Raw genomic sequence first — 72,089 nt, forward strand, 5'->3', positions numbered from 1 at the left:
TTTACATAACATTTGATGGATCCGGCGCTCCGGCGCGACGCTGGATCGCGCCTGACGGCGAGAAACTGATGTGTGAAAGTAGCCTTACATATAAAGTTTAAAGCAACAAGATTGCGATTCTCTTTAACTCTGTGAAAAAGGATAAACTATGTGACATAGCAAAAAGGAAGAAATTAATCAGAAGCTCCATTACTTACAAATGCCAGGACTTTGAATTTCTTTTCAGATCTCATATATGGAGAAGAAAGTGTTTGTGATATAAAATGCCCTTGGATCTGAGTGTCAGAAGCAGAAAGTCAATACGATGTGAGCCTTGCCGCATCTTCTAAGGATTTTCACAACTCTGGGATTAAGGTAATTATTTTCTGTTTAACTATGTCCTGACCGGGGAGCAGCTGATAAATACCCTATACGCTAGACAGGTGCATCCCAACCAGTGGCGGAGGATCCACATGTGCCTCTCGGCTCCCGGTGAATGTGGTTTCTCAACTGTGAACACTGTTGGTATCAGAGATGTCATAACATTACTAGATGTTGGTGGTACCCAAAAATTTAACTTGGGCAAAGGGATTCAGGCAGGTCATCGAGAGCGATACAAGTGATGTGTGCAAAGTAACATATGATGATGGTTGTATGTGCATCCAAAAGCCATGAAAGCAATGTAATTATTACTCTGTGATTCCATAACTTTAATTTCTACACTAAACCACCATGTAAGATATGAAACCAGGCATTTATGGTACGTTGGCATATAAAAAAGCTTTGAAGGGGAGCTCTGGGAGATTCTGTAGCATCATGTTAACAGTTTTTTAAATTGCAATATGTAATAAGGGAGGACACTATGTAATAAGGCAGGGGTGCCCAACCTGTAGCTCGAGAGCCACATGTGACTCGCGGGCCCATGATGTGTGGCTCGCGACTGTCTGGCAGCTTGATTGATTTATCACCAGGTGTAGCAAACAGCTATTAAGCCTAGATCTCTAGATAGTGACTTTTGTGTGTAGCCCCTCTCCCCCTGCACAGAAGAGTGGATCTGAATGTGGAAAGATAGGAAACCCTGTAGCTTGGCATACTTCCCTGGTGTGATTTCAGTGGAAAAGCTTTGGCTGTCATTATACTGGTAATAGGAGGCTCTGGTGTCATTACTGTGAGTGGGGCAGGAGCTGGATGTGGCTCGCGACACTCTCTGAGTTGAATATGGCTCTCAAAGTCAGAAAGGTTGGGGACCTATTAAATAAGTGATGGCACTAAACATAATAAGGGGAGACACTGTATAGAATAAGGTACAACTGCATAAAAAATTAAGGGATGACACTCTATGCAGTTTTAGAGTAGGATGTTGTATGTAATAAGGAGCAATACTATATAAACTATGAGAGGAAACAGCTTGCTTACAGATTATACCTAATCAGGTTTCATTCTCTTTTATTTTATTCTCTACCTGTTCCAGGCATTCATAATGACTTCTCCTTGCCACATATACTCTCTACAGAGTTCATAGCTCAGATAACTTTGGCTCTTTCCTTTTATAACAGATTCACACATTGTGCCCTTGAACATAACAGCGCCACATATACTATATATGTCCCCAAAATTAAAAATGCTTCATTTATTACCTCTAAATATAAATATACCCCACACTGTGCACCCGAATAATCAAATGTTCCTCACTAAGAATAACAAACCTGCCCCATAATGTGCCACTTAATAGAAATTTTGCCACATTCTTCCCCATAATAAATTAATCATTATGACCACTAAAATGTATGCTTAAAAGTGTTATCCGGGCAAAATAAAACATTTCCTGGTGACTTGGTATGTTAAAAATAACAAACTAAGTGATACTCATATTCCAGCACTTACCCCGATACAGTGCAGGCCGCTCCTTGGTCAGTGTTTACAACAGCAGGAAGTCATCAGAGTTCAAAGAACGGTGGCTCAGTGGTTAGCACTGTTGCTTTACAGCACTGGGGCCCTAGGTTCAAATCTCACCAACAATAATATGTGAAAGAAGTTTGTATGTTCTCCAGTGTTTGCTTGGGTTTCCTCTGGCTTCTTACCGCAATCCAATGGGGACAGTGATATTAAAGCACTGTTGAATTAATGGCGCTAAATAAGTAAATGATATAAATAAAAGCAGCTGGGACCTGTGATTGGCCATTTTGGTCAGGTGACTTCTGCAGTGCATTGACACTTATAGTAGTTTCCTGACCAATTGCAATTGTGGCCATGCTGTGGCTTGAGCAGTGAGATCTCCCTTCCAGCATGAACACAGACAGACCTCATTTTGACTGGACAACCCCTTTAATATATATATATATATATATATATATACACATATTGGATATCAAAACTCTACACACCCCTGGTAAAGTGCCATTTTTTTGTCATGTAAAAAAAAAATCATACCAACAAGGATCATTTCAGTGCTTTTTCTACCTGTAATATCACCTGTAATCTGCACAATTAATTTTCTCTTTATCTTTTATCATAGGCTTAAGGGTTTTGTTACAAAATTGACTGATATTTGGAATTGTTCATCAGTTCCTCCAGTCTGAATAAAGCCGAAGTTCTAGCTGCCAAAAAAAACAGCCCAAAGCATAATTCTGCCTTCACCATACTTCACTGTGGGAATGGTGTTCTTTTGTTGATGTGCAGTGTTGGCTTTGTGCGAAACATACGTTTTGGAATTATGGACAAAAAGTTCAACTTTGTTCTCATCAGACCCTAACACTTTTTCGCACATGCTTTTGACAAGACTTGATGTAGGTTTTTTTCAAAACAAAACTAGACTTGAATGTTTTCATTTGTTAGAAAAGGCTTCCATCTTTGCAACCTATGCCACAGGTTGGACATATGAAGAATGTGGGAGATTGTTGTCACATTTAGTACACAACCAGTATTTGCCACAAATAGATGCAGCTACTTTAACATTACTGTAGGCTTCTTGGCAGCCTCTCGAACCAATTTTCTACTTGTCTTTTCATCATTTTTTGCGGGATGTCCATTTATAGGTAATGTCACTGTTGTATCAAAATGTAAACCACTCCTTGATGACGTCTTCACAGTATTTCAGGGTATATCTAATGCCTTGAAAACATGTTTTGTACCTTTTCTCCTGACTGATAACTTTCAACAATGAGATCCCTTTGCTGTGTTTTAAGCTGTTTATAGACCATGGCTTTTGCTTTAAAATGCCAGGAAGGAATTAACAATAAAATCCTACTCAAATAGGCAAACCTTCCTCACAGTGTTCCATCATTTATCCAATGCTTTGGAATTTTTTTTTAGAACCTTTGCCCTGACTGATACTCCCTGAATATAAAGTTCTGCCAATATGTCCAAAAACTAAAATTATCCATTGTGATCCTTAAATATCAAATTAGCCACTGTACTGCATCCAAATATATACCTAGCTACTATGCCCCACTGAATATATAACTAGCTAATGTGTCCCCTGAATATATTACTAGTTACTATAGTCTCCCCCTGAAGAAATACCTAGCTACTGTGATTCTCCTGAATATGTAACTAGCTACTGTACCCCCTGAAAATATAACTAGTTACTGTGCCCCTGAAAATATAACTAGCTACTGTGCCCCCCGAATATATAACTAGCTACTGTGCCCCATGAACATATAACTAGCTACTGTGCCCCCCGAATATATACAGTAACTAGCTACTGTGCCCCGAAAATATAACTAGCTACTGTGCCCCCTGAATATATAACTAGCTACTGTGCCCCCTGAACATATAACTAGCTACTGTGCCCCCCGAATATATAACTAGCTACTGTGCCCCGAAAATATAACTAGCTACTGTGCCCCTGAACATATAACTAGCTACTGTGCCCCCCGCATATATAACTAGCTACTGTGCCCCCCGCATATATAACTAGCTACTGTGCCCCCGAATATATAACTAGCTACTGTGCCCCCCGCATATATAACTAGCTACTGTGCCCCCCGCATATATAACTAGCTACTGTGCCCCCCGCATATATAACTAGCTACTGTGCCCCCCGCATATATAACTAGCTACTGTGCCCCCCGCATATATAACTAGCTACTGTGCCCCCTGAATATATAACTAGCTACTGTGCCCCCTGAACATATAACTAGCTACTGTGCCCCCCTGAATATATAACTAGCTACTGTGCCCCTGAATATATAACTAGCTACTGTGCCCCCCGAATATATAACTAGCTACTGTGCCCCTGAATATATAACTAGCTACTGTGCCCCCCGAATATATAACTAGCTACTGTGCCCCCCGAATATATAACTAGCTACTGTGCCCCCTGAATATATAACTAGCTAATGTGCCCCCTGAATATATAACTAGCTAATGTGTCCCCTGAATACATTACTAGTTACTATAGTCTCCCCCTGAAGAAATACCTAGCTACTGTGATTCTCCCGAATATGTAATTAGCTACTGTACCCTCTGAAAATATAACTAGCTACTGTGCCCCCCAAATATATAACTAGCTACTGTGCCCCTGAATATATAACTAGCTACTGTGCCCCTGAACATATAACTTGCTACTGTGCCCCCTGAACATATAACTAGCTACTGTGCCCCCGAATATATAACTATTGTGCCCCCTGAACATATAACTAGCTACTGTGCCAACCGAATATATAACTGGCTACTGTGCCCCCTGAACATATAACTAGCTACTGTAGCCCCCAAATATATAACTAGCTATTGTGCCCCCTGAACATATAGCTAGCTACTGTGCCCCCCGAATATATAACTAGCTACTGTGCCCCCCGAATATATAACTAGCTACTGTGCCCCCCTGAATATATAACTAGCTACTGTGCCCCCTGAACATATAACTAGCTACTGTGCCCCCTGAACATATAACTAGCTACTGTGCCCCTCTGAACATATAACTAGCTAGTGCCCCTGAATATACGAATATATAACTAGCTACTGTGCCCTGTGAATATATAACTAGCTACTGTGCCCCCTGAACATATAGCTAGCTACTGTGCCCCAAAATATATAACTAGCTACTGTTCCCCTCTCAATATATAACTAGCTACTGTTCCCCCCTGAATATATAACTAGCTACTGTTCCCCCCTGAATATATAACTAGCTACTGTGCCCCCTGAACATATAACTAGCTACTGTTCCCCCTGTATATATAATTAGCTACTGTGCCCCCTTGAATATATAACTAGCTACTGTGCCCCCCGAATATATAACTAGCCACTGTGCCCCCCTGAATATATAACTAGCTACTGTGCCCCCTGAACATATAACTAGCTACTGTTCCCCCCTGAATATATAACTAGCTACTGTGCCCCCCGAATATATAACTAGCTACTGTGCCCCCTGAACATATAACTAGCTACTGTGCCCCCTGAACATATAACTAGCTACTGTGCCCCCCTGAACATATAACTAGCTACTGTGCCCATCGAATATATAACTAGCTACTGTGCCCCCTGAACATATAACTAGCTACTGTGCCCCCTGAACATATAACTAGCTACTGTGCCCCCTGAACATATAACTAGCTACTGTGCCCATCGAATATATAACTAGCTACTGTGCCCCCTGAACATATAACTAGCTACTGTGCCCCCCTGAATATATAACTGGCTACTGTGCCCCCCGAATATATAACTAGCTACTGTGCCCCCTGAACATATAACTAGCTACTGTGCCCCCGAATATATAACTAGCTACTGTGCCCCCTGAACATAACTAGCTACTGTGCCCCTCTGAATATATAACTAGCTACTGTGCCCCCGAATATATAACTAGCTACTGTGCCCCCGAATATATAACTAGCTACTGTGCCCCCTGAACATAACTAGCTACTGTGCCCCTCTGAATATATAACTAGCTACTGTGCCCCCGAATATATAACTAGCTACTGTGCCCCCGAATATATAACTAGCTACTGTGCCCCCTGAACATAACTAGCTACTGTGCCCCTCTGAATATATAACTAGCTACTGTGCCCCCGAATATATAACTAGCTACTGTGCCCCTCTGAATATATAACTAGCTACTGTTCCCCCCCTGAATATATAACTAGCTACTGTGCCCCCTGAACATATAACTAGCTACTGTTCCCCCCTGAATATATAACTAGCTACTGTGCCCCCTGAACATATAACTAGCTACTGTGCCCCCGAATATATAACTAGCTACTGTGCCCCCGAATATATAACTAGCTACTGTGCCCCCTGAACATAACTAGCTACTGTGCCCCTCTGAATATATAACTAGCTACTGTTCCCCCCCTGAACATATAACTAGCTACTGTGCCCCCTGAATATATAACTAGCTACTGTTCCCCCCTGAATATATAACTAGCTACTGTGCCCCCTGAATATATAACTAGCTACTGTGCCCCTCTGAATATATAACTAGCTACTGTGCCCCCTGAATATATAACTAGCTACTGTTCCCCCCTGAATATATAACTAGCTACTGTGCCCCCTGAATATATAACTAGCTACTGTGCCCCCTGAATATATAACTAGCTACTGTTCCCCCCTGAATATATAACTAGCTACTGTGCCCCCTGAATATATAACTAGCTACTGTTCCCCCCTGAATGTATAACTAGCTAATGTGTCCCCTGAATATATTATTAGATACTGTAGTCTCCCCCCTGAACATACACCTAACTACTGTGCCCCCCTGAATATGTAAATGTCTACTGTGTCCCCCGAATATATAACTAGCTACTGTGTCCCCCGAATATATAACTAGCTACTTTACCTCCCTGAATATATAACTATTGTGTCCCCTGAATATACTAGTGATTGTAGTCTCCCCCTGAATGTACACCTAGCTACTGTGCCTCTGAATATATAACTAACTACTATGCTCCCAAATGTATAACTAGCTACTATGCCCCCCCGAATATATAACTAGCTACTGTGCACCCTTGAATAGATTACTAGTTACTGTAGTCTCCCCACTCTTGCAAAAATATAACATTGCTGGCACCCTATGCCAGTTACTAATATTTGCTTAGTAGTGGATGATATTTTGCATCATTTACTTGGTGGCGGTGCTAATCTATTCTATTATTTCTAAACAGTTTTTCGGTGATTCCTTTGTATTTCCGTTCATATTGCACCCACACACACAAATGATACACCATTTGAAAGGTAAACTTGCCCCCTTCAGCAAGAAAATAGCCAAACAAACCACACATCCACGATTTGATCACAAAATACAGTTTAAACATTAATTTTCATAATCCTGCAGTAAGGAAAAATGACCTGCTGGTGGCACCACAGTACCCCAAAAAACATATTTTTAAATCCGTTTTTTCCTTGCTCAGCATGGTTTGGGAGACCCCACCCCTCTCCTGTGTGACATGCACATAAATGAGCTGTCTTACACCACAAGCCCATATACTGGGAAGCACCTGTCTGTATCCTGTTCATTTAGACACTGTTCACATGTTCAGGTTTTAAATACATTAGAAAGGGACTGCTTCGGGAAGGGTTACCGTGACGTGGTGAAACGGCTTGGTATACATTTTTTGCAAAAAACGTATCGACTAAATACCCTGTATTCGTTATACAGCACTTGCTGATTACTGTAATGTTTTTTACTGCAGAGTATTTTTGAAAATATGTCATTTTGTGTTTTCTTGTTGTTTTTCATATATAAACGCCTGTCTGTGTTCATCAGCTCATTTGACCAGCTTGCATTTTCTGAAATTGCCTGCGCCCCTGACGACCAATGTGCGAAAATTTCGCACGGGCCAAGCTAGTACTTGTATAATCCATTTTATCTAACGCCACTCCATTCAATCATTAGCTTACAATGACGTGCCGCTATTAGTTAAACCTACTTCCAGACGCAACTTCATTCTAAAGCCGATCTGCAGAACTTGGGGAAAATTGGACTAATTAAAATGAATGCACATTAGACAAATTGCTTAAAGACATATTAATTAAGACGATGTTTCACCATATTGAAGGTGCGTGGGAGAGCTCGGATTAAAAATATTGGCATGTGCACTCTGTCTCGTAAAAGGAGAAGGAGGAATAATAAACACATGGTGGCCGGCCTTAGGGGGTGCCGCCTGATAAATGAGGCACAACAGAAGACCTGGCATCGAATATTAATGGTCGCCGCTAATCTCAAAATTGTTTAGTGAGAAAAATAAATGAGATTGTACTGTTACTAGATTACTTTAATTTATGGAGGTATTATTTGGTTGCCAAGTGTTGGTTTTGCTTGAAGGTTTCTGATTATTGGGGGCTCCACTGCTGCGACCCCCATGATCACTAGAACAGACATAAATAATGCTTATATGACCCCTTTTTGGTTCACCTGCTCTCATTTGGTTAAAGAGGTCCTTTCAGCTAATTTTTTCAGAGGACACCGGATGTAGTAGTGACTGCAGAGCAGAATATAACTTTTTTTTAAATTATTATTTCATCTCTCTGTTGCAGAGATTTTAGCAATCTAAGGCTACTTTCACACTTGCGTTGCACAGACCTGCGTCGGACTGCACACGGCCGCCGCTAAGCTCCGCCCCCTGCCGTGCCTCCTCCTGTTAGCTCCGCCTATGGGCGCATGACGCTGCATGCGACCTGCGCACCCTATCTTTAGCATTGGGTACGCAGGCTGTGCGCAGGTATGTGTTTTCCGGTGCATGCGTCCTTTTGACGGTGCGCCGACTTGCACCAAATGCACCATGTTGCATTTTGGTGTGCTCTGCGCACCGTCAAAAGGATGCATGCACCAGAAAATGCATAAAGATGCATGCTAAAGATAGGGTGCGCACGTCGCATGCAGCGTCATGCGCCCATAGGCGGAACTAACAGGAGGAGGCGCATCAGGGGGTAGAGCTTAGCGGCGGCCGTGCGCAGACCGGCGCAGGTCTGTGCAACGCAATTGTGAAAGTAGCCTAAAGTATTTTTCACCTAATGAGTAAACTTTTGGTAAATCCAAGCAGTTGTTACCAAATAACAATTCTTACAGGGAGAAGTCCCTGATAACACCCACTTAGTCTTAACTCATTACGAGCCAATACCTTGATCGCTAATATCTCCGCAACGGAGAGGCGAAATAAAAAAAAAAGTTTTATTCCGCTCTGCAGCCGCCATTACATCGTGTGTCCAATTTAAAATGAAAAATTTGGTGAAAGGTCCTTTTTTAAAGCTGGCAAATCTACGTCTGACAGTACATTTGTAGAATTGGGTGTAAAAGAATTGTTTCAGATACTTGTTTTTCGAGGATAGAACATCTACTCATTACAGACTACGGGAGTGTTCGCGTGTCCATATCCAAAAAATTCCTAGGAAGCAGATCTAAAACACTGATGGAAATCGGTCTATCGTTTGCATTCTACAAAAGTCACTGATCAGGCTGTAGGGCCTTATCAACGACACTCGCATCTCCCACAGAGTCCATCACCCAGGATCCAGGACGTCTTTAGAGGGGGCTGCAAAGCCAAAACTAGTAAATAACTGAAACGCAGTCCCCTCTAGTGACGTAATGTTCCAGGAGGAGGCGATGGACGCTTTGGAGCGTAAGTGCAGCCCCAGCTTCCTGAGATGTCACGAACTCCAAAATTCTTGCATGATATTGGACTCAGAGATAACCCTATGTGCAATAGATGTAAGACTCAGTCTGCGGATCTTATTCATATGATGTGGTCTTGCTCCAAGTTGGATCATCTATGGGAAGAAGTAGTTGATATCATTAACAAAGTTTATTCGGGGGGGTTGGACTGCTCACCTATGGTTTGTGTATTGGGGTATGTTGAAGATCTAACGACAGATGAGTATGGCAAAATAGCGGTGGCTAGAATGCTATATATGTTTAGAAAGTTGATAGCACAGCACTGGTTGGATGATCAGACGCCCTCCATTCCGGAATATATTAGTAAGGTGAACTGGGTGATTAACATGGAAAAAGCAATTTACTTGAAGAGAGGCTGTATCGGAAAATTTGAAAAGATTTGGGCATCATGGATAGACAGCTCGGGCCTTGCATCCAGAGAGTTACAGAGATTCCGATTAGGTCTTACTTATTTGAGTGTACCTTTACTGAATTAAAGAGAAGTCTTGTCTATATGTAGCACATTTAGAGGCTCTCTTGTATTTCTAATTATTGTTATTCAAGGAGACGTGACATTGACGCTATATCATAATATGTTTATTTTTGTTAAGATGGGGGACGATTCAATTCAGGGGGGTGGGGTAAGGGGACTACGTTCCCCTGGGTTGTTATATCTGTTTTGTTGGAAAAAGTTCAAATAAAAAATATCGGATTTAAAAAAAAAAAAAAAAAAAAAAATGTTCCAGATTGATCAAACACCTTGATGAATTCCGCCATATATCTCTCCATGCTTCCTTGGGGGGGGGAAACCATAAATGGCATATAAACAGATTAGTCCTTCCTTATTCTCTCTTTTTAGGCACGTTCACACTTTCAGTATTTGGTCAGTATTTGACATCAGTATTTGTAAGCCAAAAGCAGGAGTGGGGGAAAACTACAGAAGTAGTTCCTTGCTTCTATTATACTTCTCCTCTGATTGTTGCTCTCCTGGCTTTGGCTTACAAATACTGATGTAAAATGCTGACCGAATACTGACCGTGTGAACGTGGCCTTCATTTGAGAGATCCCGAGGTGAATAGAAAGATGATCAGCTATGAAAAAAACTTGAGAGAGTAACACAAAAGGTTTTACTTTTTTTTCAGAGTTGGCCATCTGTCGCTAATCATCTTGTGACATCTCAAGCCAAAAGCAAAAAAATAAAGGACATATCTGAGCAGGCAGACTATGGGGTCCTCGTATGTTGACTTGCTATGGGACCCCTCTGCAGGTGACAGGACAAAATCTGGATGAAACCTCTTATTTTTAGCGATTTTGCTTTTCATAAGGGAATGCAGTTTCTATCTGAGCATCTAATACTTGACATTATTCTATATTTTAGCATTGAGTCGGGTTTTCTCAGTCCGATTCTCCAAACTCTCGCAGCGTGCCAGGGATCTGCCATCAATAGATTTGCTTAATCGCCTAGCAGGGATTATTTGGAGGATTATGTTGTTTATCTGGAATGAAAACAAAAAAAAATAGGAAAGTTTTATTCTGAGTTTAGTTTATTTGATTATCAAGTGGATGCAGATTATCGGATTATTAAGTCTCCCCCGGAAATCTAATGTTCTTTAACTCTAGTTTGCACTGTAGGTTTTTTTAAGGTTATTAGGTAGCCTCACTGGGTTAACTTTTATATTTTTTAGGTCAGACACTAATAACGTAGAAGTACATATGGGGCGAAATAATTTACTGCATAACCAAGAGTGATACATGGGGCACTGTGGTCATTGTGAAAACTCTCCTGCACTTGTGTGTTGTGCTTGTATTGCTCATGTTTATTGTACTTGTCTATGTCTGCCCCTTTTTCACATGTAAAGCGCCATGGAATAAATGGCGCTATAATAATGAATAATAATAATATAGTATCTGATTTGTGAATTATTAATTAAAATGAGGGGTCTTCCGTTTAGGATTCTCTATGCCAAAGTACAGAGTGGTTATGTAATGCAGATGTCTGGCTGCAACAAGCAGAGATCACGATGCGGAAACAGCCAGGGGTTGACATAATGCTGCTCATATACAACGGTAACTTTAAACAATTAGTGTTAGTAACGATGCAAATCAACAGTAGAATGAATAACAATAAGTTTAGAATAACCAAGAAAGTCTTTTCCTATATAACGTTAATGTCCTTTTCACAATGGTGGTGCGCCTAGTCATGGGAGTCACCACGTAAGTTCTCTTTTAAGCTCTGGCCCTAGAGGGGATCATTGGGTTTTACCGCTTCTCCAGCACATGGCGCAGATCCTGGCTCTGACCAGCGTATGCGGTACTTGGGGATATCTGGACCGGCACCTGGGAGGTGCAGACTTCCCGCTGAGGCCTGGCATGTTAGTCTCAGCGATGTCTCTGGAGCTCGTCTGCTCCGCTCTCTTCCTTGACGCCAAGTCTCCTCTTGGTTGGGAGCGCAGGGCTTTTAGATCAGGAAAGTCCTTCCTGTGGGTCACCTGATCCAGTCCAGCACTCGAGGTCGCTCCTCCTGAAAATCGTCCAGCACATTTTGGTTCCGATTGATTTCGGCTGGCCAGCAGATGGCAGTTTCTCCTCATTAATGGCACATGTTCTCCAGCGATGTCATGGCTTCTTGTTACAGTTAGACAGATGGTAAGAGTGTCTTGCTCTGGAGGTCATGTCCCGTTCTGCTTTGCACAGACATCCCACTGATTTGAATAGTTATGGTAAAATTCTTAATTTCACATGTAATGGTGCTATAGGGAAATTAAACACTTATTACCTGGTTTCTCCACAGTTGATCGTTGGCGGTCCTTTCAGGGAAACACTTTATGATCTGCTTATTGCCAATAGACCCTTCATGGCTAGTAAAAATCCTTAAATTGACTGTAAAATGTGTGACCTTTGGCCCTATCAGCCATCTTTCATTTTCCCTAGAGACATAATCTTCTCAAAAAAGCATGCATGATTACTTAAGTGGGGGAATGGATCACTTATAGTTTTGGGCAGCACGGTGGATCAGTGCTTAGTACTGTTGCTTTGTAGCACTGGGGTTCTGAGTAGTGATGAGTATACTCGTTGCTCGGGTTTTCCTGAGCATGCTCGGGTGTCCCGAGTATTTTGGCGTGCTCTGAGATTTAGTTTCTGTCGCTGCAGCTGCATGATTTGCGGCTACTTGACAGCCTGAATACATGTGGGAATTCCCCACAGGCAACCCCCACGTATTCAAGCTGTCAAGTTGCCGCAAATCATGCAGCTGTGGCGACAGAAACTAAATCTCAGAGCACACCAAAATACTCAGGACACCCGAGCATGCTCAAGAAAACCCGAGCAACGAGTATACTCGCTCATCACTAGTCCTGAGTTCAAATCCCACCAAGGACAACATCTGCAAGGAGTTTGTATGTTCTTCCCATGTTTAGTATGTGGCAGGAAACCAACACAAAGACATACTGATAGGGAATATAGATTGTGAGCCCTGATAGGGACAGTGATAATAATTAGTGATGGGCGAGTAGCATCGATGATCGGGTCTCCCCAAGCAATCTCAGGTGATCTACGGGTATTTTGGCGTGCTCGGAGATTTTGTTTTCCTCGTCTCAGCTGTATGATTTGCGACTTGCAGACAGCCTGAATACATGTGGAGATTCCCTAATAAACAGGCATTCCACACATGTATTCAGGCTGTCCAGCAGCCGCAAATCATGCAGCTAAGGTGACAAAAACTAAATCTTCGAGCACGCCAAAATACTCAGAGACCACCCGAGCATGCTCGGGGAGACCAGAGCAACAAGAATACTCGCTCATCACTAATAATAATGTCTGTAAAGCGCTGTGGAATATGATGACGCTATATAAGAAACACATGATAAATAATGATTTATCTTCCATAGAAAGAAAGTATTTGTTTTCCCTGACTTCTGTCATAGAGAACCCCTATACACGTTAGATGTTTGCATTTTTTCCAGTGTCACGAAGGGTTACTTGTGCCAAAGTTGCCCAATCTCAGCATGATAGTTCTGCAGTGTTGACATTGTCCGTGGACCTTCGTGATTCTTTCAACTCACCTCTTTGGCAGTTCTGAACACAGAGGAGGAAGTGTGGAATTCTTATAAAAGTGGCCTGTGCAGCCATCCGTCCGAGAGGAAAAATTGCAAAAATCTATGACTTGGAAAAAAAAAATTGAAAAATCTAACTATGTTTATAGTCTAAAGCCAGAAACAAGAGGTGTATTAATGCAGAAATGTCTTAATGGATATAGAATAAAGAAATATTTTTACATTTTATAAGTGGCTGTACCTGTTTTTTCCTACCCTTTTTTTCTCCGGCACCATGAACAGCTGATCGGATGGTTGTCTCCCCCCCCAACAATCTGGTATTGACTACCTAGCCTAACAATAAGTATGGGACAACAACTTTAAAGGGTTTTTCCCCTTGCAGCATCATTGGGCTCACCAGCTCTGCTGATCCAGAAGTCTTTGGGCCTAGTCAGTAAATGGCTCAGGACACAATCTTGTAGAAACATAGCCAAACAGTATCTAGAGAGGCATCGAGATCCTGCTCTTGTCCAGGAGGAGAAGTGGATCTGAGGCAAGCGCCAAGCAAGATCCAACGACACAGAGGTATTACTGAAACTCCTAGGCCACAACACGAACTCTCCATCAGCTCCCGGCAATCATCTTATATACAGTCCGCTCACCAGTCTACCCCTTCTACAGTTCTGATCTGCTACTCTCATTTATGACCACATCAAAGTTCAACTGGTTGTTAAGGCTTAGGTTATCCAAGAGAGACCTATCAGTAGGTCTGCAGTCGATGCTTACTGCAGTGTACTACTGTATATATTGTGATACACACAGGATGTATAGAACAGTCAAAAGAAGCCAGAATGCAAAATTTATTTTAGCCAAAATACGTATTTAATAGTGATAAGCGAAGGTGCTGAGCTAATGTGTCTTCGGCTTGCTTGAAAAATACGTTCGAGTCCCCGCGGTTGCATGTCTCACGGCGGTTCGACAGCCGCAACGCATGCACGGATTGACTGTTAGGCCATCACTGCATGGGTTGCGGCTGTTGAACAGCCACGAGACATGCAACCGCGGGGACTCGAACTTATTTTTCTACCACGCCGCACGGTTTTTGATGTTTCTGAAAATACTCAATGGGTGCATGTCGGCTATTGGCTGGTCATATCTTGTAGATATGTATACAGCACTTCTTTCTTGTTTCTATCATTAAAAAATCTGGATGTTATTAAGTAGATGTTTTTAATACCGAGCTGATATTTTCCTATAAACACGATAAGTCTCACTAGAATGTCACCTGGACGCCTTTAATCCTATTCATTTATTTGAAGTGATGAGAGGCTGGATCCTGGAAAAGTTTACTGTGCTTTCACATACTCCTCATTAATATAATAGACTTCCTCCTAAATCACAAGGACAACTAAAGCCAATCACAAAATCCTCATTAAAAAGAATTTTCCAAAACACTCAAGCTCCTTAAAGCTTAACCAAAAAAGAAAACTGTTTAGATCTTTTCTGCATTTTCAAGAAATGCGAAATTAGGAGCCCTAAAAAGGGTGAAGTATAAGGAGAGATGAAAGAATCCATTGGCAGGACACTGGCCCAGAGGACAGGCCAGGATTTGGTGGCCGCTGGGGAGGAGCCCTGCAAACCGCCTACTACTTACCAGCATCCCAGCTGTGTCGTTTGATTGGCCGGCCTGGCGTGACATCATCGTTGCGGTGTGACACAGAGGATCCGCAGATGGCGGCAGGTAGGGGACGGTTCCCAGGACTCCCGTCCAGAGGCAGTGGGATACTGACCTGAACGCGGGCCCAGGGTCCGGCAAATTTGTTTGTTCATTTCTATTTATTACCTATTTTGAGTTATTTAGCACAAATAGTGAGACAATATTCTTTTTTCTTGATGTTTTATTTTTATTGTTGATTCATTTTTTTTATTCTGCTTTCTGTACATCCTGTCTGAGCTGCTAGATATACGGTACTTTACAACGACCGTGTGGCCCACAAGAACCGGCAGCCTGTACATAAGTGATACTTATAATCATGCCAACAGTGGTTAGGAAATCTTACATCTTAGAAATCTTAGAAACGATCTCTGCAGAACAGAAGATGTCGGCCTATAATGAAGCTCCGAGGTCAGAGTGAAAACTGCAAGATTATAGGGCTGGATGGATAAGATGATCAATGGATGGATAAGATAACGGATGGATAGATACGATGATGGATAGATAGTATAAATGGATGGATAGAATGGAAGGATAGATAAGATGATTGATGGATAAATGTATAAGATGGATGGATGGATAAGATGATGGATAGGATAGATAAAATGATGGATGGATAGGCTGATGGATGGGTGAATAAGATGAAATGGATGGATAAGATGATGAATGGTGAATAAGATGATGGATGGATCAGATGATGAATGGATTATGTGATGGAAGGATAAGATGATGGATCGATGAATAAAATGATGGATAGATGGATAAGATGATGGATGGATGGTGGTAATGGAACCAGTGGGAGATTAAAGGGATGAATATAGGTCACTTCCTTATTTCACACCATTTCCTCTCATGGGTAATTTTCCTGTAGGGGGTGATCTGACACCACTCATTTCCACAAAGGAGGTAAACCGAGCCGACGACGTTACAACCTCACCCACCCACAGAAATGTGCAGGATCGGCAGTATTGTGCATGTCTCATGTTTATTACCATAGGACAGATGCAAGATACCAGCTGATTGTGCACGAGTCTCGAGGGGTGGAAAGACCACTGGCACATGTCCCATTTGATACAGAATTGAGCGTTGCAGGATAATCCCTATAAAGTGCTTGAAATCCCCTGTAAGAAAATAGCATTAAAATGTTTTCAGAGGAACACGACTCGCATCTTCAGTGTACCGAGAATATGAACACATCACGTCTTAGTTGTTAACAATATCTAACCTAAGAACAATGATACTGAAACCCCAAAGGAGCGATAAAACAATTTCTTCATCTTGAGCCTTATAATAAAAAACTACGCATGCACGTCTCAGCGACGTGTGAATACACGGGACGTCTCAGTAGTCATCGATTGTCACGGTGCTAGATTCTGCACAAAATCTGTTCCTCTAAAAACATTCCCGGAAGAGTCAGCCGGCCTTTCATTATCCACAATGTCATCGTCTCCGGTACAAGTGTGAAAAATCCCAATACGCTCCTGGAGGCACATTCCCAAATTCCTGCATGTCACAACAACCAATGCTATATAAGTATCTACAAGCTCACAGCCCCGCGTGCTAAAAGTTCTGGCCACGGTGTAACTCTATCCTATGTATTATCTGACAAGTAGAAACTTTTCAATTGCCGTGGTCACGGAGAATGTGTTTTTCCCTAGAGAATCACTCAGCTCTGCGCTTGTTTCTTAATGCACCCTCCAAGGCATATTTAGTGCATTCTCCTTGTCATATTTAGTGCACCTTCCTTGGCATAGTTAGTGCACCCTCCTTGGCATAGTTAGTGCACCCTCCTTGGCATAGTTAGTGCACCCTCCTTGGCATAGTTAGTGCACCCTCCTTGGCATAGTTAGTGCACCCTCCTTGGCATAGTTAGTGCACCCTCCTTGGCATAGTTCGTGCACCCTCCTTGGCATAGTTCGTGCACCCTCCTTGGCATAGATAGTGCACCTTCCTTGGCATAGTTAGTGCACCCTCCTTGGCATAGTTAGTGCACCCTCCTTGGCATACTAAGTGCACCTTCCTTGGCATAGTGCACCCTCCTTGGCATAGTTAGTGCACCCTCCTTGGCATAGTTAGTGCACCTTCCTTGGCATAGTTAATGCACCCTCCTTGGCATAGTGCACCCTCCTTGGCATAGTTAATGCACCCTCCTTGGCATAGTGCACCCTCCTTGGCATAGTTAATGCACCCTCCTTGGCACAGTGCACCCTCCTTGGCATAGTTAGTGCACCCTCCTTGGCATAGTTATGTAGAGTGTATCCGTCTACTATTTCAGTATATAGGAAATTTTCTTTGTGCAGCGCCGATGTTGGTAAGGTAAATGCTCTTGCATGACGCTCGCAGCACACGTATGCAAAACACGGCAATTCTCCAGCTGAAATGTATACAAGTGCGAGTCAAAACAGTAATGTTTGCATCATTTATGATAAACATCAGAGCAACTATTTTCCATGCTCCGTATAAACCCAGCACACGTATAGATGTCTATTCTACACTGTAGGGGCAAACACAACATTTTTTTTTTAAAGGTGTCCAAATTTTTGATTTCTGATTACAGGGTTATTCCCAAATAGCAAGCTATCTCCTAAGCCAAGTAGAGTGCGCGACCATTGCCAACAGTCCTATAGACAGGGAAGGGAAGAGAGCTCAAGCATGAAAAATTCCACTGTAGTCAAGATGGGTCCTCGCAAAGCCTTGGACTCGGGATCGCTAGGTATATAGTCCTGTGGTTGAACCACCAGTGATCACCATTTTGTCGACAGGATAGGGGATAAGTTGTTTTTTTGGGAATAACTCTTTAAAGCAAGAAAAATACAGGCTGATTCACTCGCTACTTTACCAGGCAAAATTGCTGTAACTTATAATAGAGATGATAGACCTTACTGAAATTTGGACTGTACATACTTTGGTTCATGAGAAGTGAGAGTGCAATGAACCTCAGCACTAGCAATGAGAAACATTCTCTCGCTGAGTGGTCTCACCGACTTGTACCCCCGACGGCCGTCTCCACCATGAGATCTGAGCGTCGATAGTTTATGTGGTGCTTGCATTTCACTCCTGTCGAATTCCTTCTTCATTTGTTAACGATGTACAGATACAGTTTGGATGAGCGTGTTTTCATTGGAAAACTGAGTCCTTAAAGAGGCGCCAAAGTGAGTTTCTAAAGAAGTTTGGAAGTTAAAATCCATCGTCCAAACCGTGTATTGGAGAATAAGCAGGAACATACGGGAACATTACTGGATGGCAAAGTGGGGAACGTCCGAAAATGTCTGGAGGAAACAATTTGATGTGAAACAGCGGCTTCTGGCATCTCCACGTAAATCGTTGCACAGGAGACAAGCGTGCTGTAAGCAACATGTCAATGATGACGGCGTAATCTCCAATGGACTGTGGCCACCAAGATCACCTGATTCAACACCACCGGATATTTTCCTTTGGGGGGGGTCATTTGAAGGATTGGGTGTACAATAACAAGCCACGAACATTACAGGCACTCCGAGAGAACGTACAGCGAGCAATTCAGGCTATGACCACAGACTTCCAGCAGAATACATTCAACAATATGGATCGGCGCATGCAGGAGTGCTTGGATGGAAACGGTGGACATTTTCAAACACCTGCTTTAAAACATCAGTTTCTCATGAACCAAAGTATGTACAGCCCAAATTTCAGTACGATAGATCGTCACTTTTAGAAGTTACAGAACAGTCCGAAAAATGGGGCAATATTTTGCCCTGTCAGTAAAAAAAAAAGTGAAGGCTTCCGTGATTATTTTGAAGCTTAACAAACTTATGCAGATACTGTAATTTTGACTGTTTCATTATCATTTTACAGTGAATGTAGATAATGTCATCATATCACAATTATGGGCTGTAGACACGGATCACCTATAATCGTAATGATTTATTATGGTTTTCCAAAGCGTCTGTGAAAAATATTTTCTGTCCCTGATTTTTTTTTTTTTTGGTAATCTGTCCAAAAAAAAAAAAAAAAGTCAGGTTAGCAACCCTTGCCATTGGCATGCTGTCCGATTTTCAAGGACTGCTAGATTGGAGAGAGTGGAGAAACTATTCCTTATTCTCAAACTTTGATGAAAATGATCAAAAACACTGATGAAACTCAAACAAAAAAAAAAAAAATCACTCACGTCTGAAAGAGCTCCTAGACAGATAAATAGCGCAGATAAATTGTGCCCAGATATTGCCAAAAAGACAACCCCGAACACGAGTGAACGTTACTGTAGATGTCAGTGTCTGTATTCACACAGACATAATTGCGGCAGATTTGGAGTTCAGAATGCACAGGACCATCGTGGTGGATGAGATTTTATGAACTCCCATCCACATGCTTTGTAGTACTGCTGTCTGCAACACATCACTTTTGCCGGTGGCAATGCAAAAGATAAAGCTGGAGGAATATGCTCATCACTGGTGCAGCCGAAAAATGCAGGAACATCTGCGCAATTCACATTCGGAGCTCATTTGCTCACTTGTGCTCCTCTTAATTCTTGCTACATTTTCATCAGTTTGGCTCCAACTCTTCCTGTTGTTTTTTTTTTTCTTCTCACCGCTTTTGCACTATTCCCGAACGATACATCCTATCTATTCCCTGGAAATTCAATATCTCAGCAACACCTCGCACAATACATAATGATGACACGGACGAGTAACGTTTTTGGCAGTTCACGATTGGGAAGAGTAACACCCTGAAATTCTGTGAAATAAAAAAGAAAAAAGGTCAAAGCTAATGAGCAGTGATATTGGAGACCATGGAGCGTCATCTCACGGAAGGGACATCATTTCCAAAAGTAGAGGCTGTTGTATCTTGTAGTCACCAGCTGAGTAATTGTCAAGGACACAAGACAGGCAGAGCTCCTCTTCACAACGATTCTGCCGTCGTTTTCGGTTGATTGCTAGATTCTTAGCAAAAACCCCCCTTTATGGACGTCTCCTGTTAGGCCTCATTCACACGTCGGTATGTTGCACCAGTGTTTTATGCCAAAACCAAGATGGAAATAACTGAGAAAATCTATCATTGAAAGATTGACACCTGTGCTGTGTTTTGGCATACAGACACTGATGAAACACTGATCAAAAATACTGACGTGTGAATGAGGCCTGAAAGAAGCCCTCCTCCCATCAAAATTATTTATATTCTATTAATATATTGCAGTCATATTGTACAGGACTGTATGTGTACAATTGCTTATTTTTTCTTTCTGGATAAAGTGACAAGTTTTAGGCTATGTTCCCACGTTGCGTTTAAATCCGGACACTGAAAACCGGACGCCTTCCCAGAAATCGCGCGGTTTTTTTTTTACGCGCGATTTTCACATGCGATATTCAAGCACTTTCCAAGCGATTTGAAGCATCGCTTGGAAAGTGATTGACAGGTTGGTCACACTCGTCATACATAGTGTTTGACAAGTGTGACCAGGTTTTTACTATTGAGGCCGCCTATGCGGCATCAATAGTAAAATAAAAAATGTTAAAAATGATAAATAAAATAAAAAATCGGGGTATATTTACCTTCCGACGTCCCGTGCAGCCTCAGCGACGCTTCCGTTCCCAGCAATGCCTTGCGAGACCTGTGATGACGTTGGTCTCGCGTTGCTATAGCGATCTCGCGAGACTACGTCATCACAGGGCCTTGCCGCAAGGCATTACTGGGAACGCTTAGGCCGGGATGGCAGCGCGGGACGTCGGAAGGTAAATATACCCCAATTTTTTATTTTTTATTCTTTTTTTTTACAGGGGTATGGTACCCAGGGCCTGGAGGACAGTCTCCTCTCCTCCACACCGTGGGTACCAACCGCACATGAGACGCTTAACTTCCCGCATGGTGGGCATAGCCACATGCGGGAAGTAAGCGATTCTCATGCATTCCTATGGGTGCAGAATCGCGGCAATTCTTTGCGATTCCGCACAAAAGAATGATCATGCTGTGATTTTTTCCGCGATGCGATTCCGCCACGGAAAAAAGCGCAGCATTAGCACAGCATGTGCGGAATGCCATAGGAATGCATGGGGGGCGTTCTGTACACGATTTTTAAGCGTTTTCGCGCCAAAAATCACGGCAAAAACGCTTAAAAATCGCATCGTGGCCACACAGCCTTAAGCTCTATGTAGAAACAGGATTCTTTAGGGGAAGAACAGGGAGATAATTTATTCTTTATTGTGAAAGGAGTGAGATTATGGATTATATACTGTAAGCGCAGTGAGATTATGGATTCTTTACTGTAAGGAGTGAGAATATGGATTATTTACTGTAAGAGCACATAGATTATGGATTATTTACTGTCAACGGAGAGTGATTATGGGTTCTTTACTGTAAAGAGTGAGAATATGGATTATTTACTGTAGGCGCAGTGAGATTATGGATTCTTTACTGTAAGAGCAGTGAGATTATGGATTCTTTACTGTAAGGAGTGAGAATATGGATTATTTACTGTAAAAGCACAGATTATGGATTATTTACTGTCAACGGAGAGTGATTATGGGTTCTTTACTGCAAAGAGTGAGAATATGGATTATTTACTGTAGGCGCAGTGAGATTATGGATTCTTTACTGTAAGAGCAGTGAGATTATGGATTCTTTACTGTAAGAGCAGTGAGATTATGGATTCTTTACTGTAAGAGCAGTGAGATTATGGATTCTTTACTGTAAGGAGTGAGAATATGGATTATTTACTGTAAAAGCACATAGATTATGGATTATTTACGGTCAGAGGAGGGTGATTATGGGATCTTTAGTGTAAGAGCAGTGAGATTATGTAACTCAGATACAACATGTCATGATCAATTCACTAAACAAGCACAAGAAGGGCCTGGATGTGATTCGATTAATGAAAAATACAACACTACGGGTTATGGGCACTAGATTTTGTGATGGGACTTTGCTCCAGGGAACTAGTCCGATTGGCGTATGTGGATTCGAGAAGGAATTTTTCCCCTCAATATGACGTAGTTAGCATCTGCCTCGTGGGATTTTTCCTTCCCTCTGGATCAAAACGTTAGGTCATAGCTTGAAATTGATGGACTTGTGTCTATTTCCAACCTGAGAACTATAAACTGTACATAATTTCTAGCCTCTTTGAGAGCCAGTGAATATCCTCTCGTTTGCACAGTGAATATGAAAGTGCTTGCACTGAGCACCCTCTCCTGACAAACTGACGGCTCGCTGCGCAGCGTGTGGAGGCAGCTAGCACATGTACACCCAGCTTCCCTGCGCATGCTTCAGAAGACGCATTCAGCCCCCTGGGACATGAAGGCAGCTTGTGAGCATTTAACAACCTCTGTAACTCTTGTTGAGCAAATTATTTTATATGCATTTATGTTCATTAAACTACGGCTAACATTACACGTAATGACAACGACAGTAACAATAAAAGCAGATGGTGGGGGTTTAGTAACAGGCTTTCTTTAAGGACGCAAAGAACTCAAAGAATAAGCACAGTGCAAGTTTCTGTACCAGAGTACCCTACAACTAATGTTGATCCTCATCCCCCTTTTATTAGGTCAATAATAGTTCTACATAAAATCTACATAGTGCAACAAGTCAGCAGCTTGAACAGAACTCTGCATTGTTTTGCACAGTGAATTTTATGCAACAGTTCTTTACAGGCATCAGTGGTATGCATAAAGTTGTCTAGTCATCCTGAGTTTCTTTACCTTTGAGCCACTTCTACTCCCCACGCTTTCTGATCTCATCAGCTTCTCAGAAATAGAGCTCAATATGATTTTCTAAAGACAAAACGGACTACCAGCTAACTGAAGAATTAGGTTACAGCTGCCTAATGAGATCAACGAGAAGAGCAGAGAGAGAAAGACAAAAATCAGGTTGTGCTGCTACTTTGCAATATCACAGTGCTGGATTCACATTTATAATGCTCAGTACTGCTGTATGACCTCCATACAGCTGCTGTTTTCTAATATTACAGTGCTGGATTCACAGCTACACTGTTCAGTACTACCATATAATGACCTTCATACAGCTGCTGCTTTCTAATATTACAGTGCTGGATTCACAGCTACACTTATCAATACTGTTTAACATCCTCCATGTTGCTGCTTCTGAATATGTGCTTATAGAGACAGGAGAGCAGGAATCCCTGGTGTCTTTGCATGCTCTGTACAAGAGATATCACAGTGGCAGCATTAGTAGCACATGCAGCATTAGGGTTTTTTTTTTTCCTTCTTCCCTCCTGAGGTTAGAAAAACTGCAGGCTGAAGCAAATTTGGTTGTGACAAGCATGTAGGCTCCATTGTGACCCCATTCACTTGTAATACAGTTGTGCTGAAAAGTTTACATACCCCGGCAGAATTTTTGCTTTCTTGGCCTTTTTTTCAGAGAATATGAATGATAACACCAAAAACTTTTTCTCCACTCATGGTTAGTGTTGGGTGAAGCTATTTAATGTCAAACTACTGTGTTTTCTCTTTTTAAATCATAATGACAACCCAAAACATCCAAATGACCCTGATCAAAAGTTCACATACCCCATTTTTTAATACCGTGTATTGCCCCCTGTAACATCAATGACAGCTTGAAGTCTTTTGTGGTCGTTGTGGATGAGGTTCTTTATTTTCTCAGATGGTAAAGCTGCCCACTCTTCTTGGCAAAAAGCCTCCAGTTCCTGTAAATTCCTGGGTTGTCTAAGCCTCCAGTTCCTGTAAATTCCTGGGTTGTCTAAGCCTCCAGTTCCTGTAAATTCCTGGGTTGTCTAACATGAACTGCGCACTTGAGATCTCCCCAGAGTGGCTCAATGATATTGAGGTCAGCAGACTGAGATGGCCACTCACAGGTTGGGTGAAGCCATTTATTGTCAAACTACGGTGTTTTCCCTTTTTAAATCATAATGACAACCCAAAACATCCAAATGACCCTGATCAAAAGTTTACATACCCTGGTGATTTGATCAGGGTCATTTGGATGTTTTGGGTTGTCATTATGATTTAAAAAGAGAAAACACAGTGGTTTGACAATAAATGGCTTCACCCAACCACTAACCATGAGTGGAGAAAAAGTTTTGGTGTTATCATTCATATTCTCTGAAAAAAGACCAAGAAAGCAAAAATTCTGCTGGGGTATGTAAACTTTTGAGCAAAACTATCTATGGGCATACAACGATCTTTAGCCGTGCGACCTTAGTCACGGCAAAAGTTGCCCTGTAGCTCCGGTCATAGTGTACCTCACAAGCTCAGAGACAATTGAAAATTAGAGGTGGAACCTGTAGTACAGAAGTCGTATAAGGGCTAGAGATGGTTAGTTCCTCAACTACACACAAAGCAGCTTACTCTGCACAGTTTCCAACATTGTGCTAAAGTAGGCAAAAGGATGATACAATGAGCGCACCACAGACCCATAGTCCAGTATGTGTCCCACCGTATGGTCCTGGACACAAGGCCTAGAGCTAATTTAGAAAGTTTGATAACCAAAGCACAAACTCCTCTGCCCTAACCTCAATACTAGAACAATATTTTAATGGATGAAGGGGGTGCTGAGTGAGAAGGCCCGGTGACAAGACGCTGATAACGGTGGCATGTAATCTCAGAGCTATTTTGGGAACATTTCTCTTGACAACAACGTTGCTGTTCCGGGATACTAGTAGCTGAATTGTGACATCTTTAAAGATAGGCTCATCACTGAAATGGAAATTAATAGCGGAATGAACGGGTCTGGATACTTCACCTCCACTACATGCTCTTTTCAGATTAACCAATGCTAATATCACTTATCTTCCTTTCCAGGAGCCTCTTCACCCGTCACTCTTCCATCTTGCATGTTCCTTTAGTCATCAATTATTTCTGCATTATGCTTAGCAGAAAGTGAAAATCAAATTATTCCGCCTTAGTGTCTGAAATATAAGTTAAACTTAAGAAGCCACAAGATGCAAATAAAATGCCGCATCGCCTATCATTGCCCTGCAATATGCCTTACCGGCCATCGTTGACCCACGATATGGTGCACCGGCTATCCGTTGACCCGCAATATGTCGCAACGGCCACCGTTGACCCGCGATATGGTGCACCGGCCATCGTTGACCCGCAATATGTCGCACCGGCCATCGTTGACCCGCAATATGTCGCAACGGCCACAGTTGACCCGCAATATGTCACAACGGCCACCGTTGATCCGCGATATGGTGCACCGGCCATCGATGACCCGCAATATGTCGCAACGGCCACCGTTGACCCGCAATATGTCGCAACGGCCACCGTTGACCTGCAATATGTCGCAACGGCCACCGTTGACCCGCAATATGTCGCAACGGCCACCGTTGACCCGCAATATGTCGCAACGGCCACCGTTGACCCGCAATATGGTGTACCGGCCATCATTGACCCGCGGTATGCTGCAGCAGCAATCATTGACCTGCAATATGCCAGCACAGGTGTATTCAATGTGCTGAAAAGTCTAGAAATTTAAAATGTAATATTACATGATCGAATATAGAGAGCGTCCATATAACAACATGCTGGAAGGTTCTATTTATGAATCGTACCGTGTGGGATACTGGTGGTCGACCATAAATGCTCATACTTAAATGTAATTTTGTGGTGGCCGGAGGTTGGGTGATGTAACATCCATAAAATGTTTTGTTTTTCTTTTCATCTATAAAGATGCGTTCCCCCACCGTGTTTTTGATGTTACAGATTTTCATCATTTCTGCACCCATAAAGTAACAAAGGACACTTGCAGTTTTTTTTAAAAAATACGCAGAGTAAAGAAAACTCACTAAAAACTCGTGGGAACATTGCCTTTGTCTACCACTGTGTTAAAAGGGAATCTGTTACCTGGTTTTTGCTATGTAATTTGAGAGCAGCATGATGTACAGGCGGAGACACCGTTTCCAGCGATATGTCACTATCTAGGCTGTGTGCTGACATTTTAATAAAATCAGGATTTGATTAGCAGGAGATTATCACTACAGGACTAGGTGTCTCATGCTTCCTGGTCCATCCACGCCCCAACCTCCGATTACGAGCTGTCACAATATACAGTGTACACACAAAGCTGCCAGTGGTGAGGGCGGTGTGCTCAGCATTCTGAGCTCTGCTAGACCTACAGCAGAAAAAAAAAGCGGTGATTGGATCACAACTGCTGCACCCAGTAAACTGAGCAATACATCGCTGGAATCAGGGTCTCTGCCCCCTACATCATGCTGCTCTCAGATTATATAGCAAAAAAAATAACCAAAGTTACATCAGGGCTGCATTAAGTCAGAAGCAATTGTACCTGAAAGTGGAGCTTGCCATATTTCGCACAAATATATACTATTGCTACCTTTTGTTTTTTAAAGGGGTTGTAAGCTACGAGTGCTCCCCTTTTATTATAATGATGTGTCGCTTTAAGAAGAGCCAGAAATTAGTTTATTACTGAAAGCAAACCTAAAATAAAGGAAGGAGGCGGCAGCGTATCTGTCCATGCTGGATTTGTGAGCATTTTAAGTCAGCTCTAAGGTGTGTCCACAAGGTATCACTAGAAAACATGCAGTCACACAATGTCCAAGCACTAGCCAGTAATGCCTTATATCTGGTCCCAAGAACACCGGTTTCTAAGGTGCTCTGTGCAGTATGGCTGGGGCTACTTGTCAACTTTGGCTACAACACAGATCACATTGCTAAAGATGGCTGCTTGGTATTGGGCTGTACAGAGATTGCTAACATGAGAACTTCTCAATCCTTCTATGACGCCACTTTGCAGCCATATGCCGCACCCCTTTCTAATCTCCCATACTAATAGAACTCCCTGCTCATTTTCAGAAAATTATTTCTGCAATGCAAAAGACATAGTTACTTACCGGTAACAGGATTTCTCAGAGCCCACGACGGCATCACGTAGAGTATGGATCCTCCCTTCAAGGACAGGAAACCTACAGATAAAAAGGGCGGTACATCTCTCCTGCATCAGTTGTTTACAGAGCACGACAGGACATCCAGGTTAATAACACAATATTCAACATTACTACGAAGCTTACCAGGAGCACCGTGTGACGACTATGCATAAAACAAAAGTAAGTGTGCACACCCACACGTGAAGGGAGGGAATGTACGGGTGCCGTCATGGGCTCTGTGAAGTCCCATTACCGGTAAGTAACATTCTCCTTCCCCCATGACGGCGCCAAGGATAGAATTGCAGAGAATGTACATTAGGAAGGGGCCGCTGCTTCCTGAACCCTTCTACCAAAAGTAAGGTCTGAGGAAGAGGCTAAAGGGGGCTTTACACATAGCGATATCGCTAGCAATATCGCTAAAGCGTCACTGATTTTATGACGCAGCAGCGATATTGCTAACGATATCGCTACATGTGATACTTACCTCTGACCGACTCGCCCGCTGGCCATCGCTGATCGCGTGAGATCGTCCAGGTCCATTTCTCGTTGACGGCTTCCTGCTGGCGCCGACGAGCGACGCGTAGACGTCATCATCGCCGCTTCTGAAAGGTAATGACCGCTGCTATGTCGCTGGTGAGATCTGCCTGTGTGGCAGCTCACTAGCGACCATTTAGCGATGCACCAGCAAACCTGACCGGGTCATATCGTGGTCGGGATCGCTGGTGCATCGCTAAATGTAAAGGGGGCTTAAGTCCAGCCGATAGTGATTGAAGAATGTAGAGGGGGAAGACCAAGTAGCAGCTCTACACATCTGATCTATTGAGGCACCGCCTCTTTCCACCCAAGTGGCCACTACTGCCCTCGTCGAATGAGCTTTCAGTTTCTCCGGGGCGGTCTCCCCACACAAGGAGTATGACATGGTGATGTCGTCTCTTATCCACCTCACCAATGTGCCTTTAGAAGTTTTTTGCAACTTTCAAGGACCCTGAAAGCACACAAAAAGAGCCCTATCCTTCCTACACTCGTGTGACCGCTAGGTATTGGATTAGGCACCTCCTGACATCTAGTGTATGCAGGACCCTTTCTCCCTTGTTCTTGTGGTTGGGCAAAAAGAAGGGAGATCTCCTGGGATCTATTGAATCGTGAGGCCATTTTTGGTAGGTAGGCTGGGTTGATTTCAAGAATAACTCGGTCCTCCAAGATTCGCGTGAAGGGAGGGCCAGCAGATGCCTGGATGTCATTGATTCTACGAGCTGATGTGAGGGCTACTTTAGTGATGTTTTAAGGGACAGGATTCTCAGTGAAGAATATACCAGGGTTTCGAAAGGAGGTTTGGTGGGACCAAGATCAAATCCCAAGGAGGAAGATTCCAAGAGGGGATGGGTCTAGACCTAGCCAATGCCTTGATGAACCTGGAAAACTACCAATTCCTGGCCAGGTCACAATTGTATTGTATAGGGTTTATAATGCTGCGACATGAACCTACAAAGTGCTTATAGATAGGCCCTGTTCCAACCCCTTCTGTAAAAGCTCTAAGATGGCTGTTAAGGGAACCTCTCCTAACCTGGAACCTGAGGATGAAAGGAACTTCCATGTTTTCCCATAAAGTTTGGTGGTTACGGGTTTCCTACGCTGTAGTAATGTGAATATTAAATTTGGGGAAAACCCTTTATCCCTCTCAAATTCCAGGCTGTTGTGTAAGTTTGTTACCTGAGGATGAAGAACTGGTCCCTGGTAAAGAAAGTCCGGAACCTCTGGAAATACCCAGGGGTCAGAGATGGACATCATCCTCAGCCAAGAAAATCACGCCCTCTTTGGCCAAAAGGGGGCTATTGAGATTACATTTGCCCTGTTTTCCCGGATTTTCCTCAGAACCACTGGATTCAGGGCAATTGGGAGAAAAGTATAGGCTAGATGGTGGGTCCCATGGAATCATGAAGGCATCTACCGCTTCAGGGTTCCCTTTGGGATCTATTGAGCAGAATAGGTTTTGACTGTTGGCGAATAGGTCTAGGGATGGACGTCCCCAACTTTCTGCGATCAGATCGAACACTGACTCAGTTCCCACTCCCATCTCAGCTGGGTCCGACTCAAGAAATCCACTCTGCAATTTTCTGACCCTCTTATGTGGAGTGTAGATGGAGACCCCAGGTTGCCCTCGGCTATCTGCAAAATGGACTTTGTCACTTCCATAAGAGAGCGGGATTGGGTACCCCCCTGGCTGTTTAAGTGTCCCGGCTGTCCCTCACCCGGGACACCCCCACTTACCACACTTATCGGAATACACGTACCATTAATACCCAACAGCTTAGGGACAATCTCCACACATCTTTAGCCCCCATCTCCACCCTCTCCTGTCCAGACATAGCATTGTCACACTTCAATAATACACTGAAGAATGCCCTAGATGAAGCAGCACCTTCTATACGCAGAAAGACCCGACACAGACAACGGCAGCCCTGGCACACAACGCAAACACGCTTTCTTCAGCGCTGCTCGAGGTGTGCAGAGCGGCAGTGGAGAAAATCTCTCTTAGCAGAAGACTTCATCCACTATAAGTTCATGCTCAAAACCTATAACTCTGCCCTTCATCTGGCCAAACAATCCTACTTCACCACCCTCATCACCTCACTATCCAACAACCCAAGACGACTTTTTGAAACCTTAAACTCCCTCCTGAAACCTAAAGTACAGGCCCCCATCACCAACCTCAGCGGTGAGGATCTGGCCACTTATTTCCTAGAAAAAATCAACCACATCCATCAGGATATCTCAGCCCTATCTCCTCAGTGCCTGGATCCCCTTCCCTGCCGCACCTCAAGCTCACTAGACATCTTTGAGCCTGTTTCAGAAGAAGTTTCCAAGCTCCTCGCTTCTGCTCGGCCTACAACCTGCAACAGTGACCCTATTCCTTCACAGCTCCTGCAGTCTCTCTCACCAGTGGTCACCACTCACCTGACAAATATTTAACCTCTCTCTTTCTTCAAGTATATTTCCCTTCTCATTTAAACATGCCATCATAACCCCTTTACTTAAAAAGCCATCCCTGGACCAGAACTGCACTGCTAACTACAGACCTGTCTCTAACCTTCCCTTCATCTCTAAACTCCTGGAACGCCTGGTCCACTCCCGTCTAATCCGCTATCTCTCGGATAACTCTCTTCTCGACCCCTTACAATCTGGTTTCCGCTCTTTACACTCTACTGAAACTGCCCTCAGTAAAGTCTCTAATGATTTAATAACAGCTAAATCGAAAGGTCATTGCTCCCTGCTGATTCTCCTGGATCTCTCTGCCGCATTTGACACTGTGGATCACCAGCTCCTCCTCACTATGCTCCGCTCTATAGGCCTCAAGGACACAGCCCTCTCCTGGTTCTCCTCCTACCTCTCTGACCGCTCCTTCACTGTATCTTTTTCCGGCTCCTCTTCCTCTTCTCGTCCCCTTACTATCGGGGTACCGCAGGGCTCAGTCCTAGGCCCCCTCCTCTTCTCTTTATACACTGCCCCTATTGGACAAACAATCAGCAGATTTGGGTTCCAGTATCATCTCTATGCTGATGACACGCAATTATACACTTCTTCCCCTGACATCACCCCTACCCTAATTCAAAATACCAAGGATTGTCTGTCTGCTGTCTCTAGCATCATGTCCTCCCTCTATCTGAAACTAAATCTCTCTAAAACTGAACTTCTTGTGTTTCTCCCCTCTACTAACCTCACTCTACCCAACATAGAAATAACCCTGGAGGGTTCAACCATAACTCCCAAGCAGCATGCCCGCTGTCTTGGGGTCATATTCGACACTGAACTTTCCTTTACTCCGTACATCCGATCACTCAGTCGCTCTTGTCACCTGCATCTTAAAAACATCTCCAGAATCTGACCTTTTCTCACCTTTGAAACTGCTAAGACTCTTACTGTCGCTCTTATTCATTCTCGTCTGGACTACTGCAACTCTCTTCTGATCGGTCTCCCTCTTACCAAACTTTCTCCTCTCCAATCCATCTTGAATGCGGCAGCCAGGGTCATATTTCTGTCCAGCCGCTTTCACCGATGCCTCCATCTTGTGCCAGTCATTACACTGGCTACCTATTCGCTACAGGGTCCAGTATAAACTCATCTCTCTCACCCACAAAGCTCTCCACTGTTCTGCACCGCCTTATATCTCCTCTCTCATCTCTGTCTATCGCCCTACACGTGCCCTCCGTTCTACAAATGACCTAAGACTAACATCCCCCGTAATCCGAACCTCGCACCTCCGTCTCCAAGACTTCTCTCGTGCTGCTCCAGCTCTCTGGAATGCACTTCCCCAGACGATCAGACTAATACCTAGCCCTGACCTATTCAAGCGCGCTTTGAAAACCCATCTCTTCAAACAAGCCTACCACATCAACTACTCAGCAAGCTAACTTTGCCCTGTTCCCTCCTTCCAAATATTATTCTGAATCTGCACCCTACTATTCATCTGTCTCCACACCCTTCATGCACATGATAACTGCACTTGATACTTGTCTATTGCACTTAAACACACGGGCTGATGACCGGATCATGCAGCTTTATATGAAAATCCCTATTATAATTGCCAGACCTGAATTAACAAGCATTTCTCACCTACTGTGTCCCCCCATTTCCTTGCAGATTGTAAGCTTGCGAGCAGGGACCTCACTCCTAATGTCACTGTTTGAATTGTCTTAACTCGTATTGAATTTATTGTCTGTACATGTCCCCGCTTAATTGTAAAGTGCTGCGGAATATGTTGGCGCTATATAAATAAAAATTATTATTATTATTAAGTATGCTACCACTACCCGGTTGTCTGAGCATATTCTTACGTGGTGTCCCTGAAGAGTGTTAAAAAATTCTAAAAGGGCAAACTTCACTGCCAATAGTTCCTTCATGTTTGAGGATACTGATCTGAGATCCTCTGTCCAGACCCCTTGAGCTACCTGGTCGTTCAAGTGAGCCCCCTCAACCCTTGGGACTTATGTCTGTGGTCAGAACCTGACAGACCGGAATCATCCATAGAATACCCCGGGTTAAATGGTCTATCCTCATCCACCATTCTAAAGAAAGTGCTGTTCTTGACGACAAGGTTAGCTGACCTTCTAAATCACCTTTTATAGAGTTTTTGGCTGATAGGATTTCCCAGTGTAAAGGTACTGTCACACTTAGCGATGTACCAGCGATCCCGACCAGCGATATGACGCGGTCAGGATCGCTGCTGCATCGCTAAGTGGTCGCTAGTGAGCTGCCACACAGGCAGATCTCACCAGCGACATCGCAGGGGTCGGGGGGTCACTACTTACCGGTCAGACGAGGTGATCCTGACATCCTCCCGCCCGCGTCCACGCGTCGCTACAGCAGGAAGCAGACGACGAGAAGCGGCCCAGGACGTTCTCGTGCGATCAGCGATAACCAGCGGGGGAGCGGTCGGCGGTATCAGACATAGCGATATCGCTATAACGTCACAAAAACCAGTGACGTTATAGCGATATCGCTTAGTGTGACAGGTCCTTAAGTCCCTGGTGTGTGTCGGAGACCATTGAATGGCCGGGATACAGGCAGTCATGGAACCGGGATCTCAGAGCTATGATCTTTTGAACTCTCTCTGTCGGGAGGCGACGGTCCTGTTTTTGTTCATCTAGTATGATACCTAGACATTCCTGATGGTTCTGTATTTTTTCAGATTCAAAAGCCAGCCTAAGTTTGTCAAGGAATCCATGACTTTCTCTAGCTGGTACTTGCAATGGTGGGGAGAGTTGCCTATCATCAGAAAATCGTCCAAATATGGGACAATTAGGATATCCTGTTCACTCAAGTGTGCCATGACCTCTGCCACTATCTTGGTGAACACCCGTGGCACTATGGCTAGACCGAATGGGAGGGCCGTGAATTGGTAGTTTTACTATCCCTTTTATCTGGACTGCTACCCTGAAGAATTTCTGATAGTCTCTATGGATGGGGATGTGATAGTAGGCGTCCTTTAAGTCGAGAACAGTCATGAAACAGTCTGGAAACAGCAATTTTACCAATGTTTTTGTTTCCATTTTGAAGGTTCGAACCTTCAATGACTTGTTCAGTTTTTTTCAGATTTATAATTTCCTGAACATTCCATCAGGTTTCTCTCTGAGGAACAGAGGGGAGAAGAATCCTTCGCCTTTTTCCCCCGTAAGAGACCTCTTGAAGGACTGCTTTCTCTATCACACCAAAAACTTCCTGCTCTAAGGCTAGTTGCTCTTCACTCGATCTCTGGGGCGTTACCACGAAATTTGGCTGGGGGGACGGAGTGTTAATGAAATTTTAGACCTGATCTTATTAGGTTCAAGATCCAGGAGCTGCTGGATGTTTTTTCCCAGGCTGGGAGAAAAAGAGAAATCTTCCTCCCCCTGAGGAAAACCCTCATTAGGATGGCCTCGTTATCATTGGGGATCCAGTTGATCAAGAACCCTTTGGTCTTCGCTCTCCTATCCATCCCACCGATCCTGTTTCTTGGGTGGCTTCCTTCGGAAGAATTTCCTACTCCGAAAGGACTTCCTATAAGAGGCATTGCAGAGGCTGGGGAAGCTTTTTTTTTTTTTTTTTTTATTATCCCCTGCTTTATCCAGAATATCATCAAACGTGGATCCAAATAAGAATTCGCCCTCACAGGGGATGGAGCATAACCTCGACTTAGTTTGGAGATCTCTTAACCAGCATTGGAGCCAGAGACCTTTGCCGGGATGCATTAGAAAATACTGCCGATCTGGCTGCCAGCCTAACCATATCCGCTGATGTGTCAGCCAAGGCGGCAGATTGCAACAGAGTAGGCTGCCAGAGAGCGTTATATGCAAGGGGGGCAAAAAGGCAAGGTACCAGCGAGCGTACACGCTTCGGGCAACCGAGCAGGGTGCCAGTGAGCGTACATGTGTGGGGGGGGGGGGAACAGAGCAGGATGCTAGTGCGCATACATGCAGGGAAGCAACAGAGCAGGATGCCAATGAGGCGCAGCTTCAGCCGACTGTAGGAAAGGATTGAGCAGCTGTTTTGATAAGGACCCTGGTCCGACATTCATTTTGCTGCTCCTTAGAAGCCAGACCAGGTACCTGTGAATCTGTGTGCCAATCTCTACCTATAAAGAAAATATTCGAACGGTTTACTATGAACTATGCTTTTTTTTTTTTTTTTTTACTTTGGCAGCATATTCAAAAATTGTTGGTGCACATTGGAATATAGCTATGAAACCTACCGTAATTATTCCACGTTTATGGCATTTTTTTGGGTGTCATTTGAGAAGGGAGCAGTTTCATTTAAAAAAAAAAAAAAAAAAAAAGTGGTGTAAAACTAGAAAAAAGGTGTAAAGATGCACTGAGTCTATCATCCAGCCTGAGCCATTCGTTGTTTAGTATCACAGCTCAATTGGAGTCCAGGGGCCCGTGCTGTAACACCACATACAACTTGGCCAGATGTGCACAGTTTTTGGAAGAAAAGCCACGTTTTTCTAATCCTGGACAACCCCTTTAATCCCTCTAGTAGGATAAAACAAATCCTCCTCTGTGGCTACAACACAATATCAGCAGTCATTTTGTGGTCACCTTTTATTTAAACATTTCCATTTACATCTTTCCATTCTCGATCTTTAATGTACATATGACTTATTCCCTTATAAAGCTGCAGTGTCGCCGCTCATTTTATATTAAACACATCTCTTTATATAACGAAGACTTGATATGACCATTTTATGGAGCAGCCGGCGACAATGTGCCACATCCTTGGATCTCAATGGTCAAATAGTAGGAAATCTTCGGCTGCGAGTGAACGAACAACCTTTGTATACATTTTTTTCCCCTAAGGAGTTATTCGCCTGGATGGTCTTGGCTTCTTCTGTGCTCAACACATCATTAACCTGTAAATTACCATTTGAAGACGTTGACCGGTCTTGTAGATTTTCTTAACCAAACATACATCAAATAAGCAGCAAAACGGACAGAATTTAGAGGTTTGCAGGAACCATATTTGTTTAGTTCTTTTTTGGTTGCGTTGCAATGTAGATTGCTATGAGGCAATAGATGGCCCCTCCGACTGTCAATGCCATAGTGGTTCTGTACAGCAGTTTGTCAGGAAATCCTCGCTTTAAGTGGACAGGTATTCCATCTGGTTTCTTATAGGATAAAAAAATATATATAATTAAAAATGTCAGGACCACAAAAAGAAACAGATGCAAAAACACAGGTAACATAGCTGGCTGGAGTAAGTAACATCTTGTATTGTTCCCATACAATTTTCGGTGGTCTATCATCTTTATAGGGACCATCATAGTAATTTTAAGTAGTTATCACTTAGCAGGGCTGGCCTGATTGTGCAGACGCACAGCCTCCACTTTATTCCATAAGTTTTTGACATCTGGTTCTGGGTCCTCTGCTCCAATAGGTCACACATGTGCCCAGTATAGCGAGCGCCTGGCTATCTCCATCAGACTCAAAAATGTCTGGCAATCTACTGACCTAGTAGTCACTTCCACAGATAGGTGGATATGTTATAATCTTATTACAACTAGAACATCCCCTTAAAAGATTGTGTACAACTTTTCCATCCACCTATGACCCAAGAGGTAGGTAAAAAAAATTCATAAATCTTTTCTACCATTATTCCCTGCTCATTTGTGGACTTTGCACATCTGTAAGTAAATGTCAGTGGCCATTTCCTAAAGGGAATCTGTCACCCTTTTTTTTTTTTTTTTTTTTGACTACGCGCTGCCGGCATTGACATTAGGGGCTTATCTATAGCATTCTGTAATGCTGTAAATAAGCCTCCAATGTAACCTGAAAGAGAAGAAAAACACGTTAGATTATATTCACCGGAGGGGGCGGTCCGGTCCGGAGCCTCCCATCTTCATACGATGCCGTCCTCTTCTTCCCTTCATGCCATGGCTCCGGCGCAGGCACACTGCTCTGCTCTGTTGAGGGCACAGCAGAGTCTTGCAGTGCGCAGGCGTCGGGAGAGGTCTGGCGCCTGCGCACTGCAGTATTCCGCTCTGCCCTCAACAGGGCAGAGCAGTGCGCCTGAGCCACGACAGGAAGGGAAGAAGAGGACGGCATCGTATGAAGATGGGAGGCGCCGGACCGCGACACCGACCGGACCGCCCCCTCCGGTGAGTATAATCTAAAGGGGGCTTTACACATAGCGATATCGCTAAAGCGTCACCGATTTTGTGACACAGCAGCGATATCGCTACATGTGATACTTACCTCCGACCGGCTCCCCCGCTGGCTATCGCCAATCTGGCCGATCTCGCGACATCGGCCTGGTCCATTTCTCGTAGTAGGCTTCCTGCTGGCGCCGACAAGCGAGCCATGGACGCAGGCGGAAGACGACATCATCGCCACGTCTGAAAGGTAAGTACGACTGCCAACCGCTGCTGCATCGCTAGTGAGATCTGCCTGTGTGGCAGCTCACTAGCGACCATTTAGCGATGCACCAGCGATCCTGACTGGGTCATATCATTGTCGGGATCGCTGGTGCATCGCTAAATGTAAAGGGGCCTTTACGTGTTTTTCTTATCTTTCAGGTTACATCGGGGGCTTATCTACAGCATTACAGAATGCTGTAGATAAGCCCCTGATGTCAATGCCGGCAGCTCATAGTCCAAAAAAAGGTGACAGATTCCCTTTAATCTAAATATGCCTTGAATCGCTTCCCACGTAGTTACCTGGAACAATTTTTGCAGCTCTGGTACTCTGTTTTTGCCGAGATATTCAGAACCCGCTTCACTTGGAAGTTTTGTTGGAGAGGCAAAAATGGGAGCAGGAGCCTCTGGGTATGTGAATGGTCTTAGCCCCTGTAAAGGACAACAAAAAGGAAAACAAAAAATTAGAATTTTAAATGAAGAAAAATACAAAACGTTTAAAAAAGGACGCAGTTTTGACTGCAAGAATAAAAGGGCTGAATGGCTGAATAGCTGAAATCAGAGTTTTCTCTGATCCTGGCCATCACTCATCTCCTGCAGAACATTTTGATGGGCACAACCATTTTATCTCAAGATCACAGAGGCATAAATGTAGTTACTAGCTCCCAGTTAAATGGACGCTGTCGTCTTCCATCTTCAGGACTTGGAGTACATCGCTCCCCTGCCTCCCGATTTCATGTTTGCTGGGGATGGGGACAGATCAGACCTGCAGCATGGCCATGCCACACGCCTGAACTGTGCTCTCCTGATGGCGATTTACACTACTCATAAAAAGTTAGGGATATTGGGTTTTTGGGCAAAATTTCAGGATGATCTTAACATGCACACTAACCTTTTTCAGGTGAACTTACTGTGACATCTCTAAACTTCTGAATGCCCATGTCCAACTAACTGTTCAATGTTTCAGTATTTTTTTTTTTTTTTTTTTTTTTTTTTTTTTTTTTTTACACACACAACTTGCTGTTCTCTAACAAGGCGAAATTCACAACAGGTGTTTGATCCATGAATCGCCCAATAAATTCAATTTAAATTGGTATTAAACAGTCCTCTCATATCACTGTTCACATGCTGACATCATGAGACCAAGACTACACCAAACAATTGATGACCAGAACCTCACCATTGCGAGGGTTCAAGCAGGATGTTCTCAGACAGAAGAGGTCACTGAGCTTAGAGAGTCACAGAGTGCTACAGAGAGACTGGAAGAGTCACAGAAAGGCAGAGAAGTGGACGTCCTTTGGCCACATCCCACAGTGATGACCGCTTCATTGTGAACATTGCCCTTCTGAACCGGATTATGAATGCCACACAACGCCAGGGACATTTAAGGAAGGTGAGATGCACGCAAGTGTGGTCTGCCTGCTACCCGACCTGCAAGGGTACCTGACTACACCACCAGGCACAGGCGTCAGTCGCTGGACGAGAGACCAGTGGGCCTCAGTGCCGTTCAATGATGAAAGTCGATTCACGCTGAGCAGAAAGGTTGTTGACTTTGGTTTCAATAAATTTTTTGAGATGAGGAAATTACCACTGCTGCTTCTATTTAAAATGCCCGAAGGATGAAAGCCCCCAAAACAGTCTCCTACCTCCCGGCATCTGCGGCTCTTCTTTTGATTATCTTTCCTGGCAGGATGCCACATGTTCATCATGTTGCAAAAAATGAGGTCACACCAGGCCGGATAGTCAACAAAGGAGCCCAGGAAGCCATTAAGTGAGAAGGGGTTGTCACTGCTCCTGCCTGGTGGCAACAATTACAGATGGTACCTTTGCGCCAGATCCTGTGAATCGATTTTCACCACCTCTAGCACTTTCCTATGAAGCTACATAGACTCATATCGCCTTCTATGTGCATGAGGCACCACAACAACACTGTAAAAAAATATCCATTAACAAAACTTTTTTTTTGTTGCCATGAAGGTCAGCCTGATCTACAAGAGCCAGGGAAATTTTGGGTTTCATTAGTTTATCAACCTATATTCCAGTGTCCAGCGGCAGGGATGGAGGAGAAAATAATGATTGTGGACCATAAGGAATAAATAAAAGGTTACCACGTACACCTGTCTCTCTCTGTTCTCACACCAGCCTGTCACATGTACTTATCAGTAGACAGGACAGCAGGCGAGGTGACCTATTTCTGGCCGACCACCACGACCTCCTGCGGGAAAAACCAGGGTCATTTGCTGTACACTTATCACACGAAGGTGTCTAATGATATGAAAAAGCCTCTCAAAGTCTCGCTGACCTTGAAAAGCCGTTCCTCCACGGAAGACAGGAGAAGTGAGAATGAAGGCTGCAGAATAGATGTTTCCTGATTCCGCAGAGCTCATTACTGCTCGTGTTTTGTGTCACGAGACACAAGATTTCATCCTCCGCACCCGGCCTAATATTTACTACACTACAGCATCCAAATACTAAAAAAAAAAAAAAAAAAAAAAAAAAAAAAAAGGTAAATCCACCACAAAATGCATCTCTGCTCAGACAACGGGTCATCACGGAACGCTACAACATGGTCCGGAAATATGGCCACGTGTTTCAGGCCTTCGACACCATTCACATAAATTAAGCCTCATTAAATGTACCACCGTCTGGACAAAATGTTTGCTCCCTGAATAGTGAGCTCTTGGTTACAGACTTTGCAGATTTTACTCTGCAGTGTGAACATCAGAATTTGCAAAGTTTAATAACGTGGATGCTCTGCAAACGAGTCGGCAACTATCAGTCCCTGTGTGGAGTAAAGCTTCTTGGAGAAGCGATACTAGTCTTTATTAGGATTTGGCCTGGATTAATGATAAGCGAACGTGCTGGGATAAGGTGTCATCAGAGCATGCTCGGGTGCTAACCAGGCAACTTCGGTGTGCTCAAAGAATATATTCGAGTCCCTGTGCCTGCATTTGTTGCAGCTGTCAAACTTGCTCATATTTTTTGAAAACGCAGAAGACATTCGTTTAGCACTCGAGCATGCTCTGGTAACACCTTATCCCAGCATGTCTGCTCATCACTAGCCTGGATCCATTTTTCCCAATGAATGAAAATCTTGGGATCTTTTACCCATTTGTCTCTAAGGCTATGTGCACACGGTGCAGACTCTCCCGCGCAGATTTTACTAAATCCGCAGGTCAAATGACCTGCATTTTTCCTGCGGATTTAGTGCATTTTTTGTGCAGATTTACTGCAGTTTGTGCGGTTTTCCACCTGCGGATTTCTAGAATGGAGCAGGTGGAAAAACTGCAGCAAAACCGCACAAAAATAGAATTAGACTTACCGGTAATTCGGTTTCTAGAAACCTTCCACGACAGCATAGAGGGGGGGTGTTGTCTCCACGCCCTAATGGGGGACAGGAAGCACGAGAGGCTAAAAGGTCCTTCCCACCTCCCTCTCACCAGTGACTTATAACTGATTACCATAGCATCAGTTACATTAAGACTCTCAGAATTTGTCCAAGAATGCAGGGAGGGAAGTAGTGGTGTCGTGGAAGGTTTCTAGAAACCGAATTACCGGTAAGTCTAATCCTATTTTCTCTAGCAACCTTCCACGACAGCATAGGAGGCATAACAACCTATACTGCACTGGGGGGGGGGGGGGGGGGGGGAACGGGACAGGACAACGGCCAGAAGAACTTTTTGGCCTAAGACTAAATCCCTGTTGGACATAAGGTCCAACCTGTAGTGTTTAGAAAAAGTATGTAAGGAGGACCAGGTTGCTGCCTTACAAATCTGCTCTGAAGATGCGCCTGCCCTCTCAGCCTATGAAGCAGAGGTAGATCGTGTTGAATGTGCATTGATCCCTGTAAGGGGAGTGATGTTTTGCGCCAGGTATGCTTCAGAGATAGCCTTTTTAATCCAATTGGCAATGGTGTTTTTTTACCACCTTCTTTCCTCTGTTTGGACCAGAGGTATGGGTGAATAGGTTGTGGTCGATTCTATAAGGCTTGGTACACTCTAAGTAGTGGAGAATTATTTGCCTTACGCTCAGCGTATGAAACACCTCTTCTTTAGGGTTTGCTGGGTTTTGACAAAATGAGGGGAGAATTATATTCTGTGATCTATGAAAGTCCGACACAACCTTTTGTAGAAAAGACGGATCAAGGGAGAGAACTATGGAGTCATCTCTGACTGTTAGGTAGGGTTCTCTGAGAGAGCCTGTAGCTCTCCTATTCGCCTTGCTGAAGTTATTGCTATAAAGAAGGCCACCAGAGCAGCTGAGAAGTACAGGATGGCAGGGGCTCAAAGGGTGATTGAGTGAGTCCTGTAAGAACCACGTTCAAGTCCCATGGTGGAACCGCAACTAGCTTTTTTGGAAGTAGCCTAGTGGCTGATGTAATGAATCTTCTTATCCACCTGTGGTTGGCCAAGTCACAGTCAAACATGGAGCTTAATGCTGATATCTGTACTTTCAGTGTGCTAGGCTTTAGACCTAGCTCAAGCCCCCTCTGTAGGAAATCCAGGATGCGGGAAATGTTAGGGTTTCCTGGGTCAGGCAAATCTGGCAGACACCATGAGGAAAACTTTTCCATATTTTGTTATATATAGCAATAGTGACCGGCTTCCGGGATTTCTGGAGGGTGTTTATTACTGCCTCTGATAGACCCTTGGCCCTCAAGATCTGGGTCTCAGTAACCAGGCCGCTAACCTCATTCCCCGGAGGTTTGGGTCATGTAGCGGGCCCTGTAAGAGAAGGTCGTTTTCCAGGGGTAGGAGGACTGGCCCCTCTACCTGTAGCTCTGTAATTAAAGAATACCAGCTCCTTTTTGGCCATAGCGGAGCTACTAGGATGGTCTGGGTTCGACCCTCCCGGATCTTCCTCAGGGTTGCGGCAAGGATTGGAACTGGCGGGAAGGCATATGCCAGACGAAACCTCCACTTGTGGACGAAGGCATCTACCCCCAGGGATCTGTCCCTGGGGTTCAGGGAAAAATAGTTTCTCACCCGAGCATTTTCTCTTGAGGCCAGTAAAATCATAGAATCGTAGAGTTGGAAGGGACCTCCTGGGCCATCTGGTCCAATCCCCTGCTCAAAGCAGGATTCGCTAAATCATCCCAGTCAGATGTCTGTCCAGCCTCTGTTTGAAGACTTCCATTGAAGGAGAACTCACCACTTCTCGTGGCAGCTTGTTCCACTCATTGATCACTCTGTCAAAAAGTTTTTTCTAATATCTAATCTGTGTCTCCTCCCATTCAGTTTCATCCCATTGCTTCTAGTCTTTCCTTGTGCAAATGAGAATAAAGTTGATCCTTCTACAATGTGACAGCCCTTTAGATATTTGTAGACAGCTATTAAGTCACCTCTCAGTCTTCTCTTTTGCAAACTAAACAATCCCAAATCCTGCAACCTTTCCTCATAAGACAGAGTTTGCAGACCGGTCACCATTCTGGTTGCTCTTTTCTGAACTTGCTCCAGTTTGTTGATGTCTTTTTTAAAATGTGGTGCCCAAAACTGGACACAATATTCCAGATGAGGTCTGACCAAAGAGGAGTAGAGGGAAATAATGACTTCACGTGATCTAGACTGTATGCTTCTGTTAATACAGCCTAGAACTGCATTTGCCTTTTTTGCTGCTGCTTCACACTATTGACTCATATTCAGTCTGTGATCTATTAGTATACCCAAGTCTTTTTCACATGTGCTGTTGCTTAGGCCTATTCCTCCCATTCTGTATATGCTTTTTCATTTTTACTGCCCAGATGTAGTACTTTGCATTTCTCCCTGTTAAAAACCATTCTGTTAGTTGCTGCCCACTTCTCCAGTTTATTTAAATCTTTTTGAATCCTCTCTCTCTCTTCTCTAGTATTAGCTATCCCTCCTAGCTTTGTGTCATCAGCAAATTTAATTAGTTTACCCTCAATTCCTTCATCTAAATCGTTGATAAAGATGTTGAACAATACAGGGCCCAGGACAGAGCCCTGTGGTACCCCACTTGAGACATTCTTCCAACTGGATGTGCAGCCATTTACGACCACTCTCTGGGTCCGATCACTAAGCCAGTTATGAATCCACCTAACAGTTGCCTTGTCCATTCCATATTTAGTCATTTTTTCAATAAGGATTGTATGAGATACTTTGTCAAATGCTTTGCTGAAGTCAAGATATACTATATCTACAGCATTTCCTTGATCCACCCAATCAGTGATTCCATCATAGAAGGAAATTAAGTTAGTCTGACATGACTTATTAGTTACAAACCCATGCTGACTCTGATTAATCACTTCATTCTTATCCAGGTATTGACATACATGTTGTTTAATAATTTGTTCAAAGATCTTTCCTGGTATAGAAGTCAGACTCACCGGCCTATAGTTGCCTGGGTCCACCTTCTTCCCCTTTTTGAAGATAGGAACAACATTTGCTCTTCTCCAGTCTTCTGGCACTTCTCCTGTTCTCCAAGAATTTTCAAAGATTATGGAGAGGGGTTCAAAAATTTCTTCTGCTATCTCCTTCAGTACTCTTGGGTGTAATTCATCTGGACCTGGAGACTTGAATTCATTTAGGTTAGCTAAGTGTTTCCTCACTATCTTTCTGTTTATAGATATCCTGGATTCTTCTATTCCCTTAATAGGACAGTGAATAACAGTTGATGTTACATTTCCTTTCTGAGAGAAAACAGATGCAAAATAGGAATTTAAAAGTTCAGCCTTCTCAACATCCTGTCTTACCATTTCATCATTTTCATCCTGTAAAAATCCCATAGCATCTTTGACTTTTCTTTTACTTTTGACATATCCCCAAAATCCTTTATTCTTGCTTTTGACATCTCTTGCAAGCCTCAATTCATTGTCAGCTTTAGATAATCTGATTTGTGCCCTGCAGGTTCTGCAGACATTATATTCTTCTTTAGATATGCCTCCCTCTTTCCATTTTATAAACATTTTTTCCTTCCTTTTTAGCATGTGCTTAAGTTCTGTGTTCATCCATCCTGGCTTCCTTAAATGCTTCCTATTCTTCCCTCTTTTCGGAATTGTTAACAATTGTGCTTTGAGAATTTCATTTTTCAAGACTTCCCATCCTTCCTGGACATTTTTGTCTTTAAGGATATCCAGCCATTGGATTCCTCCAATTCTCTTTCTGAATCCCTTAAAATCTGCCTTTCTGAAATCTAACCTTGACGTCTGAGTCTTCAAAGGTCTTCCTCTTCTAGTTATCCAAAATTCTAAAATAGCATGGTCGCTACCTCCTAGGGTCCCAGCCACTTTTACGTCCTCAACCATTTCCTCCCTGTTTATAAGGATTAGATCCAAGGTAGCAGTTCCCCTTGTTTTCTCCCCTACCTTTTGGAAGATAAAGTTGTCAGCAAGAGAGGATAAGAATTTCCTTGACCTGTTAGTTTTGCCTGAGAGAGATTCCCAGTAGATCCACCTCCGGGAGGCCTCACCTGTTGACCAGCTTCTGAAAGATTTTTTCGTTTAGGCTCCACTCGCCAGGCTGGATGCATTTTCGGCTCAGGAAATCTGCCTGAAGATTGGAGGTACCCTTTAGGTGGACTGCCGTTAGAGAACGGAGGTGTCTTTCGGCCCAGCAAAATATTCGGCCCGACATGCCCTCTAGACTGCTGGATCTTGTACCACCTTGGTGTCTGAGATGGGCCACTGTTGTTACATTGTCCGAGTAGACTCTGACATGATGGCCCTGAACTAGATGTTTGTCGCCAGGAGAGCTTCCTCCACAGCCTTCAGTTCCCTGAAGTTTGAGGACTTTGTACTCAATTTCTGGCTCCACAACCCCTGGAATGGTTGTTGGGACACTACGGCTCCCCAGCCTTTTTTGCTGGCATCCGATGTTACCGTGACCAAGGGGATTTGGGACTAGTTGATTCCCCTGCACAGCTTTTTGTGGTCCATCCACCATGCTAGCGAAGCTTTCACTCTTCCTGGGGTCTGGACTCTTTTGTTCAGGCAGGTGTGATCTCTGTTCCAGTTTCCCAAGATATGGGACTGGAGTGTTCTGGAGTGAGCCTGCGCCCAAGGTACCGACTGGATGCAGGAGGTCATTGACCCTAGTATGGACATAGCTGACCTGAGGGTCGGGGACCTCTGTTTCCTGAAGCTCGAGATTCTTGAAATTATGGACCTCTGATGTTCCTCCGGGAGGAAGGACATTTGTTTCCTTGAATCTAGGAGGATTCCCAAGAATGTTATCTGCTGGGAGGGTTGGATCTGCGACTTTTTTTTTTATATTCGGGATCCACCCCAGCGATTGGAGAATACCCAGCATTTGGGTCACCTGGTTTACCAGAGTCTGTTATGAGGCTCCTATTATCAGCAGGTCGTCCAGGTAGGGTACAATGCATATACCTTGGCTTCTGATGTGGGACACAGCTTCCGCCATAATTTTGGAAAATACTCGAGGGGCAGAGGATATTCTGTTATGAATGAGTCACCGTAGGAGGCAGAAACAGAAATACTAGCTAAGTTCAGAAAACCAGAGAAGTTGGCAGCTATCGGATTGCAGACCCCTGAACCTATCAACAACAACTAGCAGTAGCCGTGGGGGGTACCTACGGTGCCCTAGACCCCTCGATCACAGCCGGAGAACTAAATAGCCTAAAGACAGAAAGGGAAATCTAAACTGCCCCAGAGCAGACCCCAAAGCAATAGGCAGCCCCCAACATATAATGACGGTGAAGCAAGATGAAAAACCACTCACACAGATAGAAAGATAGGCTGAGCAAATGATGGGGCCCAAGCTAACTAAATAGGACAGGATAGAAAAGCTGCTGTCTGCAATCCGCCAAAACCCTATCAAAACAAGAGCCAACAGACTGATAGGGAAAAAAAAAGCCCTGAAGACGCTAGGCTTCAAAAAGACTATATCAGTACTCAGGTATTTTCTGAAGACAGAGCAAAAAGGAATTCAGCTCACCCCAGAAGGGGATGGCAGAAATCCAGAAAAACAAGGCAAAACAAAACCAAAACACAAATGCAAAAAGCAGAGCAGAAAACTTAGCTTTTGAGGAGAAGGAATCAGACTGGTCTCCTAGAATCCCTCTGAGAAATCTCCAGCAAGGCAGAAGGGCGTCAGCTGCCTTATATCCAGTCAGCAATTCCAGTCACCCAGTCATCATCATCCTGCTCATGTGCTTGGTAATCAGCCTCACTACCTTCCTTCACCAGAAGAGGGAGTTCATCAGACCTCAATGGTGAAGGGGAAAATGAACTCACAACAATATTCCAAATGGAAGTACGTTGTACTGATAGTGCCGGATGTCTGGACCCTGACGGATCGCAAACCTTAGATACTTCCTGTGAGAAGGATGTATAGGAATGTGAAAATAGGCATCCTTCAGATCTATAGTTGCCGTGAAGACAGCCCTATCAGAGAAATGGCGGTCTTTACCGACTCCATCTTGAATCTGCGATATGCGATGTGTCGGTTGAGGCCCTTGAGATTTATTATTCTTGCCTCTCCTGTTTCTTCACTAGGAACAGCCTGGAATAATGCCCCCTTCCCTGTTCCTCCACAGGGACCTGAGAAATGGCGTTTGATTGTAGAAGGAGTTGAATGCCGGATTTTAGTGCTGTAGTCTCCCAAGGTGGTAGGGAGGTAACTCTTATACCCCGCAGGGGGGAGGATTCGAATTCTAGTAGTAGGCCCTCTTTGATTACACCGAGGACCCAGGGGCTGTTGGAAATCAACTGCCAAGAGTGTAAGAACCTCGAAAGCCTTCCCCCCACCGGGGTCGAGTCATTGCTTTTCTTGCAGCTGTTGCTACTGCTGCTGGGGGACCAGGATATTCCTGCCTCTCCCCTTAGCATAACTCCATCTTCCCAACTTTCCCTTCCCTCTCGGCTGGGATGGCTGATTCTGGGGGACTCGAAAAAGCCGCTTTTTTGGAGTCCTCTGCTCAGGAAGTACCTTCTTTTTGTCTGTGGCCTTTTCAAGAATTTCATCTAAGGCCGGGCCGAAGACATGTTCACCCTTGAAGGGCAAAGAGCAGAGCTTCACCTTGGAGGTAACATCCCCACACCACGTTTTAAGCCAGAGGGCACGTCTGGCAGAATTGGACTGTACCATAGCCCTGGCAGAGGTGCGGATCATCTCCATCGATGCATCCGCCAAGAAGCCTGTAGCTCTTTGTAGTATAGGAAGGGAGTTCAGGAGGTTACCTCTTGAGGTTCCCCGAGAAATATGACTTTCTAGTTCCTCTATCCATTGGAAGAGAGACCTAGACACGCATGTGGACGCAATCCCTGACTTTAAGGAAAAAGCAGAGGTTTCCGGCTTTCCTTAGGAGGCTCTCTGCTTTACGGTCCATCGGGTCTCTAAGCTGGGACGCGTCATCAAAAGGAAGGACCGTTTTCTTCACCACCCTCGCCACCTGGACATCAACTTTCGGGATGTCCCATTTAAACTCCTCTCCATCCAGGGGGAATCTATGCCTGAGTTCCGAAGGGGCCGAGTAGCGCTTCTCTGGGTACTCCCATTCCTGGGAGATCATATCTACTATGCTCCTATGTACTGGGAAACCTGTTCGCTTGGGTGCCTCGAATCCCCCGAACATGCAGTCTTATGCTGACTGAGTAACAGGCTCATCCCCTAGGCCCATGGTGTCCCGTACTGCACCGACCAGCTCCTCCACATATTCCGTGGAAAGGAGGCATTTCCTACATTCGGCTGAATTAGAGGTTCCCGGTTGTTCCCAATTTTCGGAGCCTGAATTATATGATTTTTCTGATTCAGACTCTGAGTCTTCCATCTGAATTTTCCGTTTTTTTTGGGGGTAGTGAGCCCACTATTGGATGGAGTGGAGGTGGTGGAGGGGGAGACAGTGCGGCCAGGGAAATCTGAACCTGGTGAGTAACCAGGCTGCGGATTTCGTCAATTAGTGACGGGTGTTCAGCCCTGACCACCCTGTCTATGCAAGCTTGACACAATTTTTTCGCCCAATTTGAGGGGAGTTTTGCACTGCATATGGCACATTTGGCCAACTTGCTGGTGGTATTGGTGCTTTTGTGGGCAGACTTTTCTCCCTATAAGAAAAGGGGGAGAAGTATTTTGAGGACCTCTATCCCAAGATCGCACCACTAGGACCCACCCCAGTTACACTTACTGTGGCAGGGGCAGCGCTGGGCTCGGCAGACGCAGGGCAGGAAGAACCGTCCATACTGACAGGGGATTTGCCTTACCTGTCGGCGTCTTCCGGTGGGGTAATAAAGGGTTAACCCCACCCTCAGCGCAGTATTTTCATTTCCCCCCTCCTCCTCCCTGGGTCCCGGGGCAGGCACAGCGAGTGCTGGCGAGCTCCGCACGCTGGCAGCTGAATGGGGGCCGCCATGACAGGAAATTGTCATCCATACCCCGGAAGTGACCGCGCGTGACGTCACTTCCGGGTCACCGCACAGCGTGGAACAGGAGGAGGAGAGACCGGAGAGCTGTGGGAGGCCTCCGGTCGGGGATCACTGGCCCGCTTTACTCCCCATAGGGGAGCGCGGGTGGGCCAGGAAGGTCCCGTGTTCTTATGAAGATGGGAGCCTTACGGAGGAGGGGAGGCAGCGCCGCCGACCACCACTGCCTGGCTTAAGAATTACAGGTACGCTGCAGCAGCCGGCCACACAGCATACCGCACCTCTCCATGCCCTATGGAGGAAAGGAAAGACACTGGTGAGAGGGAGGTGGGAGGGACCTTTTAACCTCTCGTGCTTCCTGTCCCCCATTAGGGCGTGGAGACAACCCCCCCCCCATGCTGTCGTGGAAGGTTGCTAGAGAAAGAAGTGACATACTGCAGCTTTCAATCCGCACCAAATCCGAGCGGAAGAATCCGCAGCATGTGCACAGCGGATTTTGTTTTACATAGCCAATAATGGTACTGTACATCACCTGCAGTTCTGCTGCGGATCTGCAGGGCCAAATCCGCTGCGGATCCGCAGCAGAATCCGCACCGTGTGCACAGAGCCTAAATCATCACCCAAAAGGCAAAAAAAGATGGCAAAACATCAGTACATAGTGAGTGGCTCAGGAATCACTGAACACTTTTCTTGCAAAAATAAAGACCAAAAGCGCTAACAGAAAGCGACCCAAGAAATTGTGTTTCAGAAGGACTTTTCTAGGCCCATTTGCTTCTTGACTCCAAGGAGTACTCCTTTCTTACAATAACATTGTAGAGAGTTATTACAACACTTTGGATTAAAGAATTTTCCGGTTTCCACGGTTTTCCGAGAACTCTGTCGTCCCCCCACCCCTTCCAGCTGTGCTTTTCTCACCCTTTCATCAAGTGCCACCAATTTAATGGCACTTTTTTCCACCTCACATGCCTGGTACTGGTGAGGAGTCTACATCTTCCCCAGCTTCTGACATATGATAGAGACTTGTCTAGAGTTATGATTAATAGGGGGAAAGGGTGTCAGGACTTTGACAAAGTACTCTTTTGCTTTCCTTTATCTTTCCTCCTGAACAGGTGCCACAGACAAGACATTGCCTGCAGTGTACATGGGTCTTGGTGGCTAGATCCTCAATCACAACTTCTGAAATGTCTCATCAGAAGTTAAGCTAAATGATGGCAACAATTGTCAAATTCAGAAAGCCCACCAACTATAAATATTAGATAAGTGGACACTTGATCACTGGGATCCTCCCTGATGCCAAAACAGAAACCCAGATGTCATCACCTGTAAGACCAGGTTAGCAAGAAGTGAGAATAAAGTAGAGGTCGCTCTTACTCCATGGACCCCACAGGAGGTCTGAGCTTGGCCACACCAATTCATTCATATCAGCAGAAAAAAAATGCTTTTGGGTGGGGGAGGATGGAACCTTATTTCTCTAGCAAGCGAGGATCCCAGTGGTGGCATAAGTAATAGCGATACCAATAATGTATGAGTTTGGAATACTTGAAAATGGGTTAGGCCGCATTTTCCCTGAAGCAGTGATAGGACAAAAAGTAGACCTGGTTTTACTATCCTCAGTAGGGCAAAGGTCCAATTTTTTTTTATATTTGACAAGTATTTTTTGAGTTGACTTAAGCCTTCCCTATGTCACCGTCAAAGTACGGGCTGCGACTTCAGGACTAACCACAAGTCTCCTAAACCGAACACAATATCCTCATATATTCAGACCATGAAACATGGACGGCTGAATTTGGCCCGAGAGCAAGAGAACATAAATAGCTTTTTTTTCGAATGACTAAAGGAGGGATCATGTACAGTACATCAGCTACCTGTGGGGAGTCGCCTTACACACAAAGCATCATCGTCATCCATCATTGAGGAATACAATAAACATTATGGAGGCATTATTAAAAAAAAATAAAAAAAATTAAGACACTATTTGTAAACAGTTTGGTGCCCTTATTTTCCCGAAACACTACTGGTAATTAATTGAAAGCTAGCACATATTATCTAAATCTGAACTACATTTACACACGTTCAGGCAATAAAAAGTTTCAAGAGTGTGTTTCCTGAAAGTGAACCTGTCACCAGAAAAAAACTCTATTAATCTGCAGATTAATAGCATTAATAACCTGCCCGATGCCTGCACATAACCAAACGCTGGGAGGAGAAAATGATGTTTATTCACCCCAGCGGTGCTGGCTCAGTCACAGCAGTGAGTACACAGACCGGCCGCTGTAACCGCGACCTTGACCTCGACTGCCACTGGCTCTACATTGGGGCCGGCTGTCAATTAGGGCCGGGGATGCGGTTATAGCCGCCTCAGAACAGTGACTGACGTAACGCCGATGCTGCCGCCGTGACTGAAACCACACTGCCGGGAGGAATAAAGTCCATCTTCTCCCCGCAATGTTCGACTAAGTGTAGGTTCATAATGCCATTAACCTGCAGGTTAACCCCATAGCTACAAGTTAGTAGGGTATTTTCTAGTCAAAGCTTTCCTTCGAATACATGCATTTAGGGCTAAAAATATTTTATTTGCAATTTGGCTCCATGAAAAGTTTTGCACCATTTGGAGTTTACAGGAAAACTACAAAGTTTTGGAGTTTTTCCTCCCATAACCCAATCATAAAAATGATTTTTAGCCAAAAGTACAGAGAATTTAAATACAAGAGACAAAAAGAAAAATCACTCCAAAATGGGATCGACTCCTGACAACAGGGATGGTATAACACAGCCTGGAACAGACACATCACCTCTCCCTGGGATCCACTAGATCTGACCCTTGAGAAAGGCTCAGTGCAGGATCTTCCACATAGAAGTTCGTTTCAATAAACTTTATTCATAAACCTCCAGAAGACACTTGTTAAATAACTAAACTGCCCCTCGTCATCCTGGGCAAGAGCGAACACGTTACTGACACTCCCCGGTATTTGCGGACAGTCGCGGAGCAGCGGCAGGCAGTGCCCGGTGAAGGTCAGGGCCATCTTCCCGCCTTCCCCCTGCTTCCCCTCACGCCCCGGCCTCTCCGCCGCCTCCTCACCTGAGGATTGTAGGCCTCCGCTGGAACAGACCCCACCAGCTTCTGGGTGAAGCCGTTAAACTTATAATACATGTTGGCGACCTCGGTCTGTCTCCGGACACTGTTCTTTTCCGCCGGGAAGGACCTGACAGCGTGAATAGTCGCCGATTGATGACGTAAGAGTCTCCCATGGCACTGCCTGTCGTCATTTACAAGCTTAAATATATATTTTCTTTTGTTTAAACACAAAAATATTTTATTAAACATTTATATTTAGTTTTCGCCTATTTTTTAGTATATAACGTGCTATTATTAGCCCTAATAAAAGATTATCATGTTACAGGCAATGCGAGGGCAGCCCTCCCGTGTCACCTTGTGCGTGAAGCCGCAGACACCGCCTGCGCCGGCGTCACGTGACCTGCTCACTGGCGGCGCTCTGTAATGGGCGGTGTTATGATGAGGGAGGAGTAATGCATTTATTGGTTTTTTTTTTTGTTTTTTAATCTATTTTTAAACATTATTTATTTATCCTTAACCCTTTCATGACCAGACATTTTTTCATTATTATCGTTATTTTCTCTGATTTTGTTTTATTCCTCCTCTCCTCTCCTTTTTTTTTTTTTTTTTTTTACAAGAGCCAGCATTTTGTTATTATTTTTATTTATTTTTTATACGTATTTTTTTTTTATTTTAAACATTTTTGACAAAGCCGCATGAGGGCTTCATTTTTTTTTTTTTTTTTGTGGGACAATAGTGACACCATTTGTTTTATTCGCTTAGGCCTCATTCACACGTCCGTGTTTCCCGTCCGTGAGCTAACGGTGGATTTCACAGATAGACCATACGCCCGTTATAGTCTATGGTGCTGTTCACATGGCCTTTTTTTTTAACCCATGGTATCAGAGCTCAAAAAAGGGCCAATACAATACAAGTCTATGGGTCCGTGAAAAACAGCAGAGCATGCCATCCATGCGCTATCCGGTCCGTGTTTCACATTGCAAAGTACAGAAGAAGCTTTTAAACCTATTTATCTGTGGAACGTACACTGATGCCACACGGATCCAAAACACTAGTGATACCGGTACCATTATGTGTGAATGAGGCCTATATAGCGCCAATAATTTCAGCAGCTTTGCAGCAATCATTATCGCTGTCCCGATCGGGTTCACAATCTAGATTCCCTATCAGTATGTTTTTGAAGTGTGGGAGGAAACCGGAGAACCCAGAGGAAACCCACGAAAACACGGGGAGAACATAAAAACTCCTTGCAGATGTTGTCCTTGGTGGGATTTAAACCCAGGACTAACCACCAAGCCACCATGCTACTCACTGTACAGTGGTAACCACTGAGCCATCATGATTTTTTTGAAAACGGGCAGGTGGTGTTCCAAATGGGGAGATAATTGTGATTTTAAAAAAAAAAAAACAATTCCACCATTGTTTTTTTTTAGTTTCATTTTCATAGTGTGGCGCCCCTGAGGCTCAGTCGCCACAGAGGTACTGCACCTTCTCCTAAGGTGTAGTGCCCCACCACCTAGGTAAGTTGGGAACTCCTTTCCATACTCCAACACCTGCACCCCACACACAGGATAGCTCAGCAGGACCAGATTGCGGCTCCATGCTTAGAGGGTAGCAGAGCACCTTTCGTGGTTCCTGGCTTCGTAACACAAGATGTGCTGGGAGGTGTTAGTGGAGTTGAGATATATAAAAGGTTGGGAAGGTTTAGAATTGCAGTTCAGATCAGTCTGGAAGTCAGTCTGAGAGGAGGCCACTCGGGAGGAGTGGGGATCCCTGGAAGACGGATGGAGGAAGGAGTGCTGCAGCTGCCTCAGTGATCTGAGCCAGCTGGCACGGGAAAGGAACAGAAGGAGAAGGACTTAGAACTGCAACCTAAGCTTCCATAAGAGAGAGAAGGAACAGTGCGGAACGAAGGAGTAGGAGAACAGAGAGGAGTTGTGGGTTGGAAGAGGAACCCTGCCTATAGGTTCTCAGCGCAAGGCCGGGGCCCGGTCCCCGAGGTTGTATGGACACTTATGGTTCTGCAGCAGACACCGGTGGAGTAGTTGGCTGTAAATGCACTACTCCCATCTAAGACTTGGGGCACAACAGCAACTGAATAGAGAGCCAGGACTCCGGAGAAAGGAGTCCCCAAGAGAGGCTACAGCTGTCTGTCATACAAGTAGAGTTGTTAGGAACATCTGACAGGAGGAACTTCAGAGTACCACGGTACTGGAGCTCTTCACACTAAAAGGCGCAATAGAGGAGTCGTTCAGGAGAGGTACATGTTGACGGAGTGTTGGAGAGGAGAATCCTGACTTGCCCGGGAGGTTGATTGAGTCTCGGCCCCGGAGGACACGGCATGGAAGCGGGCACCAGTGTGTACCACAAACTGTGAGTAAAGCTTTGGAACTACAAGCCCTGGTGTCTTCCATTCAATTGTGCGCCAACACCGCCAGCACCGCTACATTTGGGTACCAACATTCCTCACACCGCCTGCGCCTATTCTCATCTATTGCAACTACACTGCCCTGGGGCTACAGCTTCACCTGTGGGGAGCTACACCATCTATGCTGCAACACACCACCAGCCCCAGAGGGTCTGCACGCAGCGTTGGCTTAACATCTTGCTTGCCAAACACCACAGGTGGCGTCATGAACTATCACATAACTACATTACAAACCACCATTGATTTGGGCGCCTAGGGCCACAGACCGGGTCACTGCCGCTGTGACACCTTTTCCCCTGACACCGGCCCGGTACCGAGTACCCCACAGCCCTGGGACGGGGTGACCCAATAGCGTACATTAAGCAATAAAAAATCAGTACGATGACGGCGATGCCAAACTTGCTTGTTTTATTTTTACTGTTTTTTGCAGAATTAAAACATTTATTTCTCAGAAATACAAAAAAAATTCATTTGTTTCACCATTTTCTGAACGCCAGATCTTTTATATTTTTCCTCAGCCGGAGTTGTGGGAGGGCTTGAGATTTGATGAGTGAGCTGCTGCATTTTTATCACTCTTTTGGGATACACGTCACTTTCTTGTCAACTTTCTATTTATTTATTTTTTTTGCAAGTAAAGTGATAAAACCTACAATTCCGGCATTGAATTTGCTTTAACATAGACTGTTATGGACACAACAGAAACCACTTGTGAGTCCTTTTTTATGTATGCACTTACTTTTCTTTTATATAATACATTTTTAATAGAAAAGTGTTTTTTTCTTTTTTTAAACACTTTATTTTTATCAGACATTACAGTACTCGGCATTGCACTGTATTATTACCAACAGCACAATGTCTTGGAAAAAGCTCAGAAGTCAAGACAACTCATCAACACCTGTCAGTCAAGTCACATTTTGGGCAAATCTATGCAGTTGACAACCCCTTTGTCTAACCACTTAGAGACCAGACTTAGGGGCCCTATTGTCAGGCGTTGGGTTCCTGTCGCTGCACAGCAGGAATTCTGAGCCTTGCCTTCGGCGGTCTCCCATTCCTCTCCAGCTGCAGAGGCGACTGCTCAGCAGACTCATTGATCCCAGCACTCTGCTCAGACCAGCATTGTGGGTTTGGTTGCTGCTGCCGCCACCTCTGGTCCAGCTATAGCAACGCATGCTGGGCAGCAGCGAGCTACTCCAGGGACTAAGTCCTCCTTTCGGTCCACTGAACATGCCCGTGGAACGATCTCTCATTGGAGATTGGAGGTCACATTCTTAGGTCCTTCTCCAGCTCGGATTGGAGCATCAGGAAGGTCCCGGAAGGACGCTGCTATAAAAGGTTCGCATGGCCGCCTGGCCATGCGCTAGTATAGACAGTTATAACTTGTGTGTGATGATGATGGATGCATGGATCTGGTGCCTGACTTATTATGAAACCCCTTCCCTTTGATACACATGTTGTAGAGTTATCTTAGTTTAAGTCAGCGCCTTGTAGTGGCTAAGCCTAGTGCCACAGTGCTTCCTAGTCACAGCACCTCTCTCAGCTCCATATTGTGCCATCCATCACAAGGCACCTAGTGACTGTATCCCCCAGCGCGGCGCCGTGCGCAGGTCTAGCGCTTTCATCCTTAGTCCGGGTGGTTAGTGGCTTCCGCCAGAGCGGTGCCATGCACACTAGTGTGGTACTTCTTTGTTTCTTGCTGGCTCCGCTGCAGCGGCGCCAAGCGCTAGTGGACTAGAGGGACTCTAACCCCGTGTCCTTGGGGTGGAGTCCTGTGTCTGTATACTAGCGCTCATCCGGCCGAGCCCTGTGAGTTTAACAGGCTTCGGCATTTACATTGTGCGGCACCGCGGTTCTGTGTATCAACAGAACTCGCTCCTGTTCACACCGGGTGACACTAACCCGCGTGTGTTCATTTATTATTTGCCATATAGTCTCTGCCATTACTGAGCAGCAGGTTTCCATCTCTGCACAGTGGACCCCAGGCTGCAAACGCACCTTTTACCATCTTTATTATTTGGTGCGTTCCGCCAGCCTGTAACACCTATTTATGTCATTAATGTTCTTTTTTTTTTTGGCACATAAAGTCACGTAATCCTTTAAAATGTTGCACGTAAGCCTTCAACTGTCCCAAAATATAAAACAAAAAAGAGGGACAAGCCAGCGCTGCCTAAGGTTAAAGCGCAATACGTAAAGTGCATATGCACATATTAATTTCTAACTGTACTTTAAAATGATACATTTAGCAAATAATTGATCAATTTTTTGAGCCACCCCGCCACACCAAGGCATTCTCATATGGGGCAGTCCTACTTTACGTTTTTAATATTCGCTGTGCCATTACGGCCTCCTAAATAAATTAAAAGCAAGACTGCATAAAATGCAAAATGTACCTGAAGCGTCTCAGAATCACTCCCATGGCGCCAGAAAGGGCGAGCGCAGATAAAGGCTGACTAGGTCTGGACATGGACATATCATGTCTGGCAGTGTGGAGGCTGGACCTGAAATGTCTATAACCTGGTCGACCTTTATCTGCGATTGTCCTTTCTGGCACCATGGGAGTGATTCAGAAACGCTTCAGGTACAGTTTGCATTTTATGCAGTCTTTTAATACATTTAGGAGGCCGTAATGGCACAGCATATATAAAAACGTAGAGTAGGACTACCCCATATGAAAATGCCTTGGAGTGGGGGGTGGCTCAAATAATTGATCAATTTTTTGCGAAATGTCTTATTTTTAAATAGTTAGAAATCAACATGTGCATATGCATTTTATGTATTGTGTTCTTACCATAGGCAGCGCTGGATTCTTTCTCTTTTTTATTTGTCCCAAAATATAATCCCACAAAAACTTTACTTTAGCCATGGACCGGTGTGAAATGTGCCACAAAAAATTGCAACATTTGAAAAAGTCGTATTTCTTCAATATGCCTAAATGCATCTAAATACAAAAAGTTCTCGAAGACAAATCAAAAACCTTTAAAAGAGAAAACAACATAAAAAGTGGCGCAAAACTTAGAATAAGGAGCAAGTACTTATGTGGCGCCCCTGAGGCTCAGTTGCCACAGAGGTACTGCATCTTCTCCTAAGGTGTAGTGCCCCACCATCCAGGTAAGGTGGGAACTCCTTTCCACGCTCCAACACTCGCACCCCACACAACAGGGAAGTTCTCCACAACCACATTGCGGCTCAGTGCTTAGAGAGTAGCAGAGCACCTCTGGTGGATCCCTGCATGGAACACTGGATGTGCTGGGAGGTGGGTGGAGTTGAGATATATAATAGAGTGGGAAAGTGTAGGATTACAGGTTCAGTCTGGCAGAAGGTCAGGCGTGTAGGAAGTCACTCAGGAGTGAGGATCCCTGGAAAAAGGGATGGAGGAAGGATTGCTTCAGCTGCCTCAGTGATCTGAGCCAGCTGGCACGGGAAGGGAAAAGAAGGAGAAAGACGTAGAACTGCAACCTAAGCTTCCTTAAGAGAGAGAAAGATCAGTACGGAACGAAGGAGTAAGGAGAACAGAGAGGATGTGGGTTGGAAGAGGAACCCTGCCTATAGGCTCTCAGCGCAAGGCCGGGGCCCAGTCCTCGAGGTTGTATGGACACTTATGGTTCTGCAGCAGACACCTGTGGAGTAGTAGGCTGTAAATGCACTACTCCCATCTAAGACTTGGGGCACAACAACAACTGATTAGAGAGCCGGGACTCAGGAGAAGGGAGTCCCCGAAGCAGGCTAAAGCTGTCTGCCATACGAGTAGAGTTCTTGGGAACATCTGACAAGAGGAACTACTGATTACCACGGTACTGGAGATCTTCACGCTTTAAGGCGCAATAGAGGAGTCGTTCAGGAAAGGTACATGTTGGCGGAGTGTTGGAGAGGAGCTTTCTATCTGGCCTGGAGGTTGGCTGAGTCCCTGACCCGGAGGACACGGCCCGGAGGCAGGCACCCTTGTGTACCGCAGACTGTGAGTAAAGCTTTGGAACTGCAGGCCTCGGTGTCCTCCATTCATTCTTGTGCCAACCCGCTCAGCACCGCTACATCTGGGTACCATCCTTTACACTGCCTGTGCCTTTCCACAACCATTACAACTACACTGCCCTGGGACATCAGCCCTGCCTGTGGAGGGCTATATCATCACCGCTGCACCATACCATCTGTCCCAGAGGATCTGTCTGCAGCGTCGGCTTAACACCTCCCTTGCCGAGCACCACAGGTGGCGTCACAAACTATTCCACTTAAACTACATTACATTCCCCCATTACTTGGGCGCCCAGGGCCACGGACCGGGTCACCGCCGCTGTGAAACAGTCCCGACACCGGCCCGGTACCGAGTACCACACGGCCATGGGAGGGCGACCCACTAAAGCCGCTAATAAAGAACTGATTGCTCCAGAAATTCGTTACGTATTAAAATTGCTTTATTTTTGCCCCCTGTCAAGACCCCTGTGTCTATTCCTATAAAGGGGCCACCATACCAGAACGTGACCCCACTTCATGTTGCCTACGAATGTTCATCATGGTCTCCATTCTGATTGGAACTTTAATCAGTGTTAGAACCCTGTATATTAATGTCATCACGTCATCTCCTCAGCGTGTGCCGGTACTAAGGGAATCATAAGCGGGGCTGCTGTCATCCGCTAAAATAAAAGGAGAAATTATCCACAAATATGGCTGCAGATCCTTGAATACAAGACACCGGACCTGTCATTTGTACTGCAATTTGGAAATTGAAGTGTTAAAGGGATTTTCCGCTTTAAGAACAGTGGCCCATAAACAGTGTCAATCATGTAGATGGCACAAGCCGCTGAACTTAGTGATTGCCTGCAGCGGTGATGTGAGTTGTGATACATATTCCACTCCTGCCAAAACAGCGGCGGAGAGTCGGTGCAGGACCCAGGGCGTGTGAATCCCTGCTCTGTCTGGTATACTTCATATATGAGTATTTTAGGTTTACTTTTCATAACATGGAACAACTTTTTATATGAAATTACAGATATGTTTTCATTTGGGGCAGATTTTTATTTTTTTTGCAGAGTGCTACTTCTGACCACTGTCACTTTATGAGGTTATAGCTCTGGGACACGTCAACGGATCCCACTGATTCTGAGAATGTTTTTTGTGACATATTGTTCTTCATGTTGTGGCAAAATTTCTTCGATGTAACTTGCGTTTATTTATGAAAAAGATAGAAATTTGGCAAAAATTTTGCAAATTTTTGCAATTTTCAAAATTTTAATTTTTGTACCCTTAAATGAGAGAGATATGTCACACAAAATAGTTAATAAATAACATTTCCCACATGTCAACTTTACATTCAGGCTCGGACTGGCCCACCGAGGTACCGTTGGATCCCTCGGTGGGCCCCGCCCCCGCCCGACCAGGAATGTCACTGAACAAGTCCGCTCGCGGCCCAGCTGCTGGTACCTGTGAATCACAGTCACCTCTCCTAGCATGTCTCTTGCAGCCCCCTGTGCTTATTCCATCTTCAATCTCAGCGATGTTCTATCTTCCTGTATTCAGCGGCCGCTCATTACCTATGCGCATAAGTAATGAGCGGCTGATTACATATGCACATATGTAATGAGCGGCTCAGCTGAACCACGTGGACGCTGAAAGCAGGAAGTAGAACAGCGGTGAGATTGAAGATGGAATACGCACCGGCCTGGGGCTGCAAGAGACATGCTAGAAGAGGTGGTGAGTGCCTCTGTCCCCTCTGTTTCCATTTGCATGACTGATGATCACTTACGGTACCCCATTTGTCTGTTCCAAAAACAGTACAGATATGTGAAAGGTCTGGACAGACGTGAGCACCGCCTAACTTTTCTGTCAGTGCCTGCAACTTACACGCTGCAGAATAACAGACTCCTGTACACCACATAAGCGCCTATTGTCACATCACATTTATTAGACATACGCATTTTCAGAATACCTAAAGCTGAGAAAGCTGAGCACAATTTATGCTGCCATGGGCAAATATTCAATATGGATCCATGCCCTCTTACCCTAGCTTCACCCTCCTTTTATAACTAATCCCCCGCCTGTTTCAATTTACATATCCTACATAATATGGCATCACCTAGTCCTGTCCCTGCGCTCTGCCCTGTCCTGTTCTTGTGCTCTGCCCTGTCCACTCAGCTGCACTCTGCCCTGTCCCTGCGCTCTGCCCTGTCCCTGCGCTCTGCCCTGTACCCTCAGCTGCACTCTGCCCTGTCACTGCGCTCTGCCCTGTCCCTGCACTCTGCCCTGTCCCCGCGCTCTGCCCTGTCCCTGCACTCTGCCCTGTCCCCTCAGCTGCACTCTGCCCTGTCCCTGCACTCTGCCCTGTCCCCTCAGCTGCGCTCTGCCCTGTCCCTGCAGTCTGCCCTGTCCCCTCAGCTGCGCTCTGCCCTGTCACTGCACTCTGCCCTGTCCCCTCAGCTGCGCTCTGCTCTGTCCCTGTGCTCTGCCCTGTCCCTGCGCTCTGCCCTGTCCCCTCAGCTGCGCTCTGCCCTGTCCCTGCGCTCTGCCCTGTCCCTGCGCTCTGCCCTGTCCCCTCAGCTGCACTCTTCCCTGTCCCCTCAGCTGCACTCTGCCCTGTCCCTGCACTCTGCCCTGTCCCCTCAGCTGCGCTCTGCCCTGTCCCTGCACTCTGCCCTGTCCAGTCAGCTGCGCTCTGCCCTGTCACTGCACTCTGCCCTGTCCCCTCAGCTGCGCTCTGCCCTGTCCCTGAGCTCTGCCCTGTCCCCTCAGCTGCGCTCTACCCTGTCCCTGCGCTCTGCCCTGTCCCCTCAGCTGCGCTCTGCCCTGTCCCCTCAGCTGCGCTCTGCCCTTTCCCTGCCGCCGCTCTCTTCTCTTTGGGTATGTGCACACATTGTGGATTGTGCTGCGGATTTGGCTGAATCCGCAGGTAAAATGACCTGTGCTTTACCTGCAGATTTAGTGCAGATTTTGTGCGGATTTCGCCTGCGTTTTTACACCTGCGTATTCCTATAATGGAATGGGTGTAAAAACGCTGCAGATTCCGTACAAAGAAGTGACATGCTGCAGAAAATAAACCGCAGCAAATCTGCGTAGAATTTTCCGCAGCATGTGCACAGCGGATTTGGTTTTCCATGGGATAACATGGTACTGTACACCGCATGGAAAACTGCTGCGGATTCGCAGCCAAATCTGCAACATGTGCACATACCCTTCCTCTGCCTGTGCCAACGCTCTCTTCCTCTTTCTCTGCCTGTGCCAATGCTCTCTTCTCTGTGCCGCTACGCTCTGCATGCACCTGAGTTTTGTACAGGCCACAATATGTTTTGCGCTGTACACAAGAAATGGCCGTCAGTGTCACATTCCAATCTGCCTGCATTAGCGGACCTGATGAGGCTGGTGAACTGACTGCAAATCCATGTCTGGTTGGCTGGATAATCCTGCATGAAGGTTTCGCTGCCTGACTCTCCGCTGGGCGTTTTCTGAGCGCTAGTCGGGTTGTGAAATTCTCATCTTATAAGGTCCCAGGATTATACAATCATTCCTACAAGCCGTGCACCAACCGGAGGAGCACAGGAGGGAGCGCTGAGTAATTACAGGGGGTGGGAGGGTGAATGCACAGGTTACACAGCCTGGAGCTGTAATACTCCTATGTCACGGGGAGCGCTGCTCCTGCAGCTGTACATTCTATCATTCCACAAGGGAGAGACGGATGTGAACTACAGCTCTGGAAAGTAATACAGCAGGTAGCTCAGGATCAGTAATGAAATGTTATAATTCTGTATGGAGGCCTATGTGGTGCCTATAATACTGTATGGAAGACTATGCGGTGCCCGTAATACTGTATGGAGGACTATGCGGTGCCCGTAATACTGTATGGAGGACTATGCGGTGCCCGTAATACTGTATGGAGGACTATGCGGTGCCCGTAATACTGTATGGAGGACTATGCGGTGCCCGTAATACTGTATGGAGGACTATGCGGTGCCCGTAATACTGTATGGAGGACTATGCGGTGCCCGTAATACTGTATGGAGGACTATGCGGTGCCCGTAATACTGTATGGAGGACTATGCGGTGCCCGTAATACTGTATGGAGGACTATGCGGTGCCCGTAATACTGTATGGAGGACTATGCGGTGCCCGTAATACTGTATGGAGGACTATGCGGTGCCCGTAATACTGTATGGAGGACTATGCGGTGCCCGTAATACTGTATGGAGGACTATGCGGTGCCCGTAATACTGTATGGAGGACTATGCGGTGCCCGTAATACTGTATGGAGGACTATGCGGTGCCCGTAATACTGTATGGAGGACTATGCGGTGCCCGTAATACTGTATGGAGGACTATGCGGTGCCCGTAATACTGTATGGAGGACTATGCGGTGCCCGTAATACTGTATGGAGGACTATGCGGTGCCCGTAATACTGTATGGAGGACTATGCGGTGCCCGTAATACTGTATGGAGGACTATGCGGTGCCCGTAATACTGTATGGAGGACTATGCGGTGCCCTTAATACTGTATGGAGGACTATGCGGTGCCCGTAATACTGTATGGAGGACTATGCGGTGCCCGTAATACTGTATGGAGGACTATGCGGTGCCCGTAATACTGTATGGAGGACTATGCGGTGCCCGTAATACTGTATGGAGGACTATGCGGTGCCCGTAATACTGTATGGAGGACTATGCGGTGCCCATAATACTGTATCGAGGACTATGCGGTGCCCATAATACTGTATGGAGGACTATGCGGTGCCCATAATACTGTATGGAGGACTATGCGGTGCCCATAATACTGTATGGAGGACTATGTGGTGCCCATAATTCTGTATGGAGGACTATGTGGTGCCCATAATTCTGTATGGAGGACTATGTGGTGCCCGTAATACTGCATGGAGGACTATGTAGTGCCCATAATTCTGTATGGAGGCCTATGTGGTGCCCATAATTCTGTATGGAGGACTACATGGTGTCTCATAAATCTGTATGGAGGCCTATGTGGTGCCCATAATTCTGTATGGAGGACTACATGGTGTCCCATAATTCTGTATGGAGGACTATGTGGTGCCCATAATTTTGTTTGGAGAGATACGTGGTGCCCCATAATTCTGTATGGAGGACTATGCGGTGCCCATAATTCTGTATGAAGGACTATGCGGTGCCCATAATACTGTATGTAGGGATATGTGGTGTACTGTATGCTATGCCAGGCCTGCCATTGCCATTAATAATCCCTCTTCTGGATTCTTCTGTTTGGTTCTTGTATGTGCGGTGATGGCGCTGACATCCTTGTGTTCAGACATCTTTTCTCCAAGTCTCTAAATTAAAATGTCCACTATTGTACTAATGTACGGCGAGGGGTTCCGTCGGTCCACGCAGCTAATCGCACGGGTACCAGAGGCTTTCGCCGCTAAGACCGGCAGGCAGCAACGCTGCCTGGCTGGTCCGGGCGAATTTTAGCCCCCCCTGCAGATCCGAAAGCTTCGATTGGCTGGGCTGTGTAGCATCTACCATGGAACGCTTGTTGGGACAAAGTGATCCCTATACCCCCTACGTCAATCCTTGGGGGTGTAGATTCCAAAATGGGGTCACTTTTTAACTTCAAAGTAACACAGGTCAGATTTGCAAAAAAATGGCCTGGGCATGAAGGTGAAAACAGGCCTGCGGCCCTAAAGGATTAAATGAATCGTAGTGCGGAAAGATCTGCAGCATATGAACATCGGTGCAGCTTTTAGTAGAATTAGGATGCTGAAATGAAGCAGATTTGGCGTGGGATATACGGCAAAAGAACCCATGGTGTAATTCCGCGATCTCAAAGCCTAAATGTTGAGTTGTACATTACTGTAGGTGGGCCCCTAAAATTCATTCCCTTGGTGGGCCCTACACACCCCAGTCCGACCCTGTTTACATCAGCACAATTTTGGAAACATAATTTTTTTTTTGTTAGGACGTTATAAGGGTTAAAAGTTGAACAGCGATTTCTCATTTTTCCAACAAAACCATTTTTTTTAGGGACCTCCTCACATTTGAAGTGAGTTTGGGGGGTCAGTACAGCAGAAAATACCCAAAAGTGACACCATTCTAAAAATTGCACCCCTCAAGGTGTGCAGAATCACATTCAAGAAGTTTATTAACCCTTCAGGTGCTTCATGAGAACTAAACAAACGTGGAAGGAAAAAATGAATATTTTACTTTTTTTTCACAAAAAATTTACTTTGGAACCAATTTTTTTTATTTTCACAAAGGTTTCAGGAGAAAATAGACCCCAAAATTTGTTGTGCAATTTATTCTGAGTACGCCAATACCCCGTATGTGCAAAGCCAATGCTTGGGTGCATGGCAGGGCTCAGAAGGGAGGGAGCATCGTTTGTCTTTTTGAACGCAAAATTGTCTGGAATCAATGGTGGGCGCCATGTCGCATTAGGAGACCCCCTGAGGTACCTAAACAGTGGAAACCCCTCAATTCTAACTCCAACCCTAACCCCAATACATCCCTAACCCTAACTTTAGCCCCAACCCTAACCCTAACTTTAGCCCTACTCTAACCCTAATGGAAATAAATTAAAAAAAATTATTTTATTATTTTTCCCTAACTAAGGGGATGATAAAGGGGGTTTTATTTACTATTTTTTATTTTGATCACTGATAGTGTCTATCACAGTGATCAAAATTAACCAATAGGAAAATTTTCCTATTGTTCCCGGGTGCCGGTCGGCAAATTTCGGAGGGCGCACTACACATGCGCCTGCCATTTTCTTCCCGGAGGAAGACACCACCGTCAGGGGGGGACTTCATGGGGGGGATGCAGTGACACCGGAGGTACAGGGGGTTCACATCAGGGGAGATAGAAATTAAATGGGAAATCAGACTTTTTTTTTGCAGTCGTAGTTATTCAGTTAATAACGGCGATCGCAACACTGGGGTCGGTAAAAACCGACCTGAATTATGTTCTCTGGGGTCTCAGCTACCCCGGTAGCTGAGACCCCAGATAAATTACGACGCTGGGAGGCGCTATGCACTTATTTCTTAGATATCCCAAAAGAATGGAAGAATTAGGCGCATCACAAGAAGAGTAAATGCAAATAAATTTTATTAATGCCCATATGGCATAAAAACAAGAGAAGAGACAGACAGGTGTGAACACCACACCGGTAATGCATCAATCCATAAAAAAGGGTTGCATGATAGAACATTGGTACATGTATACAATGTAGCACATCAACAATAATGCAAAAAAACCCCTGTTTGGGAGAGAACAGACAATTCGCGGCACCCTAAGTGCGTAAACACAATATTGTAGTCTTTAAAGGGTGCACAATTTTATGCACTCACCTGATAGAAGACTAATATAGCTTTGGATTATGTATCCTCAAAAATCCTTCCTTTTGGGATACTTCTCAGAAGACAGGGCTTGCAGCTTGCCTCGGGTGGATCCAAGTGAAAGAGCCAGGTTCAGGCTCACACAGGATGAGTAAATCAAGAAAAACACATCCAGACCATAAACGGCAGCGCTTCCCAGGACTCACATCCAAAGATGATATTCCATATTTTTTTATTTCATAGGTTAAAAAAGAGATACAACGCGTTTCGGATACAGTGTATATCCTTCATCAGGTATCATAAAAACACAGTACAAATCCCCATTGCTGAGACCCCAGATAAATTACGACGCTGGGAGGCGCTATGCACTTATTTCTTAGATATCCCAAAAGAATGGAAGAATTAGGCACATCACAATAAGAGTAAATGCAAATAAATTTTATTAATGCCCATATGGCATAAAAACAAGAGAAGAGACAGACAGGTGTGAACATCACACCGGTAATGCATCAATCCATAAAAAAGGGTCGCATGATAGAACATTGGTACATGTATACAATGTAGCACATCAACAATAATGACACATAAGCGCATGTGCGCTGAAAAAAAGGCTACAAAGCAAACAAAGAAGGATAAAGTGCTATGTGCATATCTATAGTTAAATAAACCTATGTTGGACAAAGCATTGGAATGATCATGAGCCTGATAATGGAGCTAAGTGAACATAATATTTTAATATACCATATGGAAATATATATATAGGCGCATACTGAAGGTGCTGCCTGTTATATCAATGCCTAACCCCCCGAGGAAGCTGACGCGAAACGCGCGTCAGGGTTGTCTTTTCACCCCCAGGTATGCATCCAGCACTTTGCTGATATTTGTTTACATTAATCTGGTGTCTGCATGTTCAGCGGGTATTGTGCAATTCTTCCAGGCTGCTATTTTTCATGTGCCAGCATCTGGGCCATTAGTATAACTTTACTTGGAATCTTTGGATACCTTTTGATTGATATATAGTTTGGTTGATTTATGGGCATTGATATAACAGGCGGCACCTTCAGTATGCGCCCATATATATATTTCCATATGGTATATTAAAATATTATGTTAATAAAATTTATTTGCATTTACTCTTCTTGTGATGCGCCTTATTCTTCCATTCTTTTGGGATATCTATTATATTAGGAAGGGCGATATGTATAGAGACCTCCTTAGGACTCATCGCACTTATTTCTTAGTGCCGTCAAAAAGCGACGCTGAGGAGTAAGTACCCTTAATTGCCGCCATTAAAAAGCATATCTGCGGTCGTTAAGGGGTTCAAGAAGTTTAAAACCAGAAGAATCCTGCATGGAAGATTTTTCTTTATCAGCTGTAAAAAGCAGATTTTCAACAAGAGTACCGATGAGCAGTTGTAGTGCAACAAGGACAGATTCCAATGGTGCAGCAAGGAGGTCCAGATGGAAAAAAAGAAGCTGTTGTGGCAAAATGTCAACAGGAGTAACAGTAAAATCCACCAATAAGAATTAGCAATGAAGAACTGGAACAGCAGAACTGATTTGCACAACAAATTGTCATGGTGGACTTAGCGATATAGCAGAGCTGGTTTTGTTACAGAATTCATTATAGATCTGGAAATGGTATGGGAGATTTGATTTGGTGATAAAGCAGAGCAGAGCTTGCCACATTAAAGAGCTAGCTGCGGTAAGGCAGAGTTAAATCAGAGATATAGCAGAGCTACCTTTGCCACAGAGTATTTGGCATAACTTGGAAATAGTATTGTAGAGTTACCCTGCAAAGTAGTAGACCTGGGTTTATCATAAAGTCCAATGTAGAACTGGCCAGCCCAGCATAACGATGTAGCAGAGCTGGGTTTCCGTGGAGGTTAATACAGAGTTGGTGCAGGAAATCAATCCAAAGTAGAACCATGGATGCCACCTTTATAAATACGCAGCATGCCGCCCCCTGAGCCCTGCTATATGGCTAGAGAGAGAAAAATGTCACTGAAGTGCATTGGGTTGCCATTGTAACCCAATGTGCAGAGGGCCCTGGTGGCAGCAGAGGATTGAGCGCCTGGCACTGGATTCAGGAGAAGTAACAGTGCTTTCATGGTGCTTTACATTTTTTCAGCTATATTTCCATAGAGTAGTCCAAGTCCATGCTTCCATGGCCGTAGTAGTAGTAGGACAACCATTAGGCTATGTGCCCTCTGCGTCTTTTTCTGGCAGATTCCTCCTAGAATCTATGTTTAGGTGCTGAAAAAAAATGAACATAATCCACAGCAATGCCAAAATGACATTGGTGTGCTCATGTTCTGTCTCCCGGCATGTCTTTTCATCGCTTTAGGGTTTGGGAAACACAATATGATTAAAAGAAGTGAGATGCGCATTCTTCTGATAGCTTCCTCTAGAAAGCCACCCTCTCTCCATACTTTCAAATACAGATTAAAAAGACGATGGAGGCTGAGCCATTGCAAGAACGATAGCAAAACCATTTCAGAAAGCAGCTTCACCTGGGAAAACTCAGCAGGTGCGCTGACATCTTAAATAAGCCACGTGTACATTCTGTTTCTTCGGAAACAAGGCTGGACTGGGACTAAAATTCAGCCCTGGCATTTGAAGCTACACAGGCCCACTAGTCACATGGTGACTATATAATATTTTTGTACAGTTGTAGGTTACAAGAAGTGAGAGGAGATTAACACGACTATATAACATGTAGTCACAGCTGTGCCCAGTATTTCAGCTCAGTCCTATTTATTGCTTTTAGGTACAGTACTACTCCCAAAGCTCTTTCCCCTTTTGTACGCATGGTGACAGAATTCCTGGCAGAACTGCTATCCATTGGGCAACCAGACCCCCTGGTCATAGCTGCCTGTTTTGAGTTCATTCTCTGGTTCACCAGTTGTGAGTTCCCCTTCTGGACTCCCTCTGGTGGTGACGGGAGGTGGTGCGGTTGGTTTGATCGGTGGAGATCTGCCACCTGAGAATGAGGATGACGATTGGATCTCAGGATTCTCAGATTGGATTTAAGACAGCCGACGCCCTATTCAGTTTCTGGTGATTCCTTCTGGCATGTCAGCTCTTGGTTTTCAGCTCTGCTCCAGTCATTAAAAGCTAAGTTTTTCTGATAAAGTTCACACTTCATTTTGTTGGTCTATTCAGTTTTTTGTGTGGTCTGCCAGCCCCGGCTGGGGGCTGAGCTGAATTTCCACTCTTATTTATCAGTATTTTGCCAATTGGCTTTTTGTCCCTTACTCGTTCGGTCTCTTTTTGCTCTGTCTCAGAATATTTCAGAGTGCTGATATAGTGGGAGAAGTCTAGTGACTTCAGGGTTAATTTTGCTATCAGAAGTGTTGGACATTATTTTTGTAGGGTTTTTTGCAGGTTGCAGATAGTGTCTTCTCTTTCCTTTCCTGTCTAGTTAGTTTGGGCGCCATCATTTGCTCAGCCTATTTTCCTGCCTGTGTTTGTGCCTTCATCTTGTTTCACCGTCAATACATGTGTGGGGGCTATCTATTCCTTTGGGGTCTGCTCTGGGGCAGTTAGTTTTCCCTTTTCTTGCTTTAGGCTTATGTAGTCCTCCAGCCGTGATGAGGCGTCTAGGTTCATCGTAGGCACGCTCCACGGCTACTGCTAGTTGTGTGGTAAGATCAGGGATCTGCAATCTGCATAGTTACCAACCACTCTGGTTTTCTGTGGCTTAGCTTGTTTTGCTTTTTCCTCCTCGGTGACCCATTCATAACAGCTGCCCCTATCATACCTCCCAACTTTTGAAGGGAAAGAGGGACAAAGACTGCGGCGTGCTGCGCACGCCGCTGCAGATTTTAGGTCACGCCCGGCCACACTCATTTCACAACTAGTCACACCCATGTCCACACCTAATCACACCCATTTAGCACTGCTGATCACACTGACTGGTACTGAGGGCACAGTGGCTGGCATTATGGGCACACTGACTGGCACTAAGGAAGAGAGAAAACAGAGAGAGAGAGAAAAAAGAAAAGAGAGAAAGAAAGAGCAGAGAGAAAGAAGAAAGAACAGAGAGAGAAAGAAAGGGGAAAGAAAGAAAGAAAAGAGAGAGACAGAGAAAGAACAGAGAGAGAAAGAAAGAAGTAAAGAAAAGAAAGAACAGAGAAAGAAAGAGAGGAAAGAAAAAGAAAGAGGGGAAAGAAAGAACAGAGAGAGAGAGAAAACAGAAAGATTAGAGAGAGAAAGAACAGAGAGAAAGAAAATGAGGGAAAGACAGAGCAGAGAACGAGAAAGAAAGAACAGAGAAAGAAAGAAAAAGAGAGAAAGAAATAAAGAAAGTTTCTATAAAGATACTATAGCATCCCGGCTCCCATTGTAGTGCCCACCTGAGCCTCCCGATGCAGGACATATCATGATCCGCTCACATGGCCGGCATCCCCGATTCCAAGGCGATCCAGCTGTCTGCGCTGTCGGAGGAGGACACGGTGATGGATCTGAAGCATTCCAGGTTCCGTCACAATCTCCTCAAGAAATTATCTCATTTCCGGTCAGCTTCCAGCACATCACTTCAGGTGAAACATCATGTGTGTGTTTTAAAATGCTCCTCGGGGCTCCGCAGTGTAATCCTGTGTCCGTGGGAAAAGCCCGCTTTGTATGCTTCGTACACACTTGGCTCCGCTCCGTACATCCCGTACACATATGGCTCCACTCCGTACACACACGGCTCTGCTTCGTATACCCCATACACACGCGGCTCCGCTCCGTACACCAAGTACACGCGCGGCTCCGCTCCGTACACCTCGTACACACGGCTCCGCTCCATACACCTCGTACACGCGGCTCTGTTCCGTAAACCTCATACACACACGGCTCCTCTCCATACACTTCGTGCACACACGGCTCCGCTCCGTAGACCTCGTACTCACGCGGCTCCGTACACCTCGTACTCATACGGCTCCATACACCTCGTACACATGGCTCCGCTCCGTACACCTTGTACATGCGGCTCTGTTCCGTACACCTCGTACACGCGGCTCTGTTCCGTACCCCTCATACACACACGGCTCCTCTCCATACACCTCGCACACACATGGCTCCTGTTATGATTGAGTCACCGTAGGAGGCAGAAACAAAAATAGGAGCTACGTCCAGAAAACCAGAGAAGTTGGCAACTATCAGATTGCAGACCCCTGAACCTATCAACACAACTAGCAGTAGCCGTGGGGGGTTCCTACGATGCCCTAGACCCCTCGATCACAGCCGGAGCGCTAAATAGCCTAAAGACAGAAAAGGAAATCTAAACTGCCCCAGAGCAGACCCCAAAGTAAAGACAGCCCCCAACATATAATGACGGTGAAGCAAGATGAAAAAACACTCACACAGGCAGAAAGATAGGCTGAGCAAACGATGGGGCCCAAGCTAACTAAACAGAACAGGAAAGGAAGGTTGCTGTCTGCAAACTGCCAAAACCCTATTAAAAACATAAGCCAACAAGCTGATATGGAAAAAGACCCTGAAGCAGCTAGGCTTCAAAAACTAAATCAGCACTCAGGTATTTTCAGAAGACAGAGCTAAAGGAATCCAGCTCACCCCAGCAGGGAATGGCAGAAATCCAGAAAAACAAAGCAAAACAAAGTGAAAGCACAAATGCAAAAAGCCAAGCAGAAAACTTAGCTTTAGAAGAGCAGGAATTCAGACTGGTCTCCAAGGATCCCACAGAGAAATCACCCGCAGGGCAGAAGGGCGTCGGCGGCCTTATATCCAGTCAGTAACTCCACTCAGCCAGTCATCATCATTAGGCTCAGGTGTTTGATAATCAGGCTCACTACCTTTCTTTACCAGAAGAGGGAGTTCATCGGGCCTCAGTAGTGAAGGGGAAAATGAACTCACAACAGGCTCTGCTCCGTACACCTCGTACACACACGGCTCTGCTCCGTACACCTCGTACACACACGGCTCTGCTCCGTACACCTCGTACACACACGGCTCTGCTGCGTACACCTCGTACACACACAGCTCCGCTCCGTACACCTCGTACAGACACGGCTCCGCTCCGTACACCTCGTACACAAACGGCTGCGCTCCGTACACCTCGTACACACACGGCTCCGCTCCGTACACCTCGTACACACACGGCTCCACTCCGTACACCTCATTCACACACAGCTCTGCTACATCTACCCTGTAAACCCCTCCTGACCCCAAACATACCTCATCCAGCACCATGACAACAGCACAGCAGAGATTTGCAGACACCATGAGGCAAGACTGAGCGCGCAGGACCTGTGATGAGGTCACAGGAGGGGCGGAGTCAGGGGGGGTCACATGATCAGGGGTCTGAACAAAGGCTCCTGATCATGTGACCCCTGACTCCTCCCCTCCTGTGACCTCATCACAGGTACTGTGAACAGAGAAGAGAGCAAGCAAGCGGGGGGGGAGTCTCATGCTACAGCGAGGAAGGGGTGCGCGGGGGGGGCGTGGCGGCTTATCTCCCTGCGGTGCGGGAGGGTTGGAAACCATAACCGCCGTGCCCACAGAGTCCCGGCGGCAGGAGCAACAGCCAGACCAGTGGCCGCATCAGCTGGCAAACGGCCAGATGATCGGGCGCTGCCTCCCGCGGCCCACATGACAGCGGCCCAGCGGGAAAATGCCCGGTTGGTTATATTACCAATCCGGGCCTGTTCGGAAAGTAAACTTCTATGAGATAACCATCAAAGATTTCATTGAAAAGTGGTCTTCGAGAGACATGGCCTACTTAAACAACACAGCTCTGTCCACCATTGGCAGCTGCCAGGCACTCAATAGAAGCAGATCAGCAATCTGGCCGCTGTTGACGCTGAGAACATCATTGATGACCTGTCCTTTTGGCTAGGTCATCAATACTAAAGTAGTGGAACAATCCTTTAAAGACTAACTCATGTTTAAATTTTTATTTTATAAATCAATAGTGCACATGAAAATAAAAAAAACTTTATAATATATCTTATCAGAGAAACCTGCTCCTTTCTCTTTCTCGACTGATCATTCACTCTCAATTCATGGGTAAAATCTGTATTCGGTGTCTACGGATTTTCTCATTACTGAGAAACAAGAAGAATGTTTGTGCTTTTAACCCCTTAAGGACCAAGCCAGTTTGTAGGTTAATGACCAGGCCTAATTTTAAAATCTGACCACTGTCACTTTATGTGGTTTTAACTCTGAAACGCTTGAACGGATCCCGCTGATTAAGAGATTTTTTTTTCCCCTGATGTATTGTACTTTATGATAGTGGTAAAATTTCTTCAAAATTTCTTGTATTTATTTGTGGAAAAAAATGTAAATTTGGCAAAAAAATTAGAAAATTTCACAATTTTCAAACTTTTAATTTTTATGCCCCTAAATCAGAGAGTTATGTCGCACAAAATAGTTAATAAATAGCATTTCCAGCAGGTCTACTTTATATCAGCACAATTTTGGAAGCATAATTTTTTTGTTAGGAAGTTA

At 44.9% G+C, this 72,089-nt stretch overlaps 1 protein-coding gene and 1 long non-coding RNA gene across 2 annotated transcripts; both read right to left on the bottom strand.

Annotated features, from left to right (window-relative positions):
* Positions 1-10,143: 10,143 nt before the first annotated feature.
* On the bottom strand, positions 10,144-27,184 carry LOC141056962 (uncharacterized). The gene is made up of 2 exons (XR_012221963.1): positions 27,111-27,184; positions 10,144-11,058 (listed from the first exon to the last, which is right to left on the bottom strand). It is a non-coding gene; the product is annotated as an uncharacterized lncRNA (long non-coding RNA).
* Positions 27,185-34,699: 7,515 nt separating this feature from the next.
* On the bottom strand, positions 34,700-51,097 carry COX7A2L (cytochrome c oxidase subunit 7A2 like). The gene is made up of 3 exons (XM_073553449.1): positions 50,940-51,097; positions 36,829-36,957; positions 34,700-35,280 (listed from the first exon to the last, which is right to left on the bottom strand). The coding sequence occupies exons 1-3, from the start codon at positions 51,009-51,011 to the stop codon at positions 35,140-35,142; spliced, it is 342 nt and encodes a 113-aa protein (XP_073409550.1). The 5' UTR covers positions 51,012-51,097; the 3' UTR covers positions 34,700-35,139.
* Positions 51,098-72,089: the final 20,992 nt, after the last annotated feature.

Source organism: Dendrobates tinctorius, unplaced genomic scaffold (genome assembly GCF_039654945.1).
Source record: "Dendrobates tinctorius isolate UK_male_01 unplaced genomic scaffold, ASM3965494v1 ptg000201l, whole genome shotgun sequence".
Lineage (NCBI taxonomy): Eukaryota > Metazoa > Chordata > Amphibia > Anura > Dendrobatidae > Dendrobates > Dendrobates tinctorius.

What these genes read in the sequence shown, in the direction of transcription:
- COX7A2L (XM_073553449.1), bottom strand. Translation starts at nt 51,011, where the DNA reads ATGTATTATAAGTTTAACGGCTTCACCCAGAAGCTGGTGGGGTCTGTT. An exon ending in CGGAGGCCTACAATCCTCAG is followed by an intron (nt 36,958 to 50,939) that starts GTGAGGAGGCGG and finishes TGTCCTTTACAG; the next exon opens with GGGCTAAGACCATTCACATA. An exon ending in AGCTGCAAAAATTGTTCCAG is followed by an intron (nt 35,281 to 36,828) that starts GTAACTACGTGG and finishes TTATCCTATAAG; the next exon opens with AAACCAGATGGAATACCTGT.